The sequence below is a fragment of the Ctenopharyngodon idella genome, chromosome 10 (assembly GCF_019924925.1).
Source record: "Ctenopharyngodon idella isolate HZGC_01 chromosome 10, HZGC01, whole genome shotgun sequence".
NCBI classification, from domain to species: Eukaryota; Metazoa; Chordata; class Actinopteri; order Cypriniformes; family Xenocyprididae; genus Ctenopharyngodon; species Ctenopharyngodon idella.
In genome coordinates, this window is record NC_067229.1 from 49,928,639 (window position 1) to 49,989,586 (window position 60,948).

At 38.4% G+C, this 60,948-nt stretch overlaps 6 protein-coding genes across 11 annotated transcripts in view; 2 read left to right on the forward strand and 4 right to left on the reverse strand.

Annotated features, from left to right (window-relative positions):
- The window catches only part of mpzl1l (myelin protein zero-like 1 like), a 7,913-nt gene extending 7,153 nt beyond the window's left edge, over nucleotides 1-760 (reverse strand). Inside the window, exon 1 of the mRNA XM_051911484.1 lies at nucleotides 559-760. Coding sequence (XP_051767444.1) covers nucleotides 559-631 — 73 coding nt within the window. The 5' untranslated portion in view covers nucleotides 632-760. The remainder of the gene's footprint in view (nucleotides 1-558) is intronic.
- Nucleotides 761-4,333: 3,573 nt separating this feature from the next.
- LOC127521962 (myelin protein zero-like protein 1) lies at nucleotides 4,334-6,998 on the reverse strand. Its single transcript, XM_051911485.1, is given in 4 exon segments — nucleotides 4,334-4,881; nucleotides 4,883-5,020; nucleotides 5,149-5,306; nucleotides 6,838-6,998. Coding segments are annotated over 4 exon segments (459 nt in total). The 5' UTR covers nucleotides 6,899-6,998; the 3' UTR covers nucleotides 4,334-4,779.
- A 337-nt stretch (nucleotides 6,999-7,335) lies between these two features.
- On the forward strand, nucleotides 7,336-11,595 carry psmg1 (proteasome (prosome, macropain) assembly chaperone 1). Its single transcript, XM_051911483.1, has 7 exons — nucleotides 7,336-7,565; nucleotides 8,513-8,601; nucleotides 8,672-8,820; nucleotides 10,852-10,914; nucleotides 10,993-11,191; nucleotides 11,281-11,402; nucleotides 11,474-11,595. The coding sequence occupies exons 1-7, from the start codon at nucleotides 7,441-7,443 to the stop codon at nucleotides 11,549-11,551; spliced, it is 825 nt and encodes a 274-aa protein (XP_051767443.1). The 5' UTR covers nucleotides 7,336-7,440; the 3' UTR covers nucleotides 11,552-11,595.
- An 8,284-nt stretch (nucleotides 11,596-19,879) lies between these two features.
- ets2 (v-ets avian erythroblastosis virus E26 oncogene homolog 2) lies at nucleotides 19,880-26,622 on the reverse strand. The gene is made up of 10 exons (XM_051911474.1): nucleotides 26,388-26,622; nucleotides 25,835-25,888; nucleotides 24,523-24,640; nucleotides 24,321-24,440; nucleotides 24,038-24,238; nucleotides 23,882-23,956; nucleotides 23,541-23,750; nucleotides 22,813-23,076; nucleotides 22,475-22,593; nucleotides 19,880-21,610 (listed from the first exon to the last, which is right to left on the reverse strand). The coding sequence occupies exons 2-10, from the start codon at nucleotides 25,880-25,882 to the stop codon at nucleotides 21,395-21,397; spliced, it is 1,371 nt and encodes a 456-aa protein (XP_051767434.1). The 5' UTR covers nucleotides 25,883-25,888; nucleotides 26,388-26,622; the 3' UTR covers nucleotides 19,880-21,394.
- A 4,645-nt stretch (nucleotides 26,623-31,267) lies between these two features.
- On the forward strand, nucleotides 31,268-55,536 carry erg (ETS transcription factor ERG). Of its 6 annotated transcripts, XM_051911467.1 has the most exons (11): nucleotides 31,268-31,426; nucleotides 40,083-40,161; nucleotides 47,051-47,259; nucleotides 48,597-48,742; nucleotides 49,775-49,978; nucleotides 50,675-50,755; nucleotides 50,989-51,060; nucleotides 51,903-51,962; nucleotides 52,042-52,098; nucleotides 52,493-52,540; nucleotides 53,796-55,536. In XM_051911467.1, exons 2-11 carry the CDS (start codon nucleotides 40,120-40,122, stop codon nucleotides 54,302-54,304), a joined length of 1,428 nt encoding a protein of 475 aa, XP_051767427.1. In that variant the 5' UTR covers nucleotides 31,268-31,426; nucleotides 40,083-40,119; the 3' UTR covers nucleotides 54,305-55,536. The 6 variants fall into 6 exon arrangements, with proteins under 6 accessions (XP_051767427.1, XP_051767429.1, XP_051767431.1 ...); XM_051911469.1 differs by lacking the exon at nucleotides 50,675-50,755; XM_051911471.1 differs by lacking the exons at nucleotides 31,268-31,426; nucleotides 40,083-40,161 and adding an exon at nucleotides 41,664-41,758.
- A 211-nt stretch (nucleotides 55,537-55,747) lies between these two features.
- kcnj15 (potassium inwardly rectifying channel subfamily J member 15) lies at nucleotides 55,748-59,922 on the reverse strand. Its single transcript, XM_051911478.1, has 2 exons — nucleotides 59,769-59,922; nucleotides 55,748-57,726 (listed from the first exon to the last, which is right to left on the reverse strand). The coding sequence occupies exon 2, from the start codon at nucleotides 57,723-57,725 to the stop codon at nucleotides 56,721-56,723; it is 1,005 nt and encodes a 334-aa protein (XP_051767438.1). The 5' UTR covers nucleotide 57,726; nucleotides 59,769-59,922; the 3' UTR covers nucleotides 55,748-56,720.
- Between the last annotated feature and the right edge of the window lie 1,026 nt (nucleotides 59,923-60,948).

Here is a 60,948-nt window from a genome sequence, read left to right on the forward strand (position 1 = left end):
GTATAAACGACACTATATAAAACAGACCATGTAAATTGTGTTATTTAAGGATTTACAGCATCTCCTCATTAAAATATATGGAATAAAACAATTAATAATTAATTCAGATTAATGATTTGAGTCTTTATTGTTCGGTTTATTAAAGGAAGCTGTTTATTCAGGTTTGATTAAATTAACTTTAAAACATTTAAAATTAAAAGAGCACATGATTACATTTATTTGCGAGTTATTAATTGATCAGAGGAACATTTTCGTGAGTAAATATGATATAATGTAATAATGAGGGAGGCTAATGTGCTAACAGAACAATACGAGCTAAACTTCCTGACCTGAGAAACACATTAAACACACACACACTGGATGTATTTAAACGACCTGCTTCAGAACATTAAATTATTACAGAATAAGAGCTGTTCTTTATATGCTCACTTCATGTGATATAAATATAAAATCAGCAGATAATTCATAACGTTAACTGAAGCTAGCAGGTTAGCACGGAGCTCCGCTAACGCTCACAGATGACGTCAAAACGCCTCAGAGGAATCAAACAGAACTTACCCGCGATAATAAACAGCACAGAGAACCACAACGAAACATAACTGTGTGTGGAAATCGGAAGCCTTATTTCCATCCTTTAGATTTCATAAATATCGCCCGAGTACCGGAGCCTCAGTGTTTGTTTACAGCATCAGACCGACGGAGTTTCCCGCTGATCTCAGATCAGACTCAGTGACGTCAGCTCTAATGTACCGAACACACTCTACTGGTCTCAGATCAGCTCTAATGTACTGAATGTGATGTACTACTGATCTCAGATCAGATATTATATTTTAATGTTTGCGATATCAAAGATTTGAATAAATTGGCTTTATTCTGACCTCGGTTGATTTAGTCTATTAAATTGTTTTTCTCAGGTTTAACATATTTAACCGATAATACATATTATTATTATTATTATATGGCCATATTAGAGGAATTGTGAGATTCATGCGACTCAAACCCGCTGTGTAACATTAACGGTGTGTCACTACAGAACTATATGGAAGGCCAATAAGGTCAAAACGTGTGAAACTATCGTGTTAAGCGTGATTGCGTGTAAACACGAAAATTACGTTAGTTTCGTACCGCTTTGGCGTGTGTTTGATCTGTTTATTTCAACACATGGGCAATATAATCATCACGCAATTACATTTGGAAAGATGCAAATTTTGTTTACTAATGCCCTAAAAAGATATCCTGTCAATTTTTATATTATTAAAAATATTTATTTACTTACACTGGGTCAATAGTAATGTTCTGACTTCTGTTAGGCCTAATTTGTGTTAAACCGTGTTAAAGCGAGAGATGAGGCTGAAAGGAAAAATGCACTGAATTCACCATATCTGCAGTTTAATTTGTGCATCACGGTCTCATATTGAGTGGTTTTAATACAAAGCGCCTCATTCTCCTTGTTCTTGTGTTTCCGGCTGAAGATGTCAGATGTGTGGAACACTTGAGAAGGGTCGGGATCGCAGGGTGGAGGGGAATTTACAGTTAAGACCCAACCAGATATGATGAATGAAGACCAGGAGTCAGAGATGAAATCAACTGAAAAATATTTACTGAAGAATAGTTTGCAGTTTCATCAGAAACAGTCAGATCACTCAGCAGGTTTGTAGGCCGCTCTGCCGTACATTCTGAAAACAACAAGTATACAAGTATACTCTCTCTCTCTTTTTATTATGATTGCAAACATTACAAAGATGACAATAATGATATACAATTTTATATAGAGTACACAACATATATCAACAATATGTCTAATGTCATCTGAACATACAGAACAGAAAAAAAATAACAGTAACTGCTAAAAGAGATAAAGAAAAGAGAAAAATAGTAGCATGAGGGTAAGATATTAATTTACATTTCAATTAGAGTGTACAAATTAAAGTCATTACAAATTGAGGTTGTTCTTCTTGCTTTCTTATTTACAGAGGATGAAATAGTATTAAGATACTGTGATGGAATTTTTTAATTAATCATAACTAACATTCTTTTTCCTTGCAGGAATAACATTTATATGCTTTTGAAACCTAAATGTCCTCAAACTTTGGGCCTGAGTCAGTGTGTGTCTGAATCATGTCCAAACATAAGAAAAGTGGAAATGAAACTTAGGGACAGCTAGACAACTATCTAAATAATAGCCCCATGATATTGAGTAACCAACGAACTAATAAACGCATGATTCGGGCAGATCTTGCTTTACCTAGTAACAGAAGGGTTTGCCATATGAAGAACCAATCATATTGCTTTACCATGCTCCTGTCCTATATAAACTGATGTATTCTTTCTGCTGGTGAGATTCTCTGTGATTGATATGAGGCCGTCCGGCCGTGATTAAAGCATATTCTAAGACAACAACTGAGTCTCTGGTTATTGTGCAGCGCTGCAACTTAGACACTTGAAATCTGTTTCCCAGGTTTAGTGTCGTAGAGGACGAGATGTCGTTCGACTCGGTGTGAGACTCTTAGGCAGGGTTCTGATTGCGGTCAGGTAACTATAACTCTTAGGCATCATGCGGTCAGAGTGGGATTCACCTGAGGATATTTCTCGTAGGTGTCAGGGACACCAGGTTAATTTAGGTCAGGTGCGTAAATCGACCACAATACATTTTAAATTCTTTCAAAAAAACAAGAACATTTTTTATTTGTTGGTGAATTTACATTTATGGATATAAAATTTGCAAAGAAAATAAATTACATTTATAACAAAGCAAGCTTTGTTTTTATTAGGGTCAGAATCAAAGTGTCCAAAAATAATATCTTTAAAAGTTACAGATATATCTTGTTGGATATTAACTTTAATAAATGTTTCAATACTTTTCCATAGTTGTTCAGTATAGAAACATGACCAAAATAAATGATAGACAGTTTCTGTGTGAACTTGGCAAAATCTTGTATCAATACTGGTTTTATATTTAATCATAAAATATTTAACAGGGTAAAATTTATTTATTATTTTAAAAGACACTTCTTTACTTTATTGGTGAGGAAATATTTTTGTTGTAAAGACCAAATCTTTTTCCACTTTAAATTTTTAAATAAATTATTCCAGTTAAAGATTGCAGGAGATATTGAGGTAATATCGTCAAGAAACAGGGATCTAACTGAAAAACATATTTTACCTATTGAAGTGTCTATTGGCTCAGGGAAAGAAGTGTTTATAGTAGGAGAGTGAACGTAATTCTTAAAAAGCATACAGATTCCTGTTGGTTTCGCTCCCATAACTATGGCAAATTCTTCGGGAGTAACTGGCATATTGTATTCTGAAAGAAATTCTGCGTAAGTCATTAGTAAACATTTGTTGTTAAATAGCTGACAAACTAAAAGTAAACCGTTATTAAACCATTGATCAAAAAATAAAGTTCTATTTTTCTATAAAATATTTTGATTGTTCCAAATAAAGAATTTATGGGGAGTGAAATTATGTTTATATATTAAAGCCCATGCCAAAAGTGCCTGTTGGTGGAAATTTGAGAGTTTGATAGGAGTTTTTGAAAAATTGCAGTTGCACATCAATAAAAATCATATACCTTCAATATATGAAAAAACTTGTTGTGGGAAAATGTTCCAGATGGAATCTTGATTTTTCAAATATCGATGAAGCCAATTTATTTTGAAACACACACACACACACACACACACACAGATATACAGCTTCTTCAAGGTTGGATTTGGTCGAGCTCTGGCTCTGACCAGGAAACTTTCCCAAAACACTGATTAGATATACTTTCTCTCAGCAAGTTTCAGACAATATTCATCATTATTCTCTGGTGATTGGCCTCCAGTCGAGCTTCACTCTCTGAATGTTGCTTCATTTATACGGTCCAGATCCGCTTCATTACTGAAACGAGCCTCGGTGTGAGTGACTCCATGAGAGACTGCAGCTCCTCCTTCAGTGATGCTGTAATCAAAACTGATCAATTAGGACAAACTCTTTTATTCAGTACACAGATCAAATTTAAGCAAAATGTTTTATTTCTCCTTATGAATTTTAGGATAAACACCTACAAGTTTTTAATTCAAGAAAACATAACTTAATTATAGGTCCAGTCATCTAGTTATGAATTTAGGCATGAAATTGTCCTCTGATCTCTCTATAATGAAATACTCTTGTGGAATATAAAAGGTGAACTTATTTGATGGTCAATTGAATGCTACTTAGAATTAAGTAATAAATTATCAAGTTAAAAAAAAACATGTGTACAAAAAGAGTGTGAATAAATAAATTATTGGTTACATCCATGTGATCAAATTTCCAATTACATTTTTTTTAAAGAAATCAAAATGGACAATTCTTATTTTTTATAGAATATTGCAGTGTTTATTGTTAATGATTTATCGGTGCACATCATTATTGTTTTAAATTCATGTTCCTGGTAATCTTGAATCAGAATATCTTCTCCTCCCTCTTTCAGCATCTCTTCTCTTCTCTGATGATGAGGGCGGGGCAACCTGTCACTCACATGAGATCCACCAATAGCAAACCACAACCATCCAATCAATTCCTCACAGACAAAATCAAGCCCCGCCCTACATTTGTTCTTGTTCCAGAAGCGTTTCACTCAGATATACGGCACAATAGGGAAGAAAAGACTAGTGCAACTTCCGTTTCATGACGAGTTTAAAGGCTCCTGCTGTTTTCCGTCAAAATATTAACTAATATATAATTACAAAATGTTGGCCAAAATTGTGTAGCCCTACAAGCAAGCATATTTTGATTTTTTTTTTATATCATATCTTAAATGGTGATGTCCGTCCGATCACCTTTCATGACCACTCTGACTTTAGTGACGGACATCTGTCCGGAGATGTCCGGAGGATTCTTCACGTCGCAGCTGAACTGTCCCGTTGTCCTTGAACTGCATCTGGATCACGCGGATCGACGCGTCCTTCTTGTTCATGTCTCCGGCCCATTCCACACGGGACTTAAACTGCGGGAGCGAGCCCGGAAAAGACTTCCCGCCGGAGTAATAGAATATCTGTGGAAGATGAACATAAAAATAATTTTAGATCAGATTCCAATCGGATACACAAATAATCGGATTTGGACTGACAGTGTGAACGCAGCTTTATACAGTATATACATATTACAGATGAAAAAACTCACTGAAGTGGGCTGTGTGTCTCCCTCCGCCAGGAAAGACCACGTCACCGACGCTGAACTACTGACCACCTCTTTAGACTTAAAACTACAGGTCAGAGTCGCTGTGGTCCCGTTCTCCACAAGCGCCTCGGCTGGAGTGAACACGTCTATCGCCGACACGCCTGAAACACAGTCACACGCCAGTCAGTCTCCATCCACATAAAGTACTGTATGCTACAGTAAAAATACTCTATTTTAATTCTGTTATCACTTCATGCTATTGGGGCTGGGTTAAAAATATTTTAATTGTTAACAATTATTGTAAATGTTTAGATTTCAACAACCGAATTGGAGTAGGAACATTATTATGTCTTTAAAAAGTTATTATTATGTTATTAGTGTAATAAAAACTGCTTTATGTGCAATTTATATGTTTGTATACAAATCAGTTGTTAATTTTAACAAATGAGGAAAAAATGGACATGTACTGTACCTGATATATATCCAAACGAATCAACATCGAATTGAATCGAAACTGAATCGTGAAATTTGTGTTAATGCCCAGCCCTACATACATGCTTTATTATATTTATGTAACATGTCACTGAATGATTACCAAAGTAATATAGACATGACTTCAAACAATACCATAGTATTGCCCATGGAAATGGAAAGCCAGAGGGCGCTCTTGCGCAGAAACTCTAAATATGCCCTGCCGCAGAAGAAGATAACACTCATCATATCGCTGTAGCTGAATAAACAGAAGATCGAAACGCTCCCTGTTGAAAAAACAGCATATACTGGTTTTGAAGCTGGTATGCTGGTCCTGGACCAGTTTAGGACCAGCATAAACCAGCATACCAGCTTCAAAACCTATCTTACCAGTATATGCTGGTTTTTTCAACAGGGCTTTGATTAATTAACATGACTAATAAACACACGACTGTCTTATTCTGTGTAAGAAAGCCACATCATCTCAGAAGGATGCTCCACTGTCGTTATGAGTAAAATGTTATTAATGTTGTCTTTTGTTGGACAAGATGTTAATAAATGCTTCTCATGTCTGGAAAGATGTTTGACGCATGTTGCTTTTTCAATTGTACATTATAAGCGATTCAAACTCGCAGTGTTTTCAGATGGATTAGTATTTGGAGCCATTCTTCATTGACAAGCTGCACATAAACAAATAATCGCAGCTTCGCGATTTCATAATCGCACCAAGAATCGCGTTTAAGCGATAATCGCCCTAGTATATTTTACTTAAAAGTTTAACTTTAAACCCAGATAAAAAGGATGCTATATAAAACAGACTATTATTTAAGGATTTAAACCACCTGCTTATTAAAATACATGAAATAAAACAATTAATAATTAAATCAGATGCCGATGATTTGAGTCTTTATTGTTCGGTTTATTAAAAGAAACTCAAGCTAATTATTCAGGTTTGATTAAATTAACCCTAAAACGTTTAAAATTACAAGAGCATATGATTACAATTATTTGCGAGTTATTAATTGATCAGAGGAACGTTTTCGTGAGTAAATATGATATAATGTAATAATGAGGGAGGCTAATGTGCTAACAGAACAATACAAGCTAAAGAAACACACACACACACACTGGCCTGCTTCAGAACATTAAATTAATACAAAACAAGAGCTGTTCTTTATATTCTCACTTGCAAACGCCTCAGAGGAATCAAACAGAACTTACCCGCGATAATAAACAGCACAGAGAACCACATCGAAACAAAAATCAGAAGTCTTATTTCCATCCTTTAGATTTCATAAAAACAGGACTGCCAACTTTCGAGTTTGGTTTGGAGTGAGACTTACATGAGGGTTTAACCCCCCACCCCCAAACCAACCCCCCAATAAGTGTGATAGTCAAAACATACCGAATTTTATTAAGTTCAGTTTCACACGTTTTCACACTTAAGTTTCAAAACCTTAAATTTCAAAAATGTTTTAATACTATTATTGATGTCTATAAATTATTTTTTTTACCCACATGTTCTTTTTCCCTCCTATTTTTCTTATTTATTTTTCTGTTGTTAGCAGTCGTTCTTTCTTTCTAACTATTTGTGTGTGTGTTCTGTTGACAATAGGTGTATACAAATTATGTATTATAAACATGTCAACTGTATATAGGCTATATTACATAAAATAAATAAATAAAGCCCCATAAAAGAACTGAAAACAAAATAAAAGTCTTTTGTCGTCAAACTACAGTCACTACTTCCGGTGTAGCGGAGCATCGATCGTTACACAGCAGGTTTGAGTCGCATTCATGAATTAATCTCATAAATCCTCTAAAATGGCGACATTTTTCGGCGAAGTTTTGTCGGTGTACTCGAGAGCTGTTGAAGAGGATGAGTATGATGATATGACGAAGGAAAACGAGGAAGATGAACAGATCCGACGGGAAATAGAGGAGAAGAGGTGAATCATTTATTATATTTATTCATAATGTAATAAACCGTGTCAGTCCGTAACATTTTAGTTAAAGTTTTATTTCATCAGTTTTATAAGAGACTAAATGAAAACACGATCCTTTCGGTTTCAGTTCGGCTGCATGTGTTTCTGCTGCTCAGAAACTATATGAATAAACTTGTGTTATTTATATGTATTGATCACGTGTCAGATCAATGAACACGCACTGTTTCACAGCAACTTTACAGAAAATCACGATGTTAATTAATAATGTTTACAGTATCTTAATATGGATTCCATATGATCGATTATATCGTAATTATGACACAAAAAGTCGAAAATGACAATAAAAAGTTTGAATTATGAGGTTGTCACAACTTTTTGTCTTAGCATGTCAATTTCTACTTTATAGTTCTGAGATTAAAGTTTAAATTGTGACTTTCTATGTCATAACTACAACTTTTTATGTCATAATTTCAACATTTTGTCTTGATTTCATCTTAGTATGCCATTTTCTACTTTTTATGACATAATTATGATTTACAAAACAATGTTTTTTATTCTTATGTGGTGGGAATATGTTTTTATATCTTAATTATGACACAAAAAGTTGAAATTATGTGATAGTCAAAGTTATGACATATTACTTAGTCATCATTATGACATTAAAATATGACTTTCTATGTCATAATTACAACTTTTTAATTCATTATTTCATCTTAGTATGTCAATTTCTACTATTTATGTCATAATTACTGCTTTCTATCATAAAATGCCTTAGTATGTCATAGTTTTGACTCTATGTCATGATTATGATTTAGAAAAGCATGATTTTTTGAATCAGGTGGTTGAGATTTTCTGCAACATCTAATCAGCTGATAATGAAAAGAGCGGACGCTGAATGGATTATTCTGAATGTCGCAGTAACGCTCGTCGTGTGTTTGTGGGGTCTGCAGGTCAGTGGATGTTCGGTGGCTCTCGCAGACGGACGGCGGGTCTCTGCCGTGTTCGGATCTGATCATCGCTGTGGGTCCAAACGCCACCGGTGAGAAACGTCACGCTTCAGCTGTAGATCCTGCAGAACCTGTGTTTGAGGATCTCTCCTGTTTTCCCAGGCTTCATCTCCGCGTATGTGTTGAGCTCCGGAGGCTGGCCGGCCGTCGGCTGGGTTTCCCTGTGGAATGAGCGGAGCCGCGGATCCGGCCGGACAGACACGGCTCCGGCCCCTGGAGAGCCGTCCTGCGTCCTGTACCGGCAGAAGCAGGTGAGGAGCCTCCCTCCGTCCGTCCGTCCGTCCGTTTCTTCTTTCTGATGAACACAATCTGAGATATATTAATAAATATCCTGACGCATCCGAGCTTTATAACGGCAGTGAACGGGATCAACGAGTATGAGCTGAAGAAAGAGTCTCCATCCACATCCATCCATCATAAACGTACTCCACACGGCTCCGGGGGTTAATAAAGGCCTTCTGAAATGAAGCGATGTGTTTGTGTAAAAAAAATATCCACATTTAACAAGTTATGAAGTAAAATATCCAGCTTCTGCCAGACCGCCTTCCGTATTCAACTTAGAAGAAAGTGTAAAACTCTCACAGTTCATAAAGCTTACGCTACGTCCCACACCTTCCCTATTCAACTTACGGAAAAACTAAATTAACCCTTTAAATTTACATTTATTTATTTAGCAGATTCTTTTATCCAAAGCGACTTACAAATGAGGAATACAACAGTTAGAACTCAGTGTACGCCTATTTTTACTTGTCGTATATAATATAGTAATTACTTTCATAATGAAAATAGGCCCATATGATTTACTTTAATGCTGTGAAAATTACTCACATTTCTTTAATTATTTATAATATGATATGCAAGATAATTTAAACTGCACAATTATTGTAGTCATCTCAAATAATCACGATCAGATGATCAATCAATAATTGGCCTAAATCTGATTACTTTTAGATTACTTTTGACACAACCTGTTTATCACATAGATTTGAATATGATTATTTTGTACAAAATACATTTTTTAATACATGAAGTGCATTAAACACAAATACATTTATTATTTATTAAAAATATAAATATTATTATCATTTATTTTTTATTTTTGCTGCAGTCAGCTGGCGGATGGGAGTTTACTGTTGTTAGTTTTGTGAAATTTGAGATGCTTTAAATAAAATGTTTAAAAAAAATAAAAAACACTTACTAAAAATATATTTTGTTTACCTGCATGTCAGTGTAAAGAAAGTAAAAAAAAAGAATTAAAGAATAATTTATGAATAATTTTCTATGTAAATAATATGTAATCAATAAAAAAGGAACTAATCTTATTTTGAGCATTTTAAAACAATATAATCTAATTACAAGTACTTAATTTTTGTAATCTGATCCGGTTCACATGTAATCAGTTGTTCCATGTTTTGCTATCCAGGATCCGGTAAATCCATTTTTCTTTTGTGCCGGTTTTTCAAAGCAAAATTGTATTGGATCATCCTGATCCAGATTCACACTTTTTCAGATGACCAAATCTGGATTACCAGAGCTTCACCCGGGAAACTTTGCGTTCGCTCACACTTTTGATGGATTCATCTCTTATGATTGTGCCAATGTAGTTTACACAGAGTGATAAAAAACTCTTTGAATAAAATATAATATTTTTGTTTGATATTTACAGCTGTTTGGGGATTATTTTATCTCTTTTTTACTTTACAGATATTTACTGAAAGGCTAAATATGAAGCCTAATGTCCACTTCTAATTTATTACTTCAACAGTTAAACTAATCAAGAGCAAAATAAAGAATATGTGTGTGTATATTACATGATAAACATGTTATATTTTTGACCAGTTTTACAGTTTTATTACATTTTTGTTCCTGAAATCCACCCTTCTGCTGGGATCAGTATAATCCAGATTTTTGGATCAAAGGTTTCCCAATCTTACTAAATAGTTTTGAACAACACAAGCTGATGATTTGATCCAGATCAAAACCAAGATTGGATTTTGTGATCTAATCTGATTTCAGAATCCTTTTTTCCTTTTGAACAACCCATTTTCAAGATTTGATCCAATCCGAAATCCGATCGAATCACTGCTGTTAGCGGACGCTTTACACAGAAAGTGATTTTAGAGATGCACTTTTAAAAGTTTAACTACTTTTTTAGAAGTGGGTGTGATGCTGTGAACGCAGCGGTCTAGTGTGTGTTCACACTGAAGAACAGTGCAGAATCAGCGCAGTGATGTGAACGGTGCTCTCGTGTGTGTGTGTGTGTGTGTGTGTGTTCTGTGCAGGTGCTGATATGCCAGTGCTCCTGTTACGTCGCTGAAGATCAGCTGTTCCAGTGGACGGAGAAGGTGAAGTGCTAACACACACACTGAGCTCTGTACGTCAGGTAGAACATGTCGCTCATGTGTGTGTGTGTGTGTGTGCAGGTGTTCGGCTGTGTTCAGGCGAGAGGTCTGAGCGTGACCGTTCTCTCCGACTGCTCTGCGGCCGAATATAAAACATCAGACTACCTGAGTGGGAGCAGCACTCCCTTCCTGCGCTGCCTGAAGACCAGCGTTCACACGGGTCCCGTCGCCTGTCCGCCGCTGGAGCCGCCCAACATCAGCTGTGGACTGGCGGCAGCAGGTACTGCAGCTCTGAAACACTGAGACGTCCGTGTGTGTGTGTGTGTGTGTGATGCTGATGTGTGTGTGTGTGTGTGTGTGTGTGTGCAGTGCTGAGCCACTGTCAGGTGCAGCGGATCCCGGCCGTCCTCTATCAGTGCTTCAGTGACGTCCTCCAGCCGGACTCTCTCACCATGCAGGCGTACGGAGCGGCGGTCAGCGCGGTGCTGAAGGTGAGTGTGACGGTCTCTGAGCGTCACGGAGTCGTGTCACATGACTGAATCTCTTTCTCTCTTGATTCCAGCTGAATCAGAGTCCCGGAGCAGAAGTTCTGCAGAAGTTCACACGCGTCAGTGAGGTTCAGAGTAACCTCTACACATGAGCTCTTCATCTGCACTGTAACACAATAAAGATGTGATGTTTGTACTGCTGGTGTGATGAGAGAGTTATTCTGAGATTGGACACCTGGTGGCGCCAAAACCATCCATTACAGAAACTGCAACTGCGTCATTAACTTATAAAACTGATGCAGACGTTATTATATTAATATTTCAGTTGTTTTATTTGGTCATTTCTTATTTAAGTTATTAATATTAATCTAATACAATATGCAAGATGATTTAAACTGCACAATTATTGTAGTCATCTCAAATAATCAATCAATAATTGGCCTGATTACTTTTGACACAACCTGTTTATCACATAGATTTGAATATGATTATTTGTACAAAATACAAAGATAAAGAAAATATATTGCTTTTTTGGAATACATGAAGTGCATTAAACACAAATAGATTTATTAAAAATATAATTTATTTAATTATAAAAATATAATTTTATTATATTCATATTTCAGTTATTTTATTTGGTTAGGGTTATTATTTCAGTAATATTTTATTATAATTTTGAAATCAAACTTCTGTAGATTAGCAGATATTATATTATATTAGAACTAAAGCAGTGAATCGTCATTAAAATATTCACACAGTTCCATCATGAAGACATTATTGAGCATCATTTACAGTGAATCTGACTGCGTGTGCTGTTATGTGACGATCCTTCAGCTCTTCATCTGTCCTGATGAATGAGTGTGTGTGTGTGTGTGTGTGTGTGTGTGTGTGTCAGTATTCAGTGAGATGTTTCACAGTGACGGTGAGAATCTCAGTGTGTCCGTGTCAAAGATCGCAGGTCTTCCCACGTCCTGCGATGCTGCTAATGAACACACACTCACACACACACACACACTCACACACACACACACACACTTCTGCTAGCACAGACCCGTGTGTGTCAGCATGTTCAGACCCGAAAGAGGAATTCCAGAGTTCCACAACCATCATCATGAAACGCTTGATTATGTGACGCCACCCTGAACACACACTGATTCATGAGTCTGATTCACCTGTGTGACCCCAGATCAGCGCTTCCCAACAACTCTATCCCAAGGCCACGACATTAAGGATCAGAATCAGTTATCCCAATATCTGGCCCGTTAAATATTTTATGGCTCGGCATAACTAGAAAAAAGTTCATTCGTGTTCTGGGCGTTTGTTTTTTGGCTAAAAGAGTCACAGACGCGCATTATTGTGAAGTTTAGTGGAGCAACTGTTAGGAAGGATCTAAATAAGTTAAAGTTCATTTATATCTACCTGAAGAACAAAATTTATTTTAATTGCCTCAGGAAAGTATGAGCAAGAGTGATAGTTACGGCTGACTTAGCAAACACAGTGTGTGTGTGTGTGTGTGTGTTGTTGGGGAATTCCCTGCGCTGATGCCTCTCTCTCACACACACACACACACACCCGTTAGTTACTGCTTCTCACCTTAATAGGTAAAACCCTGCTGAGCGTCTGTACAGGAAGTCAGAGGCCCATGTTTGCTGATTTAATGAGTTCTGCTGTATGTCATAAAGGCTCATAAACGCAGTTGTGTGTGTCTGTGTTTACTCTAACATTATCTCACAGATAAATCATTAACACAAACAGCCTGCAAATCAGCGACTTCATTCATATCTGCCTGAATCCTGATCGAATCAGTAAGCATGTTCTTCTTCACATGCGTCAGTCTGACCGCACTGAACATCCATGATCCTCTGCTGCCGTTTCAACACGCCCGGCGCAATAAACCCCGCGGGAAACTCGCGTGTGTCTCAGATTGCGCAAATGTTCTCCGAGCAACAGTGTTGTGGTTTTCATAGTTTCGCTGTTGTATCTGAACAGAGGAAGTTGCAGCGTCTTCAAGGCCGTCCTGCGAATATAACATGATCTCTGCAACTACATTCCTGTCTTACAAACATAAACTGCTCTGAGATCAGATCTCAACGACAGGGTGATCAGAAACGAACACTGACTGACTCTAACATGTAAATCTACATGCGTTCATGTGAGGATCTCAGTCAGGTTAAGTGTGTGTGTGTGTGTGTGTGTGTGTGTGTTGTGAAGGAGCGCCTTGACTCCTCCTCCAGCCGAACTGACGGTAAGTGACGCTCCAGTAAGACATTTCCCAAGAAACACAAACAATCCTGCGCTGTCAATCATTTGCTGTGTTTTGTCTCAGGCTCGTTCAGCAGGTCCGGCGCTGCGATCAGACGTGCTGATAATGTGTGTGTGGGTGTTTAGCGGAGGCGGATTCAGATACCTGTGAGAGGATCGGCCTGTCGACACATTACTGCTCATGTGTGAGTCTGACTGAGGCAGCAGCTGCGAGATCAAACAGCAGAGATGTGCTCGCAACGCCGAGATCATGGTTTGATCCAGTGGCGGTTCTACACTGGGCGAAACCCCCTTCGAAGTTGAAAAACACACAATAACTTTTTGGGTTTTAGGATTTTTTAAACCAAAATTTGTATAAAGATGATTCTCAACTATGTTATGAAAGATATAATGGAATGAATTGATACACCATTTTACTTTATGCAATATGTGGGTAAAATGATCATAAATTAATATTCCCATTCAATGCAATGTATCTAATTTGCATATTAATGTGTTCTTGGAGCAAAATTTAATAAAAAAAAAAAAAAGTGTAATAATTGGAGTAATAATTGGCAACATTTTAATAATAATATCTAATATTTCATAGGAATATTGATGTATAATTTATTTCCATATTCACTCTACAGTGAACATCAATCAATGCCCTGTTCTGTAACAGAAAGTCATTTTTTTATTTGAAACCCCATAACGTTTTGACATAACGTCTGAGATGTTGGCTTATGAAATACAATTTGAAAAGTAGTCCGATTTAAATTATGACACAGATTTGAAAATTCCATTGGCTAATTACAGGGTTAACCCAACTGATGGAAATAAATAATAACTGAACTTGTAACAGTTTTGTTGCAAAGCACAATATTATGGTGAAATTAGATCTCGTGTTTGTTGAGTTAAAACCGAATTATTGTTGTATAAGCACAGCAAGCATCATAGCAAAAAGGCTAACAAACTGAAGAGTTATACTCACCAACTAACATTAGCCCTTCATTCATGACATGGAGACCTGATGAAGACCTGCTGGTCGAAACGTTGCATTGTTTAATACATTTTTTATTGGAGCAGTTATTTTCAGTGTGCGGACTTCACATTTCTTTTTCATATGGAGACCGTAATAATCATACAGAGAGAACATAGTTGCATACCTTTATCTTTTGCTTGTTTCTCCTCTTCTTCTTTTCTTTTTTTTCTAAATTGGGCACCTGATGGCTTTGACCTTTTCCTGTCCATCTCTGTGTTTAATTGGCACTCGACAATCAACAGATTTCCCATCACCCCAACACTGTCACTCACAACCAGAAGTCAAGACAAAACCATTTCACCCTGCTGACCACATAATTGATTTGTATTACCTATTTTTACTAGCCATATCACACAATTCAGAAAAACAAAAATGTGCAGGAACTATAGGCCTGTATTTATAATATGAAATGTGCGTTATTTGGAAGAAAGTCGAGGTGTGACTGACTTTAGCCCACTAATTCCATTAGAGTATTGCTCTATACAGTGGATTGATAGATATATATTAGTGCTGTCAAATCGATCAATCACAACATGTCTGACATAAACTTTTTATATATATATATATATATATATATATATATATATATAATTTTTTTTTTTTTTTTTTTTTTTACGGAGCCCTGCACGACATGCAAGAAAAAAAGTAAATTGTGCACACGCTTTAACAAAACGAGGGAACGAAATAGCAAGTCGTGAGCGTGATTTAGTAAATTGAGGGAACGAAATAGCAAGTTGTGCGCACAATTTAGCAAAACGAGGGAACAAAATAGCAAGTCGTGCGCACAATTTAGCAAAACGAGGGAACTAAATAGCAAGTCGTGCGCGCGATTTAGTAAATCGAGGGAACTAAATAGCAAGTCATTCGCGCGATTTAGCAAAACGAGGGAACGAAATAGCAAGTCGTGCGCGCGATTTAGCAAAACGAGGGAACAAAATAGCAAGTCGTGCGCGTGATTTAGTAAATCGAGGGAACGAAATAGCAAGTCGTGCGCGTGATTTAGTAAATCGAGGGAACGAAATAGCAAGTCGTGCGCGCGATTTAGTAAATCGAGGGAACGAAATAGCAAGTCGTGCGCGCGATTTAGCAAAACGAGGGAACTAAATAGCAAGTCGTGCGCGCGATTTAGTAAATCGAGGGAACTAAATAGCAAGTCGTTCGTGCGATTTAGCAAAACGAGGGAACGAAATAGCAAGTCGTGCGCGCGATTTAGCAAATCGAGGGAACTAAATAGCAAGTCGTGCACGCGATTTAGCAAAACGAGGGAACAAAATAGTAAGTCGTGCGCGCGATTTAGCAAACGAGGGACCGAAATAGTAAATTGTGCGCACGCTTTAGCAAACGAGGGATCGGAATAGCAAGTCGTGCGCAAAACTACAATTGTAGTATATATACTGAAACTAAAACCATATAAAAACTGTCACTTTAAAATAAAATAATAAATATAGAAAAAAAACTGAAACATTTTATTTCAGCTAGTTGCAAAGGCAACATTTCTCCTTAAGTTTTCCTTGATGTACTAAAATAACCAAAAGTAAAATAAAACATTTTTTTTTTTTTAAATCTAATAAAAAAACTGACAAAAATACACAACAAAATTACTAAAACTTTAACTAAAATTAAAATGCTATATAATAGTAATTTTTATTGTTATACTGTAGCCTATACTTCTTTTTCTGGTCATTACTTTGTTGTGACATAATGCTTTTGAAATACTGTAAACACAATTATGCATCATGACCATGAGTTTTGCACAAACGCTGCTTATGAAAACATAAAAATCTTGTTTCAGCAGCTGATGTCTGATTCTCTGTAATAATGATCTTCTGTGTTTTCCTGCTCAGTGAAATAAAGAAATAAAGTCTCGCAGGACTTGCTTCAGTGTTTTAATGAAATGCAGCTCGGTTTCCATGGCAGCGTGACGTCAGGCCACTTTAACGACAGGCTTTTATTACATTGTGTGTGTGTGTGTGTGTGTGTGTGTGTCCGCTGGGCTTCTCCAAACAACGCTCATAATCATTTATAACCACAACCACAATGAGCTTGAAGAGAACTTCTCAGAATCACTCATGAGTCACTGATGAACATGAGTACAGTAGACAGCTGTCTGACTTTACAGTTGATCATTAAACGGTTCACTTCACCCAAAAATACACATTCTGTTATCATTTACTCCCCCTCATATCATTCCAAACATGTATGACTTTATATAGAAACAGAAATGTTGAAGAACATTGAGGTCTAAAAACAACATTTAACCTTCTTGTATGAGGGCCCCCCCCCCCTAAATAAAATACAGACATTTTTCAAAATATCTTCTTTTCTGTTGAACAGAAGAAATAAAGTCATACAGGTTTGGAACGACATGAGGGTTAGTACATGACGTCAGAATGATCATTTTTGGGTGAACTGTCTCTTTAAGGCCTGTCCTGTTTTTAATAACGGTCGTTTGGCGGACAGTCACGCGCGTTTAACGGCTTGCAGACGGAGGGATTCATCTTCATATGGAGAAAGAGAGAGACAGGTATGCAGACAGACAGACAGCACGAGTAAACTGATGAACGATCCTCGTGTTCCTGACGGCGCTGTTACTGTCCATTAGAGGGACGTTTATGGACGTGTGTGAGTTTAAAACTTTATTGCCTCACCTTCATAAGGGCTTTCAGCCCGGGTTGTCGTCGTTCTAAATCGTGCTTTTTTACCCCAGGTGGAGAAACGTTTCACAATTGTAATTTAAAATCCCGGTAGGTTTAAAATATAGATTTCCCTCGATTCCCATTTTGGCGCTCTTTAATGTCTGGCGACAGATCGCTGTAGCGCCTCAGTTCAACTCTTTACTACAGTAAATAAACATGAATAAACTTAAGAAGGAATGTTGAAAGATAAAGAACAACTTACTGAAATGATTCATGTCTCATGTAATCAATCAATCAGTGTTTCAACCGCAGAAAGACGTCAATAAAACAGCTTGAGAACAGTATCACGTGACGTCACATTTACCTCAGAAAAGCCATTCAATGACCATAAATTTCGAGAGAGCGGGGTTTTGATAAAAACAATTATTTCATTAAAAAGTTATTATTATAACGTTATTATTTTTATTATTATAAAACTTTTTTTAAACAATTTTTTTTAAATGTTCCTATACAAATCAGTTGTTTTTTTTTCCTTGAGAAAAATTGGCATGAAGGCTATGTATCTAATATATATCCAAATTAATCAGTATTGATTTGTGTCAGTACCCAGATCTAGTTAGCACCACTTTTAACCCGGGGTTATGAAACCCTGCTGATATTCACGAACAGTCACGGAAACGCCGCATGTCGAATGAACGATCGCTTCAGTGTTGGAGAGAAAAAATGTCAAATGGTGATGATGGAAAACACGTCAATTAGAGTAAAGAAGAGTTTTATTCTTAAAACTGATAGTCTAAAAACTTTATAATATATATATATTGCAAATATGCAAATAGGATGGAGGAGTTTAGGAATGTAGTATGATGAATAGCCAGGATTAATTGTTAACCCCAGATATATTATGAGCAGTGTGAATCAAGATAACCCAGGTTAACTAGTTTGAGTGTGAAAAGCTCTTGTTATTCAGTTATACATCTACAGAATGTGTCCAATATTTCTTTGAGTTTTTTTTTTATGAAATACATAGTAATTATAGTATACAAATGATAGTATGTTTATATTAGAATTATATTAAATATATGGTTGTTTAGTTAAGTGCTTGTGCATGAGGTGTTTTTAGCTGTTTCATCATTAGATTTAGTTAGTTAAAAATGCTGCAAAACTGGTTACTGAACAGATAAATCAGTTTCGTTCTGTGTTTGTATGCTGATAATCATCTCTCATGATGTTTGTGTGATGATGTTTGTAATCGGAGGAGCACACATTAAAGTTCACTTTCAAATGAAAATTACCCCAAGCTTTACTCACCCTCAAACCATCCTATGTGACTTTCTTCTTTCTGATGAACACAATCAGAGTTACATTAATAAATATCCTGACGCATCCGAGCTTTATAATGGCAGTGAACAGTATGAAAGTTGAGTATGAGCTGAAGAAAGAGTCCCATCCACATCCATCCATCATAAACGTACTCCACACGGCTCCGGGGGTTAATAAAGGCCTTCTGAAACCGCCTTCCGTATTCAGCTTAGAAGAAAGAGTAAAACTCTCGCAGTTCATAAAGCGTACTCTACGTCCTACACCTTCCCTATTCAACTTACGGAAAAAGCTTAATTGACGCGACGCCAGTTCGTTTTTTTTCGTACGTTGAATACGGAAGGCGTTCTGGCGGAAGCTGGATATTTTACTTCATAACTTGTTAAATATGGATATTTTTCTTGCACAAACGCATCGCTTCACTTCGGAAGGCCTTTATTAACCCCCGGAGCCGTGTGGAGTACGATTATGATGGATGGATGTGGCTTGAGGGTGAGTAAAGCTTGGGGTAATTTTCATTTGAAAGTGAACTAATCCACACACTCATACACACAGCATCAGTGAAGTGTGTGTGTGAAGGTCAAATGCTGTGTATCGAGAGCATCAGTTGAGTGTTGACTCAGCTGTGTGTGTTTAATGTCTGAGAGTTAAACACACTGAACGAGAAGCTTCTGTGCTTCTTCTAATGCAGGCGTCTCAAGATGAAAACGACTGAAAATAAAACAAAACCAAATTTAAAATAAGCTCAAAATCAAGATTTACCCCCTGAACCGCAAAAAAATATTATCCTCCTTTACAAAGTCTTGTTTTTGTGCTCTACTAGAACAGCTTTGCATGCATTATTTTCCTCATATTCTCCATTGTTCAGCTCCTCTCTTCCCAGTCTGTCAGTAACGCTCTGTTTAGTTCCTGTCTCTATGAAGCCCCTCCTCCTGAAAAGCACAATGTGCTCTGATTGGTCGGCTGAAGCAGTGTGTTGTGATTGGTCAAGCGCTTCGAGTGTTTTTGGGAAAATACCATAACCGCCAAGTTTCAACACACTACTAACTAACTCAACCAGGCCCCGCCCCTTATAATGCCTTGGGCGGGAATTATTTACATATTAACTTGGGATTATATGTACTTATTGAATAATGTTGTTCCTTGGAGTCAGAAAGGTTGAGAACCGCTGATCTAATCTCGTTTAATCAGTCAAACATCTCAAACACACTTAGTTCAGAGAGAAAACGGCTCCACACGTCACCTCATTTAACAAGAATTTATTTGTTGTGTTTCACAGAGATATTATACTGTTCAGTGTGTTAATGACATAAAGATACACGTCTGGACAGATTCTCATGAGTCAGACGCCTCACACACACACACACACACACACACACATTCCTGCTGAACATGTTTCCACCGGCGTAAATCACTCGGTTCAGAGGACGTTCAGCACAAACATCACTGGTTTGACTAATAAAGGTTTGATAATCAAGACTGAATCAGAAGTCACTCCCTAGAAACACTTCAACTTATTAATAAATCTCTCGTTCGTAGATCATCTGTAAATAAACCTGCTCTGAAGAGCAACTGTATATATAAAAACAATCAAATACACACATATAAACACTTACATATGCAGTGATGAATCATCACATGAATTCTGTATAAATTATGAGAATAATAATCATCTCCCTCAGCGAACAGGAAACGTTCTGGCAAGGTTCTCTCAAAGTTAAACAAACGTTCTCCCAGTAACGTTAATAGAACCTTCGTTCAACGTTATCTGGTCTTTAAATTAAATGTTCCCTTAATGCTCACATAACAAAAAAACATTTTTAAAACATTTAAAAAATAGACATTTTGAATGTTGAGAGAAATAACGTTTTCATAACTTAAGCAAACGTTAGAAAAACATTCTCAGACCTCATTTTTGTCAGCTGGGTCTACAGTAACGCAGATATAAATGTACAGCATCAATTTACAGACAAACAGTCGTTCTGATCCTGAAAGTGGCGTGAGAACAGAACGAGACATTCATCGCTGTACGAAACAAAAGCAAACATTCACTGACGATTACAGCGGGTTTATGTTCTGCACCAGAAAACATGCAGTTTACTGTGCTGAGATTCCTTAACTTTGGTAAACAAACGTAAACATTCAGACGTCAAATCTCCACGTCCCTTTGGCCTGAGCGAAAATAAATCAACAGTCCATAATAACACCTCCATAGACCAGCTATATTCTCAAATAAATAAACATTAAATCATCTCATGTACAATCGTTTCTACTGAAACGCTCACAAAATATACAAGAATATGAGGAAAAACAGAAGCAGATCCAGGACCAATCGATATCGGATATAAATCAAAGCAAAATCAAAGTTCAGAATGATTGTTAATAATGCTCTCTCCTTCTGAAAGGCAACCTGATGTGATTTCAAACCGGAAAATCCTGCTCTCAATTAAAAAGCTCTGATTCTCAAACACAGGAACATCTCAGATAAGGCAATCCCGGCCGTGTCCTTACATCAGAAATTAAACTCTCTCAGTGTCCAAGGCTCCCGTCTCGCGCCTCTTCATTAATCTACATTATTACAGGAATCACCTGGTTCAGAGAACACAGTGTCAAATGATCAGATCCAGAGTGAAAGTGTTCTCAGCTGACCGCAGACTGAAGAACCGCAGCGAGAAACGCGCTCAACATACGGCCGTTCAACACAAACAGAGACCTTCGGAGAGGTCTGCACCACGACTTCGGAGGGTTCGGCTCTCGCTTCAGTCCTCGGTGTCCGGCTGGACTCCCAGCATGCTGTGCAGCTCCTCCACCGTGTAGCCCAGCAGATTCTGCAGGTCGCAGACGAAGCGGTAGACGTAACGCTTCCCCGACGTCTTGTGGATGATGTTCTTGTCGTAGTAGTAGCGCAGGCCTCGACTCAGCTTCTCGTAGTTCATCTTCGGCTTGTTTTTCCTCTTTCCCCAGCGACGGGCCACCTGAGGATCACAGCGGTGTTAGAGCACCCATCAAAACATGATAGCTTCAGAAAAGAGATCTTTTATAGGGGTTTTACACTGGGGTTCAGGGGAAACGTTTACAGAAAAGCTGTGATAAAAAATGTAAAAATAAGATTCAAATAAATTATTAAATGAATTTGATTAAAAAAAAAAGAAATACAATTTTATTTAAATAAATAATAAATTAATGCATTAGATTAAAAATAATTGACTAAAACAAATCCATTTTTATTTAAATAAATTAATAAATAAAAACTTTGATTAAAATAAATAAAATTTGACTGAAATAAATACATTTGATCAAACTAAAAAAAACTTGATTAAAATAAATAAAAAAAAGAAAAGCAGTGTAACTAAAAAAATAAATAAAATTAAATTTGATTAAAATTAAACTATTAAAAAATATAAATATTTAAATAAATAATTAAATAATACATTAATGCATTAGATTAATTTTATTTGATTAAAGTAAATAAGTAATAAAGTAATACATTTGATTAAATTAATTAAAAAAATGTATTTAAAATACATTTCGTAAAACTAAATAAATAAAATTTGATTAAATTATATAAAAATGTATTTAAAATTAAAATTATTTTAAAATTAGTAATAAGAAAAGCAAGTGTAACTAAATAAAATGATTAAAAAGACTAAAATAAATAAAATTGTATATAAATAAATAATAAATTAGCACATTTGATTAAAATAATTTGTTAAAATACATCTAACAGTACTACAGTACTACAGTGAGAAGAAAAAACAATGAAAAACACATTCATAATACTATCATAACTGCCTATTAAATGTTAGGAGGGGGTTTCTCATAATTGTAAAGTAACTCACCTCGTCGGGGTCGGTGAGTTTGAACTCCCAGCCGTCGCCCGTCCAGCTGATGATGCTCTGACAGTTCGTATCGGTCAACAGCTCCAGAAGGAACTGCCACAGCTGAATGGGGCCACTTCCTGTTGAGCATCAATGACACGCAGGTTAAAGTCGAAGTCACAATAGTCTTTCCTTCCCTATTGTGACTTTAAATGACTTCAAATTTTCTCCCATGAAAATGTCACCTACTATTATGTGTTGGTTTTGCCCATTTTTAGTTTAAATCAGGTATTGCTTTACACAAACACTGCAACTGTGGGACTGTTTTAGTCAGAATCATCTGTACTAATGAAACGCACCGGTGAATCCAGCGAGCACCGCGGCAGGGATGACGGGTTTGCCCTGCTCCAGCGGCTCGTTCCTCTCCTGAACGTAGTCTTTGAAGGACAGTCCCTGTTTGCCCAGGCCCAGCGGAGCCGCTCCGAACTCCTCCTCAAAGCTGTCGTAGGACGGGACGCGCTGGGCGTCAGCGAGGGACGAATGGCTTCCCCAGGAGCGCAGGACGCACTCGGAGCCCTCCGCGTTCTCCACGCTCTCCACCGACGTCTGCTCACGTGACGAGACTGTAGAGAAAACGAGCGTTTGGTTACTACACACACTCCGTACATCAACTCGCTGTGACGACCAGTGTTGAGAAAGTTACTTTGAAAGTAATGCCTTACAATATTGTGTTACTCCCTAAAAAAAGTAACTAATTATGTTACTTAAGTTACTTTTTGTTACTTTTTCCTCACCTGGATGAGACTCGATCTCTTGCAGGTGTTTTATTTTACTGAGAAGTTCTTTTTTGCAATTGTTTAACAAACGGCCTATATAACACACTATATATACCTACTGTACAGCTCTTTATTGAACTTTACTCGTTACTTTACTCTGTACTTCAAAAAGTAATCTGATTATGTAAATGCACGTTACTTGTAATGAGTTACTTTACTCGTTACTTCAAAAAGTAATCTGATTACGTAATGCACGTTACTTGTAAAGCGTTATCCCCAACACTGATGACAACGGATGTGTGATATCTGACCTGCTGTATTGAGACGCTGAGCAGCTTTAGCGCCGGAGAACTCCTGACTCATATAGCTGACGCTGACGGTGCTGAGCTGAGGTTTGGGATACATGGAGAGCTCCTGACCGGACGCCAACAGGGCCGAATCATCAGAAACCTCGAAGAGCTCTCGGAGGAGACTGCTGCGACTATCAGGAACCTTCAAAGTACATTCCTCCAGACTGAGACCTTCAGACACAAACACACATCACACTGTAGTCTGATTACAAGATCGGTGTTGAAGATTCATTCAGAGTGATGGAAATCAGTGCATTACAACATACTGACTGACATACAGACGCAGTGATCGTAACACTTACTGCTGGAGCTGCTGCTCGTCCAGCCGCACTCAGACGGCCGACTCAAGACTTTAACCTCGTCTCCCTCCTGACAAGCTGCAGAAGAGCACATCGAATCAAACATCAGCTCCTGCATTACATCAAATCTAAATGTCTGCGACGAGAACGCTCCGTTACCTCTCATCATCTGCTCCAGATGTTCCCACAGAATATCGCCCACGAAATCTGGAGCCAGATCCAGGAATCCGTCCTTTCCCAGGTCGCACAGCTCCTGTCCGCCCATGTCGAACTTAAAGAAGTTGATGTTGGTCAGACTGAACTCTCCAGACGCCCAGAACAGCCACTGCGACACATGCTGTTTGGTCCACTTACGCGGGTCTACAGGAGAGAGATGATTACAAACACATTCATCTTCAAAACAAACACGTCATCAGTGTTCAGGAGAAGGATGGAGACTCACTGTTGGAAATGCCGCAGATGCGCTGGACCTTAGAGAAGCCGTTAAAGCTGTCCTTCAGCGCCTGACTCACCACGGCTTTACTGCAGGGCGTCAGCAGAGGCACCGAACACACGCCAGCATCTGAAACACACACACACAGGAGACCATTGGAGATCTGTTGTGAAGTTACAGGACATGTTGGCCAGTAATGCTTGTTATTTACCCTGAGAGAAGCAGTCCAGGCCGGACGGGACCTCCTGCGCCGCCTGCTCCTCCTCTACCGGATAGAAGCCCGAGAACAGAGACATGGGGTCTTCATACATCTCGAACGCTGCCTGACGCTGAGAAAGCAAAACAAGTTGTTTTTTAGCCTGCTAAAGTCACCAAATCAACAGTTCTTGTACTTTTGTGGAATATTGCAGTGTTTATTCTACATGATTTAATTATTGTTTTAAATTCATGTCCCTTATAATCTTGAATCAAAGGTATTCATTTGTGACAGGAGAATTCATCAAAACATTTCACCGGTGGATATTTTTGGTAAAGCACCTGAAAAAAATCTCACAGGAACCTCAATTTTTGTGATATGAACTTCAAATTTGGAACACAACTTTGGTTAGATGTGTGGCTTTGATTTTCTTGAGGCCAAATTATTTTGTAAAAACAATATTTTTGTATAAAATATAAAATGTTTAGTTCAGTTAAGTTTCTTGAACTTTACTCATTACTTCAAAAAGTAATCTGATTAGGTAATGTGTTACTTCAAAAAATTTATCTGATTACGTAATACACATTACTTGTCATGCGTTACTTTACTCGTTACTTCAGCTTTAAACTTGGTTAGATGTGTGGCATTGATTTTCTTGAGGCCAAATTATTTTGTAAAAAATATATATTTTTGTATAAAATATAAAATGTTTAGTTCAGTAATTTTGCTTTACAGTAAACTTAAACTTCTATAACTTATTTACACTTTCATTTTTGAAGTGCTTTCACTTCAGCAATAGTGTCTCCTTTTAAAAGAGACCAAACTTAGGTTTGTATTCCAAAGCATTTATAATCTATGCTTAAAAAGGGGGGTGAACGGGTTAAAAGATGATATCTATCACACACACACACACACACACATAAACTTCAGCCAGCTAAACTCTTTATTATTGAGTTCAGACCAGCACAGGCAGGAAAAACCCAGAGGACACGCCCTTACGCATGACATCATCACTACAGCTAATTATCTGCCTGTGAGAGCCGCTCCACCAATAGAAGCGCACGACCATATATGGCCTTCCTGTTCCGCGCCAGCGAGAGTTGCGTGGGCGAACCCGAGCTGACCTCCAATGACTTTACAGCAGCCCTTCTGTCGACCAATCAGATCGCAGCACAGACCGGGCGCTGATCTAATCGAGTCTACTTAAACACGCAGATGTGTGTGAGATAAACGAGCACATCTGGGAGTGTCTAATATCGCGTACACAAACCTGGCACACTACATCTGAAATATAATAATATAATGTATAAATATATACTTCTCTCACCTTCAGTGTGTTTCTAAATCCAGTTAAAATAGGCTCCATGCTGCACATTGAGACCTGAGAAAGCAAGAAAACATTCATGATCAAACAAATACATATTATTATTATTATTATCATCATAATCATTAGCTTATTCTTCCAGAGATCTAACTTAAAATCAAAATAAAGTGCGTCATTTTAAAGTTTAACTAGATTAATGTCTGATCAGAAGTGAATCTGTGGATAAAAAGTTTCCCGCGAGTCGATCGTGAATGTGATTCATGATTCATGACTCAGTGATGATCGAGCAGTATAGAATGTGATTCAGCTTCATATACATTATATAACACATTACAATACTTGATTTAGTCATTATCTAAATCAGATTATTCATGTACATTTCACATCACAACTGCAGAATCAAAATACATAGAAAGACAATAAACAGAACAGACAATATATAGAATCATAATCATAATAATAATAAAAGAATGAACAGAATCAAACTGCTGTCTGTAAATCATGTTAATGTCTGATATTGAAATATTGTCGTATTAATCAGTTTAATGCTACTGACCTGTTGAATTCTCGCAGAAATAGATGAACTAAATCCGATGTGAATGTGCTGCAGTTTGTTTTATCCCTCTGATCGATCGATTACAGTCCTGATATATCGATCGATGCCGCTCGTCAGTGTCGTGTTATATATATATGTGTGAGTCTATGGGTTAGTCAGCGCGTTTAGGTTGAGTCTCGACTGTGCGCGTGAGTGAATCTTCAGCGTTTATGAGCGAGTTCAGCGCGCGCGCTCACGGATGATGATGATGGGAGGGACCAAAGGAACAACAGGGGCGCGCGCACAGGAGCCAGTGCTGTAGTGTCCAAAACTAACTTTATGACTGTGATATTATCTGTACTTGATATTATCTGTACGTGCATTATTTAATTAAAAACAGGGAGAACGAGCTGGAAAAACAACTCAAGTTGTGATGTTGCTTATAAAAATTGCAATTTTACATTTTTAATAAATAATAATTATTATTAATAAAGTATAAAGATTAAACGAATCATTAAATATAGTAATACTACAGTATAATTGTACTGTAAGATAAGAAAATCAAGTATTTAATAATAATAATAATAATTTTATACTACAGAGCAACAGTAAAATTACAATATGTAAAACCATAGAGCGTTTATTTTGATGAAAACCGCAGGGACTGTCAAAGCCTTCTGTCCTCACACATAAATGAATAACATCACAGATGACTTAAAGGGAAAGTTCGCCCAAAAATGAAAATTCTCCATATTCTCCATACTTTAGATATTTCTAAAAATCATTCTAACGGCACACCTGTAACGATAACAATATCACTGGAATCACTTTCAAACAATTTTTTCCAGCTGATGAACGATAAAAACATTGACAGCCAATCAGAATCCAGCCTTCTTTAACGAGCTCGAGCATTTAAAGTGACAGACGACAAAACTGAGAATAAACAGAACGATATGGATGCTAATATAGTTATCGTTATAGTTTATAGTTCTCGGTGTGAACGGGCCTTTACTCTGTTCATTTGCATATAAGTATAGATAGAGACAGACGAGACAGACAGGTTTTGTGTAAGTGTAGGGTTGAGTGTGTAAGGACTCGTTCACACAGAACAGCAGGAATCACACCTTCATCTCGTTCAGTGTTTACCGGCAGTTTCCTCCCACACGCACTAATTATTCATTGTGACCGCAGATGATCTCCTGCTATTGTCTTCTCAAAGCCTCCTGAGAATCATGACAATCACTGCTTCTTATTGGCATCGATGAAGAACATCCAAGGAGTCTCTCCATCGCACAAAAGCTTCTTTATAGGGGAAAAGGTTCTTTAGATTATCAAGAAGTAAAATGGTTGTTTTGAGAAGTGATCACTAAAGGTTCTTTGGGGAACCCAAAATGGTTCTTCTGTGATATCACTGTGAAAACACTCTTTTGGAACCTTTATTTTTAAGTGTGAACGTTCATGAACACCGGCCAGCTCTCATATTAGTTTAATAAATCACAAGCACAGATCCTGCAGAGATATTTGACATTCTGAAGCGAGTGTTTGTCATCTTCATGACTCACAAAATAACATTCATTTACAGCATGACAAAAGAACGCATATGAACTCTGGGTAAATTGGTTCATTTTAAGCCAGCCATATAGTAATTTTTAAAAAACAATCTCTGGGTTTGTTCATTTTCAATCCAACTTGGGTTGTTTTTAACCCAGCATTGTTTACAGTGTTTTCAAAGTAATTGTCTAGAATTGAACTAAAAGCACATGGTTTACTGATCAAAACTGATGAACTGTAGTCCTAACATGCAAAATGATCTATTCAGATATTAAAATCTGTCAGACATGCATGTTTATTCCATAAATATCAATGACATGGAATGATTATGATGTCTGCTAAACTGGCAAATGTTGACTTTATGACTTTAAATATAAAAACAGCATGTTATTTACGCTGTAATGCATTCTGGGTAACCAGCTAACAAAATATGTTCTACACTCTAAAAAATGCTGGGCTGTTTCAACCCAAATTTGGGTCAAATATGGACAAACCCAACCGCTGGGTTAAAATATAGGCTATATAAAAGGATGAGGATACCTGCTGCACTGGGAAAAGTAAGAAGCTTCCCTCAAACTGTAAAATGTCAGTTTTAGTTCAGATCTCAAAGTCTGTGTTTGGAAACGGCTGTTAAATGCGTGTGACATCATCGTCAGGTTGATGATTCTCCAGTGTTCACGCATGATCTTATTTCCTCACAGGAATATGTGTTTGTTGTTGTTTTGCCGCAGTGAAGCAGTATCACTGATATCTGAAGATCAACTTCTCACAGTGTCCTGCTTTCCATCGCATTGACTGTTGCTTAGCAACCTGTGGCCTTCGTCTCGTGTCCATGTGTGAAAACACTCTCCACACACACACACACACACACACACACACAAGTAACCTTTTCTTGCTCTCGCCAACCATAAAGTCCTTTGAATGTGAATGTTATGACGAGCAGAATCTTTTTCTCTAATCGCAGGTATCCATGGACACTGAATGTTTGTTAGGTGCTCATATTCATATTCATAACGCCTGAAGAGGTCAAGGAGAGAGAGAAATACAAACAAACAAACTGCAAACACATAATTCTGCTCCAGACGTGCTGAACATCAGTGAATGTTTGAGTTCTAGCAAAGTCCCTCTTAAGTGTTATTCTAGTCTTTGGCTCTGGGATGATTTTGTTGGTTCTTCATGACTGTCTGAAGCTCATCTGATCATCAGTGTCTGATCGAGTTCAACTGTGTGTCTGTTGCGCCACCTGCTGGAGAAGATCTGATCTGCCCTCAGACACACATCAACTTCAGCTCACTGCTGTTGTTCTCGTTGAAATCATGACTTACATAACCCTAACCCTAACTTTTTTATAGAATATTGCAGTGTTTATTCTAAATGATTTATCGGTGCACATCATTATTGTTAAATTCATGTTCCTGGTAATCTTGAATCAGAATATCTTCTCCTCCCTCTTGCAGCATCTCTTCTCTTCTCTGATGATGAGGGCGGGGCAACCTGTCACTCACATGAGATCCACCAATAGCAAACCACAACCATCCAATCAATTCCTCACAGACAAAATCAAGCCCCACCCTACATTTGTTCTTGTTTGAGAAGCGTTTCAATCGGATATACGACACAATAGAGATGAAAAGACTAGTGCAACTTCAGTTTAATGACAACATTAAACTTTAAACATTTTAATTGTTATTCCTTAATGAGGGAAAAACTAAAATGCCTTTTTTTAAAACAACAATAACAAAATGACAATAAAGGTTAGGGATAGTAACAAATGCAAATATTTAAAAAACAAAAGACTTTAGAAGTATAAAAGAGAAACAAACACATTGAAAGCAGAATTATCCTAAATGTGACATATGGAGGGTTACACAGCGGACAGTATGTGTGTGTGTGTGTGTGTGTGTGTGTGTGTGTGTGTGTGCGTGTGTGTGTGTGTGTGTGTGTGCGTGTGTGTGTGTGTGTGTGTGTGTGTGTGTGTGTCGTTTTGAACAGTCATCTATTCACAGTCTCTCCACACCCAGAGTTATTGAAACACTAAACATATAAAGTGACTATTTTTCATGTGTAATTAGGCAGCGAAATATGAAACTTCACTGGAGGCCTCACACTCACACACTCACACACACACACACACACACACACACACTCACACACGCACACACACACTCTTCTATATTATTCCTCTTCTCTCATGTCTCTGTGTTTCTGGCAGACTGCAGGAATGTCTGGTAGTTTGGGGACTCTGAAATGAGAGAAGCAGAAAAAAGAGGGAAAGAGGAAAGTTAGAGACTCGACCACAGAAATGTAAACATGTCTGGAGCTAAAATAACTGCGCTTTCATTGAAAACAGCGCCGGGAGCTACACCCTCGACACAAGAGCCATAAACTGACCCGAACACACACGTGATGCTGCTGCTGTACACTAGATAAAACACTCTTCACTCTCACCAGTTTCTCTGTAAACTTCTCATCACGTCACTGTCCATCTCAGGGAAATCTGTGTTAGATTGGCCATTTCACACCCGTACAGTATCTGTGTTCAAACCAGTTATGCATGTGATCTTGTGAGCTTGTAAATATAATATACACTCTAAAAAATGTTCATTTCCAACATACTTTGGGTTCATTTTAAGCAAGAAATACAGTAATTTTTAAACAATAGTTGAGTTAAATAAAATCACCCAGCAGGTTGGGCAAACAACCCAATCGCTGAGTCAAAAACAACCCAATCACTGGGTTTCATTTTTAAACCAAATTGGGTTATTTTTAACCCAGCGTTTTTTAGTGCACAAGCTGTTCTGATTTAAATACAAGCTTTTTAAAACAGCATAAAATTCGGGTTATGCATTCTCTGAATGTTCTGAAACAAGTAGTAACATTTAAACATTTAAAAAAACTAAAATATTCCAGGTAAAAACGTTCCATGAGCGATGTATAAATAACATTTTTGTTTAAATGTTTTGAGATAACTTTAAATAAATGTTCTATTAACGTTACTGGAAGAACGTTTGTCCACAAACCTTGCCAGAATGTTCCCTGTTAGCTGGGATGGTTATGAGTATTATACCAAATATTATACATAATATTGTAAAATTCAATATATTTAATATAGAACATTTTATTTTAAATGTATTATAATATTATAATAATATAGTAAAATTATATTGTAATATAATATAAGATTATAATAATACTATAATATATTATAATTATTAAATTCCAAACCAAAATGATTTACAAATATAAATGAATAAAGCAATAAATGGTACTCGTTATGCGTCTCGAAACTAATCGCGCTGCCTTGACTGACAGCAGTACTCAGTACGTAGTACGCACTGCTGAGTGCGAGCGCGCGCACGTGACGCGTGTTGTCCGTGTAGGCAGCAGAGCAGAGTTTGACACGCAGCCTGCGTCCGTTCCCTTCAGACGCGCTTCAGCTCAGACTATCATCACTAACTCAACTAAACCCACCGATGACATGCTGAGAGATCCTCATCCTCATCCTCATGGTGAGTTCCTCACGGGTTTTAACGCTGGACTGTTGAAGTGTGCTGGATTATGATTGTTCTGATGTTCGTGTCAACAAACTTCAGCCAGTGTGTGCGAGTCTAAACTTCTCCGCTCACAATCCTCTGAAAAACGTCTAATTTGGTGTTTGTGCGTGTGTTTATTAGTCTGTCCGAGATCAGAAAAGATAAATTAATCGCTGTGACGTCACTGTATTGATGATACGACGTTAATAAAAGTAAATAAGTGAATAAAAGTCTGCGACTGTCTGCTGGATTAATAGTGAACTAATGCTCTCTGAAAACACAAAGACTGACGCATCATGACAACCTGAACACTGACCTGAGGTCAGAGAGGTCAAGGGTCAAGTGATGCTCTGAACACACTTCAGTATTAGTATATGGCTTGATATCAGAATTATGCCCTGTGAGTGTGGCATCAGTGTGAGTGGATGAATGAAACACTCTCAGTCTGTCCAGTGATGGAAAAAGCAGAAGCTGAACTGCATCAGTCCTCAGAGAGCAGATGTGTGTGTTCCTGAGGATGATGAGTGTGTGAGATTCAGACGGACACTGCTGTACATTAATACTTCTGACTGAAACTGCTTATAGTGCTGTAAGATATTCTGATGTTTCTGAATGAGTCTCTTCTGCTCACCAAAGCTGCATTTATTTGATCCCAAATAACAGTGAAATATTATTCCAGTGTAAATCAGCTGTTTTCTATGTGAATATATAGTAAAGTGTAATTTATTCAGTGATCAAAGCTGAATTTTCAGCATCATTACTCCAGTCTTCAGTGTCACATGATCCTTCAGAAATCATTCTAATATGATGATTTGATCAAGAAACATTTATGATTATTATCAGTGTTGAAAACAGCTTTCTATTTTTGTGGAAACTGATACATTTTATTTCAGGATTCTTCCCAGCTAAACAAAAATATATTCTCAGATTGTTTTGCTGACATTCCCATTATTTCATGAAATTGTTATTTCTGAATGTTCTCTGAACAACCAGTTTTTAAAATGTTTTAAAAACGTTTTTTCTTGGTTATGTGAACATTAAGGGAACATTCCATTGTATCATTCTTCAAACATTATGGGAACGTTACTTTTGAATGTTCTGAAACAACATTTAAAAAACGTCCAACTAAAATGTTTCAGAAATGTGTAAGTAATGTTTTGAGAACAGATAACTCTGAACAAACGTTCTATTAACGTTACTGGAAGAACGTTTGAAAGAACCTTGCCAGAATGTTCTGAGAATGTTAAAGTTCAAAAGAACAGCATTTATTTGAAATAGAATCTTCTGCACTCTAAAATGTGTTGGGTTAAAAACAACCCAAGTTGGGTTAAATATGAACAAACCCAGTGATTGGGTTGTTTTAACCCAGCGGTTGGGTTAAATGTTTGCCCAACCTGCTGGGTGATTTTATTTAACTCAACTATTGTTTAAAAATTACTGTATTTCTTGCTTAAAATGAACCCAAAGTTAAATTAAATTAAGATTTATTAATATGTTTAATGAATAATAATTAAACAGTAAACATGTATTAAATTGCTCATTAATAAATGTTCACCTTTTGATTATTTTTGTTGCCTCTAGTAATTATGTGTCTGATTTTGGGTTCATTTTAAGGCAAACATACAGTCATTTTTAAACAATAGTTGAGTTCAATAAAATCGTCCAGCAGGCAAACATTTATTTTATTTGTCCATTTTCAATCCAACTTGGGTTGTTTTTAAACCAGCATTTTTTAGTGCAACATTATAATGTCTTTACTGTCCTTTTAATGTCATTGATGAAAAAAATCATACTGTTGCTGAAACGAGTGTTGTTGTTTACTCTTCAGTGTGTTAATGTGAATGTAGTTCATTTGTCCTGAATTGTGTCTCAGTATTTCTCACTTACTGCGTCTGTAAAGTGTGAACATGCGTCAGAATCACTGCAGCATCATTAGAAATATAATATTTAAAATATTCAGTGGACAACAATAATATCAGAGCGGTTTTAGTGAGCAGAGGTTTATTTCAGTGTGGTTTATTGGATAAATGAGCAGTAAAAGCTGCAGTGATTCATTTCAGTCTCGTCATTTATTGGCTCAGGAGTGAATCAGATGGTTTCATTGGTGATGTGGCTGATTCTGTGTGATTTATGAGTCGTGGAGCTGCAGATTCAGTGTCTCTCTCTCTCTCTCTCTCTCTCTCTCTGTCTGTCTGTAAATCAGGCTAATCTGAAACAGGGAGGATGCTGAAATAAAATATTTGATCTATTTCCTCTCCATATTTTCTCCGTGTGATATGAATAATTCTCTTGCACAGAGACTGATTTGCCGGCTGCAGTATTTGGCTTCACGCCGTTTGCAAATGAATCACCGAACGTGCTTTTGTTTGCAATTTTCTCTCAAAGAGCCGTGATTGTGTTTGACCGTCACATCTGACACAATCTTGTTCTTATAAACCTGTTTTTGTCACAAAAAAAGCAGGAGACTTCCATAGACTACATAATAAAATAGGGTCTGTCTCAAGTGGTCTGAAAATTGTAAAGTTGGTTGTTTGACTGTTTTCTTTTTTTTTTTTATTATTATTTCTTTATTTGATTATATCTATGTATTGGAACTACAAAACCACCAGTTTTTCTTGTTGTTTTAAGTGGTTTCCCCACAGCAGCCGTCTTCATCTCACGCTCAAAACACTCTGCTGATTTACTGTCAAACAACTTCCACCCGGAATCTGCTAGTAAATTTCTCAAATAATCACAAAGAAAATAGCAAGTAACACATTGAATTAAATGTGACATTTTGAAGTAGAAAGACTGAAAGAGTTCAGAGATGAAGAGTGTGTAAAGCTCCTCTTGTAGGGTCAGTTTGAGTCTCTTTTAGGCAGTATAGGTGGGAACATCTTCACTTCTTTGAGAAAGTGTTCGGAGGCCGGGGACCACGAGAGGACCTCAACAAACATCACAGCATCAAATACATGAGAGCAGGAGATGTGTAGTGTGTGTGTTTATCAGAGCTATCATCATCTTTATACTGCAGTCAGTTATAACATTTAACATCATTATTACTAGTTTAAACATCAGTTCTGTTGGTTATTGACACACTGCTGATATAATGAAGGATTCTACACTATTAAGGGGATAAAAATGATCATTCTGTCATCATTTACTCTTCCTCGTGTCGTTCCAAACCTGTATGACTTTCTAGTTTTTTCATCCGTATAATGAAAGTCGATGGGGTCCAGAGTTGTTTTAGAGCACTTTGACTTTTATTGTGTGAATATTTTTTATTCCATTGATAATGTTTACTGTAACTGTCAGTTTGTTAGTTTTCATCTGTAATGTCGCATGTTTTGTCCTGATTCTTGTCTTACAATTAAAGTCGATGAGCTTCAACGTTCTTCATAATATCTGCTTCATTTGTCTTGATTTGTTGAGCTTTAAAAGACATTTAATATTCAGTGATATTATCAATTTGATTGAATCAGATGAGAACAAAACTATTGGGTCATTCCGTGTCAAATCAAACAAATTTCGGAAACTTTTCTGTAGAAAGACAAACATAAACAGTGATGAAAACCAAAATATTAAATGTCACAGATGTATATTTACTGAGTAATCCATGTTTTGTAGAGGGGTCAAAATGACCATTTTCACCTGAGATTTGGAGCCAAATTACAGGGGTGTAAAAATGACTTGTAGGGTCAGTTTGAGTCTCTTTTAGTGAGTGTATCTATGTGAGTATAGTGCGCATGCAGAACATCTTGGCTTCTTTAAGAAAGTGTGTTTTTAATGTGTAAATCAGTGAAACGTGCTGTTGCATTGCAATGCATACACTTGGTATTTTCATTTTAAAGGCCTCAGTGGTTCATTCCCAGAGATCTGGAGATCTTAATGCGGCTCCATGAGTAAACTAGTAAATTGTACACATATTCAGTGGTCAAAAACCAAATGTGGGTCACTTTCCACACAGATGATGCTTTATTTTAAAGAGGAATATCTGAAGAACAAATAATGTTGAAACTAGAAATGTGTCTCATGTCATCAGTTCAATTGCTTAAAACATTCCTGAGTGCTGAAAATATTCCTTTTCCAAAGTCTGCATGCCTGTAACTCTAGAAGTGTTCAAGAAATCTTAATATCCTTCTAGATTCTTATTCTTAATAAACTACTTTTGAAACCTTCATGTTCAAGGCTCTATATATTTCAGTCTCATAGATATGAGGATCTCAAAGCAGCTCCATGTTCAAATTGTTGAATTTTACCCATTTTCATTGATGGAAAGTGACCAAATGTGGGTCATTTTGCACACAGCTGATACTTACAGCATTTAAAGAGGAATATCTGAAGAATAAATAATGTTTAAACCAGAAATATGGTCTATTCAGAAATGTATCTTGTTTCCCTCTAAAAAGAATCGCATAAAACACAACTGAGTACCAAAAATCCACTGAAAATGGTGAAGTTGAGGCACATTAACTTGCTCTCAAAAGTGTGTTTATAAGAGTCTATATTTGATCAGTTTTAGGGATATCTGGAATCAGATCTGAGCTGGAGACCTCTGGTCGATTTGACACGGAATGACACGGTTGTCTTCTGTAGAGCTGAAATTGAATTTGTTTCATAACTGATGAATTTTGCATAATTGATTCTATTAATTTCCTGTTTATTACTGTGAAGTTGCTTTCACAGCTAACTGGGAACGTTCTGGCAAGGTTCTCTCAACGTTATGAACAAACGTTCTTCCAGTAACATTAAAAGAACGTTCAGAGTCATCTGGTCTTTAATAATGTTCTCAAAACATATTTTATTTCTGAATCGTTTCAGTTGGACGTTAGTCTAACATTTTTTTTAATGTTTCTACTCGTTTCAGAACGTTCAGAGAACATTCAAAAGTAACGTTCCCATAACGTTCGTATAACCAAGAAAAACATTTAAAGAACATTGAGAAATAGCATGTTAGTGTTAGTGAAATGTATTTTTGTTAGCTGGTTTGACACAATCTGTAGTGTATACAGGGTTATAGAAATAAAGCTTGACTTCTCTTGTGTTGAAGTGTTCGGAGTGACATGATGTGAGTAAATGACGCAGAAGATCATTTCTTGATCGTTCTGTGTGTTAGTTGTTGTGTATTTCTGTGGAACACACCCTGACACATATGAATGCTAACAGCTACCGGATAAAGCCAGGAATGAGCTGCAGGCGCGCGGCGGCGGAGGACAGGAATGAGGCGGTAAACCGAGCGCTGGCGCGCACAGCCCCGCCTGATTGAAAGCATGTGTGCGCATTAATGCGCGCGTTCACGTGAGCCGTCCTCGTCCAGTCCTGTTGTTTTGTGTCCGCGTGCCTCAGACTGCCAATTAAAGCGGCCAGTAAATCTGCTGTTATAGGCAGTGAAAACTAATTTTAGACTCCCTCTCTGCTGAGGCGTGTGTGTTTTACAGGCCGTGAACCTCATCACGTGTTCAGGAGCCGCAGGGCGGGACGATCCGTCGCTCCGGGGTCAAAGTGGAGTGGGAATGAATATTTAGGTGCTTATTTTTTTCCCCCCAAATTCCCACTTTATTCCCATTTTATTTTAGTCAAGAGGAAGTAGCGACAGATCTTTACTTATGTATTTTGGCCAGGGTTGCCAGGTTTTCAAAACAAAACCCGCCCAATCGCGTGTCTGTGGGGGTCCCCTGGTAAAAAATCGCGTTCTGGGAGGTAAAATCGGTGTTTCTGGCATGGTTCCCCTGGTAAAATTCACATTCCAGGGGCTAAATATCATGTTATTTGGGGTCGCTTCAACCCGCGGACATGAAAAACAACTTGTGTTAAAGTAGTAGGGAAAACCGCAGACTTGGCAACACTGATTGTGGCGTTCAAAAGAAATAATGTAGGGCGGGGCTTGGTTTTGTGCACCTCCTGTTGATTGGATGTTGAGATGTGGGCGTGGATCTTAAAAATAAACACGAGCTTGCAGCGAATTGTAAGAAAGAGGCGGGGTTTACGCAAACTACTAAATGATTGGAGAAGAGCAGCATACGTCACCAGAGAGAAGATGTGGAGTTAGATTAGCATATTTCTGTACATATAAATGTAGAGATTCGCAAAAATTAAACAAATTCACAAGTAAATAAATATTAGGGATGTACCGTTATGAAAATTTTGTCCGATACCGATAACCGATAATTCTTTATATTTGAAAGCCGATAATGGATATATTGGCTGATAAATCTAAATCCAAATTTTTATATAATTTCTGAGAGCCTGACTACAAAAACAAAAGTCTCCCCATTAAAATCCATGTCCCAAACACACAATTATAATGTTCTCATTATAATATTCTGTAGTCTATATGACAGATTTGCGCTGTATGTTGTACTTACTGTATTTTCCTTTTTGAAGTGATTTCAATCATATTTCAAGCAACTCATAACCATCATTATGAACAGTGCTAATGAAGTGTCTCAGCTGAAGGAAATAATCCATTATTTATCAGCTTTAATATATCGGCCAAATTTTCTTATCGGGCCGATAATGATAACATCAAAAATGAACATATATCAGCCGATACCGATATGGTGGCCGATATGTCGTGAAGTATGGCGTCTAACATCTAACGAAATCCAATTTTTAAACACCTTTTACTATGGACCCTACACTTGTTCCTATTTGAGCTAATGTAGAAAGTTATTATCACTGATTATAAAACAAAACATGATCGGTTGAAGCTAGAATGTGCTACAATTGGTCAGTGTAATGTGGCCGTAATCTGATTGGCTCGAGTGGACGGTGGGAGGAGTCCAGCTATTTGTGGATTTATATCTGCATGTCTTGATGCTCGAAACGTTTCAAAAATATCAACACGTGTGTTGTGATCCACAAATGAATGTCACGCAGAGTTGTGTTGCTGACAAAAAAAGGAAATATTTTAAATTTTTTTATTTGTGATTCAATTTAATAATTTTTTTGTGAAACATTAGTTATTATAGTTAACTGAAACTAAAACCAGAAAAGCATTTTTGCTGCTTCAAATAAAATAAAGTGAAATAAAATAAAATACTTAAACTTATTTTTGCCAAGGCAACATTTCGCATTTTTATTTAGTTTAATTGATGTACTAAAATAAGTGGACAACACAACAAATTTACTAAAACTATTTTAAATAAAATTACAGTGAAAACAAAATATAAAAACTAAATTAAAAATATCTGAATGATGCTAAAATAACGCTGATATTTTGTGGAGCTCATCCTCTTTATTTGAATTAGTTTTGACAGTGGTGATACTCTGAGCTGAGCTGCAGGTTGATCAGTGTTCCAGCAGTGCTTGTGTTGGACTCTGTATCTGGGTCAGACGGTAAACAGAAGCGCTGTGAGTCAGAACTCGCTCATTTGGACACGCGTCTGTTTTTCCTGGACTCCAGTTTCGCTGCAGCTCCATCACACATTAGTTGTGATCTTTGGTGACAAAACCTCAGTGAAGTTTATTTACGCCAGCGATTCTGGCCGAACCGTGAGGCGAGAAGCGGGACCCACCGCAGCTGAAGAGCGGGATTGTGGGAAACTCTGTCAGGTGGATCTCAGTGAAGATGAGCTCTTATTTTCCTCTAGTATAGAAACCAGCGCCGCTCGTTCAGATGTGCATCTCATTGAAATTTGATAATAATTGATTATTAATCTCAGAACATGCTGACATTTACTGCTGACGTCTGAAGCTTCATATAGAAGTTGTTCATGATGTGCACTACATACTGCAGAAGTAGTGAGCGTAGTGTATCAGAATGTTATTCCAGACACACCCACTGAATGGCTCTTGTCCAATCAGAAGAGAGGAACGGCTGACCGCAGACTGGCAGCAACGTTTCTCTGAGAATAAACAGACTGTTGGCCAAACGCACGCACACACACACACACACTCACACACGTGGCTAATTTGCTGAAAATATGCTAAGTGGTGTAATTCTTTACGGACTATTACAGGCGTCTGATAGGACCACACACACACACTGAGCCAAAGCAGAATTAGAGGTTGTGTTATTTTAATGCTCAGTATTGTGTTCATTTGATTGTGTGTGTGTTAAGCTCATTAATAACACACTCACACACACAGCAGGAATATTGACGCTGAAATCGTTCCCGTAATGAGATAATCGATGCAGTGACGTCATCATCACAGGCTCGTCTTTCATGCAGTTTCTCCACTTTATTTTTCTGCTGAAGTTCAGATTTGACTGTCGTTTGATGCTGATTTGACGGTGTTGATTTCACGAGGCTGTAATTATCCTGCTGCTCCAGATGTGTTCCAGTGTTTCAGGAGCCTGTTGGACGAGGCTTCGGTTAGTAGATGTTGGTTTATAGTTCAGTTGTGATGACCGTCGCTGAATCTGTGGCCTTTACTGTCTTCAGAGAGAAACTAATGAGATGAAAAAGAGGAAAACATCAGCTCAACGTGGGAAACTCTCGTCTGATTGGCTGAATTTACAGAACTGGACAGTTTTTAATGTGCTCGTTTAGAAAACCCTGATATAGATAAGAGTTTTTAACTATAAAACTAATATAACTGTCCCACGCTGAACACAGACTTTAAAAGAATAAAGAATATCCAACAGTGTTGATGCTGAAAGTGTTTATCCATCTGTGTGTGTGTGTGTGTGTGTGTGTGTGTGTTCTAGGCTGCTGTGGTCAGATGTCTGATGTCTGCCGGCGGAAATGATCCAGACTGGAGCAGAACCAGAACCAGTCATTCACAAGGTACACACACACACACACACACACACACACACACACACACACACACACACACACACAGACACACACACAGGTTTGTTTTGCTATCTTAGTGAGGACTCTCCATAGGCGTAATGGTTTTTATACTGTACATTCTCTCTGCCTACACTACCCCTACCCCTAAACCTACCCATCACAGGAAACTGTCTGCATTTTTATATTTTTAATAAAACATTGTTTAGTATGTTTTTTAATCCACTTCCCCCATGGGGACTACTGGCTGCTCCACACAATGTAGGTGATCTCAGGCCTTACTACCTGTCTATCTATCTATCTATCTGTCTGTCTATCCATCCGTCCATCTGTCTGTCTATCTGTCTGTCCGTCTGTCTGTCTGTATCTATCTATCTATCTGTCTGTCTATCCATCTGTCCGTCCGTCCGTCTGTCCATCTGTCTGTCTATCTGTCTGTCATCTGTCTGTTGTCTATCTGTCTGTCTGTCTATCTATCTATCTATCCATCCGTCCGTCCGTCTGTCCATCTGTCTGTCTATCTGTCTGGCCGTCTGTCTGTCTGTATCTATCTATCTATCTATCTATCTATCTATCTGTCTGTCTGTCTGTCTATCTCTCTATCTGTCTGTCTATCCATCTATCCATCCGTCCGTCTGTCCATCTGTCTGTCTATCTGTCTGTCATCTGTCTGTTGTCTATCTGTCTGTCTGTCTATCTATCTATCTATCTATCCATCCGTCCGTCCATCTGTCTGTCTGTCTGTCTATCTATCTGTCTGTCCGTCTGTCTGTCCATCTGTTCGTCTGTCTGTCTGTCTGTCCGTCCGTCTGTCTATCTATCTATCTATCTATCTGTCTGTCTGTCTGTCCGTCTGTCTGTCCATCTGTTCGTCTGTCTGTCTGTCCGTCCGTCCGTCTGTCTATCTATCTATCTGTCTGTCTGTCTATCTATCTATCTATCTATTTATCTATCTATCTGTCTGTCTGTCTCAAAGAATTGTAATCAAACAGGACAAAACATGTATTATGTCAAAATAAAAGTCTAACCTGCTCTTAATATCACTCACTGCTCTTGTCTAGCAAACTTTAATTACATATCTTTTTAAAATTAATTTTTTTATTAAATATGTCACAGTAATTGTGTCACAGCGTCACATGGGATATTAAAGATGAACACTTCAGACTCTCAGCAGAAGTAGCAGGTCCTCCGGGTTCATCCGTCTGCTGTTTCTCAGATACTGTGTACTGGGTCGTCTAGTGTTCTGCCGTCACACACTCAACAGTAGTGAAGCATTCAGTCGCAGGGTCAGTCTCTGTTGTGATGGAGGAGCGTCTGGAGGTTTGCTCACGTTCAGCATGTGCAGAAAACCTGCAGATCTCCAGACATTTGTTATCCAGCAGTCTCAGCAGGACGAGCGCCAAGCAGTGACAGAGACGCGCTCACACACACACACACACACACACACACACACACACACACACACACACACTCACAGGATTCACGGTGATCTGTCCGGTCAGATGAGTTCTGCGCCGCAGCGGGACAGAAGTTCCTCTGGTTCAGGTTCCGTCCGTCTGTGCGACCGCGAACACAAGATGATCTTCACGTGAGTCTGATCTTCGTATCGTTAATAGAACGTTCGTTCAAAGTTATCTGGTCTTTACTAATGTTCTCAGAACGTTAGAACAGAAACATTTATTTCTGAAGTGTTTTAGTTAAATGTTGAAGTGTTTTTTAAATGTTTCTACTTGAACATTCGGAAGTAACGTTCCCATAATGTTTGAAGAATGGAATGTTCCCTTAATGTTGCATCAAGAAAATGTTTATATAATGCAAGATACACTACCGTTCAAAAGTTTGGAATAATTAAGATTCTCTTCTGCTCACGAAGGCTGCATTTATTTGATCAGAGATACTGTAAATATAGTGAAATATTATACAGATATTATACTATTATTACAATGTAAATCAGTTGTTTTCTATGTGAATATATAGTAAAGTGTAATTTATTCCTGTGATCAAAGCTGAATTTTCAGCATCATTACTTCAGTCTTCAGTGTCACATGATCCTTCAGAAATCATTCTGATATGATGATTTGATGCTCAAGAAACATTTATGATTATTATCAATGTTGAAAACAGTTTCATATTTGATACATCATACATTTTATTTTTCAGTGTCTTTACTGTCACTTTTGATCAATTTAATGCATTCTTGATGAATAAAAGTTGAAAAAATTTTTTAAATACATTCTTACTGACCCAAACTTTTGAACGGTGGTGTATCTTATATATTATATAATTATTATCACGCTGTGACTCTAATGCATGTTGGATTGAGAAGCACCTGTTGCAGTATATGCTTTACGTGTGCGTGAGTGTGTGTGTGTGTATGTGAGCGTGTGTGTGTATCTTGTGTTCATCAGCAGCAGATGCTCTTGAGTAACGTCAGTTATTATGAGGAAGTCACAGTGAGACACTTTAGTGTGATGAAATCACTGAACACAGGAGAGACACCCTGACACACACACACACACACACATTTATTTTAACCCTAAGCTAAACCTAATTCTAATCTTAACCCTAAAATCGAGTCTTGACCCTCAGACTGGCTCTCAGAAGCTCCTCACTCCGATGGTCTAAAACTCAAACTGCTCGTCACACCTGAAGAGAGTCAGAGGTCAGAGGTCAGAGCAGCGCTGTAACACACATCTGCATCCTGTCTGTCTGTCTGCACCTGTCTCTCTCTCTCTCTCCGTCTCACGCACATTCATGCAGCGTCCAGAAAAACATCATTGTTTGACTTCAGCTTATCTCTGCTCTCCCAAATATCCTGTTTCTTCGAGCTGCAGCGTCCAGAACCAATAGAAAGCTCTTCCTGCTCAGGCTGACTTCACTTCCAGCTTTAGCACAATCTCATCCGCTCCAAACCGCGTTCGGCAGAACCGCAGCGTACACACATCGCCGTAAACACACACACACGCTCGAGCCGAAGACGGCTCGTCCTGCTCCGCCATGGCCAGCACCATCAAGGTAAGACGACTGCTTCGTTAGACACTCGTTAGGATGAACGGGTGACACCCAAACAACTAGATTTCCTTTTCTCACTGCGAGCTGATGATTTCTGATCATCTTCAGCTCTAAACTGAGAGTTTGTGTGATGTTCATGTTTGTTTAGATTTTTTGGTCAAATCTGTGGCCAGTTGGTACAAGTTAGTCGTCTCTTTTTTCTTTAAGGCTGGCCGTAACTTTTAGGACTTTTAGTCCAGTCAGCTTTATTTCTACAGCGCTTTATTCAGATTGTTTCACAGTGATAAACAGGAAAATAACAGAACCAATGATGCAAACATCGATGTTGCAAAATTCATCAATTATGAAACAACTGCAAAAAACTTTGGTCAAATTTAAGAACGACATGTTAGACTGATTAACAGACTGGACTAAACGAATAACTGTGTTTGCTGAAAGTTTAGTGTTTTAAGCTGTTGGCTGTTTCTTTACTTTTAGTTAGTATTTTATTCTCTTCACTAATTCTATGTATTTTGCATCTGCTTCAGATCTGTGGCCGAACGCATAAACTGCTTAGACTAGTCTGAAAAGTTAGTCTCCTAATTCTTTCTTCAAGATGGTCGTAACTTTGTCATTTACATAAAAAAGGTCGAAAAGTAAGAGTCTAAAAAAGTAAAAGTCAAACTAGTTTTAAAGACAGTGGCTGTTTCATTGTTTTATCGCTTCTGTGTTTTTCTCATGCTGAATGAACACAAGTTTCATGTCTGTACTGAGATCTGTTCTGTGAGACTTTATTCAGTCAGGAAGAGTTTTCTAGTTTTTCATACATTTGGTTTCTTTTGTTTCTAAACGTGTAACTCTGTAATACACAGAAATGAACAGGGAACGTTCTTGGTTAACGTTCTTCCAGTAACGTTAATAGAACGTTTGTTCAAAGTTAACTGGTCACAATAGTGTTCTCAAAACATTTATACAACGTTCATGGAACGTTTTTCCTGAAGCATTTTAGTTGGATGTTTGTTTAACGTTTTTTAAATGTTACTAGTTGTTTCAGAGCGTTCAGAGAACATTCAAAAGTAACGTTCGCACTTAACATTCACATAACCAAGAAAAAACGTTTTTAAAGCATTTAATAAATTTTTAACATTCAGAAACAACGTTTTCATAACTTAATGGAAACGTTAGCAAAACATTCTTAGAACATTTTGTTAGTTGGGAAGATGCAAGAAACTGATTATTCTGTCATCGTTCACTGAAAAAAGATGGAAATCTCTCGGAGTTTTTTGTCCATACAGTGAAAGTCAACAGGGTCCAATGTTATTTGGTTCCCAATGTTTTTCAAAGTAAGAAAGAAACCCCACAGGTTTGAATGACGTGAGTGAGAGTAATTGATGACAGGATGATCAGTTTCTAGTGATCGGTCCCTTTAAGATCCAGTGAAACATCGGTGCGGCTCATAATCGCATCATCACGTGATCGACGGCACATGTAAACAGACGTGTGTTTGAACATGCAGATGATTCGCACAGACGTTTGACTGAGAAACTCATCACATCTCTGTTTTTCTCTTCATGTTTCCTTCAGCTTTATTTGAAAGTCAGATTTATGATTTTATCTGAGAGTCAGACAAACATGCGCTTCTGTCTGATCAGATACGCTGAAGTCAAACACACAAACAGGCTGATCTTTCCATTCCTGTTTACAGTATCAGTCTGATTTATTTAGAACATGTATTTCTGACTGAGTTCAAACGGGTTTCCTGAACACTCCCCCTGTCTGTCAGTCAAGCGGATAGCCCCGCCCCGCACTCACGTCATTGGTTGAAGGTTCAGTCTATCTGAAGATCAGGAACGATCGCATGCGTCAGCTGTAAGAGGGTGGAGTGAAGAAACGCGCTGAATGGAAAGTGTTGTGTTGATGTTGCTCTGAGGTTAACGATGTTAACGATGGGCGTCTTCCTCCACATCTTCCATTAGAGGCCTCACGAATGCCGACGGATGGGCTTTTTCCTCTTTTCCATTCCCAGCCCCTGTTATCCCGTGCTGTCAGGAATGCAGGAAATGGTGGCAGAGCACTTCCTGTCTGTGCTGCGCAGCATGAATGAACCCAGGCGCTCATTGAGCTCCACATAAACTCCTGCAGGACTGAAACTCTGCTTTTATTCTGAAAAACCTTTATTTCACTCACTGATCTGACGTTCATGAGGCTCAAGCTTCATACGCTCAAACTCTCTCTGTTTATCAAGTCAAACAGCGCTTTATACAGTACAGAATGTTTCGAAGAAGCTTCACAGTGATAAACAGGAAAATAACCGTGTTAATATAAAACGAGACTTAATATCTTCAGTCATTTCTCTTCTCTAGTAAATGTATGTTGATTTAAGAATGTTTAGATGTTTGTGCTGGAAAACAAGACAGAAACTCTGAGGAACTGCATCGCTATTCAGATCAATTTAATTCAGTGTGATTCAGTTCAGTTCAGTGACTGCTGATGTTGCAAAATTCATCAATTATGAAACAAATTTAAATTCTAAATCAGCTCTAAAAGTGTCATTATTCAGATCAATTCCATTCACTGTTGTTTCAATTCAGTTCAGTGTTGGTTGAATTCAGTACAATATTGATTGAGTTCAATGTTGATTCAATTCATTTCAGTGTTGTTTCAATTCACTTCAGTGTTTATTCAATTCAGGTCAATGTTGATCCAGTTCAGTTCAGTGTTGATTGAGTTCAATTAATTGTTGATTCAATTCAGTTCAGTGTTGATTCAGTTCAATATTGATTCAGTTCATTTCAGTGTCATTTCAATTCAGTTCAGTGTTGATGCAATTCAGTTCAATGTTCAGTTCAATTCAATGTTTAAGCTACAGAGCAGCTATAGAGTGTCATTATTCAGCTCATTTCAGTTCAGTTTTGTTCTCATCTGACAGTGTCAGTGTCAGTCAGATCAATATCACTGAATATGAAGTGTGTTTTATCACTGGTTTTCTCTGGTAGAGGTGTGCAGCTGTCAATCGCTGCCTCTGATTGGCTGAGAGCCCATGATGGCCGTCTGTGATTGGCCTGTTTCGTACTGTCGTGTTTGATGCAGCGCTGGCGCTCTGAGAGCCAGAGTGAATATGAGTTTCCACATACTTGCGCTCTGACAGCTTTATTAATGCTGATGTTTTCCAGCAGCTGAATCTGCCTCATGAAGCCGCACAGACTGATGAAGGTTAGGAGGTGTGAAGGTTGCTCTGACCCGCTCGGCCAGTAATGGGCTTCACAGCTCCGTTATCAGCGGCCTGCAGATTCATCTGGTTTCCGACATCATTTCCTTTTCCTCCTGCTGATCCCAGAGGAGCTGCCCGCAGTAACGCAGGGTGTTTCTCTGAGTCTCATGGCAGATTTTTCTCTTGTTTTCTGCGTGTGGAACGGTTTATATTCATCTTAAGTCTTTAACCCTATAAAGCTCATTTCTAAGGCCTCTAAATGATCAACATGATCTGATAAACCTGTCGCACTCGATCTCCTACAGTCCTTCCGCTGATTTTTATCAAGTAAACGTAAGAATAACTTTGATATTGTTAGTAATATTTCAGCTAGACTGCATATATTTTTAGACCTCGTAGTGTTTAATCAGAATGTCATAACTGGATCTTCCAGTGACACATGACAGACTCTGGTGCAACTCCGCCCCTGCAAGCTTTAGAGCCACGCCCACTTCTCAACATCCAATCAGCAGCTGATGGACAGAACCAAGCCCCTACATACTCCTCACAATCACAGCTCAGAAACACAGACAAAACTATGAAAGCTTGATAACTGACGACTTTTTAATCTCGCAATTCAGAAACACGCTTCCAAACTGCTCATCGGCGAGACATTGACTGTGTGTGTTTGTCCTGTAGGAGGCGCTGTCGGTGGTGAGTGAGGATCAGTCTTTATTCGAGTGTTCGTACGGAGCGTCTCATTCTAAAGCGGACATGACGGCCTCCGCCGCTGGTGAATACGGCCAGAGCAAACTCAGTCCCAGAGTGCATCAGCAGGACTGGCTGGCTCCGCCCCACGGACGTGTCACCGTCAAGATGGAGTGTGGAGCGCAGGTGAACGGGTCCAGGTGAGTCACGTGACACATTCAAATGTTCTGTGTTTGAGTGACAGACAGACAGAAGTCGCTCTGAACATGTGGCCGTGTGGCGGCTCTCCACAATCCGATTGATTTCAGGGAAAGATGATCCACTGATCTTCTGCCCAGACTGTTAAATCCAATGAAAGAGTCATTGATCATCATAATGTGTTCCTCACCAGATGGAAATCAGCTTTCTCTAGAAATAAGAGAAAACAACCATTTTTGAACATTTTATCATATGTGTGTTGTGTAGCTGTTCTCAGTTGCTCTGATGATTAAAACTCATCAAGGTTTGACAGAAGCTGATCTGGTGTTTTATGGATGCGTGTGAGTTCAGGAGCTCCATGAGTTGAACTTTCCGTCTCCACGAGCCCAACAGTTGGTCGACACATGAGCGGGACTCGTCTGAAGCCTGTGGGCTGTTGATGTGGAGTTTGATGGCACATTCCAGCAGAATCCCTCACATCTGTGTCCTCGTGTGAGAATAATGAGTGATGTGAAGAAATGCTGGACATCAACATATTCTGTGTGTGTTTTTGTGCTGCTGCACTGACGCTCCGCAAAAATTCACTCGCTCCTCTTCTTCTTATTCTCCACAAATTACTGCCATTAATTCTGGCTGAACAGTTTGTGGTCGGTAAGATGTTTTTGAAAGAGTCTCTTCTGCTTACTAAAGTTGCATTTATTTAATCAAAAATACATTAAAAATAGTGAAATATTATTCCAATGTAAAACAGCTGTTTTCTATGTGAATATATAGTAAAGTGTAATTTATTCCTGTGATCAAAGCTGAATTTTCAGCATCATTACTCCAGTCTTCAGTGTCACATGATCCTTCAGAAATCATTCTAATATGATGATTTGCTGCTCAAGAAACATTTATGATTATTATCAATGTTGAAAACAGTTCATATTTTTGTGGAAACTGATACATTTTATTTTTCAGGATTCTTTGATGAATAAAGTTCAAAAGAACAGCATTTATTTAAAAATAGAAGCTTTTGTAACATTATAAATGTCTTTACTGTCACTTTTGATCAGTTTAATTTGTCCTTGATGAATAAAAGTATTAAGTTCATACTAACCCCAAAAGTGTATTTTTACTTTTGTAGATCATCTCAGTCTGTTTTTGTTTTTATATTATCTTTAGTTTGATAATTTGATGATCTCTCATTGACTTGCATGAACTGAAGGATCGGCACTCAGTATCTGAAAGCAAAATATTTGCATCCCGAGTTCTTTTTGCAAGCATTGATATTTCCTTCAAAAGATGCACATCTGACCTGTGTGTGTGTATGTGTGTGTGTGTGTGTGTGTGTGTGCAGAAATTCTCCTGATGACTGTCCAGTGGTCAAAGGTAAAATCTCTCCAGCTGCGAATGTTCCAGTGATGTACAGCAACTACATGGAGGACAAACACATGCCGCCGCCCAACATGATCACCAATGAACGCAGAGTCATCGTACCTGCAGGTAACACACATATACACACACACACACACACACACTCAAACACACACACACACACACACAGACATCACTGATTAACTCAGAAATCCTTTCGAGTTAATGAGTTTATCAGAAATAGATAGATAGATAGATAGATAGTTAGATAGATAGATAGATAGTTAAATGTAAAGGCAACCAAACAGGTGTCACACTTTACCATCTAATGGAGGACCCTTTTTTTGCACATCAAAACTGTATTTTTTTATGGCTAAAACTAAGTTTAGTTTTAAATCAAGCAGAAATAGCTCTTCAAGGTAACAATTGCAGGTCAGCACTTTTTACAATGAATAGTGATTTTGTTAAACAAAATGCCTTTGCTCTCCTGTTAGATGGTAAAGTGCGACACCCGTTTGGTTGCTTTGCCATTTCTTACCATCACAAACACACTGTAAAGATTTTGGAGGTCAGATCTCAAAATTTTACTTGTTTACACTCAAACACACACACACTCAATCACACACACACACACACACACACACACACACACACACACTCACCCTGTGTGTGTGTGTGTGCGCTGCATGCAGGTTTCATGTCTTGAGTAAGAGTTTCTGTGTAACTTCCTGCTCAGTTGTACGGGACAGTGATGCTGTGCAGCAACAACATCCTGTTTTTCCCTCTCATGAAGCGGGACAATAGACACGCGGCACACAAGAATGTTTAGGAGGAGTTTAGACCGGATGCGTGATAGTGATCGGAGACGCTCAAACACACTGCAGATTCATTCAGATGAACAACTAGTTGATTAGTTCTGCCATTAGTCAATGCTTTGGATCTGTGTTAACTAGGAGTGGAACTATGACTAAAGTTCAGTCTAATTAAACTGGAATTAGGATTAAAATGTCAAGAAGAGCAATTTAATGGCACTTGATTAGTCTGTGTTTATTTTTTAAATATTTTAAATATGAAGGAATAACTATACTATTTTTAATAGAATGTTCAAATGAATCAAATCAAATGAATAAAAGTGTGAGTAACTTTGGCTCTGGTCTGCAGATCCCAGTCTGTGGTCGGTGGATCATGTGCGTCAGTGGCTGGAATGGGCCGTGAAGGAGTACGGGCTGCCCGAGGTGGATGTGTCTCTCTTCCACAGCATTGATGGGAAGGAGCTCTGCAAGATGACCAAAGATGACGTCCAGCGTCTGACCAGCAGCTACACGGCCGACATCCTGCTGTCGCACCTGCACTACCTCAGAGAGAGTGAGTGTCACGCTCGTCTGTCCGTCTCTGTGTGTGTGTGTCTGCATCAGCAGCTCATCATGACGCTTTACTGACCTCTGACCTCATTCACTCCGCTGACCTCTGACCTCATTCACTCCGCTGACCTCTGACCTCACATTCACACGACTCATTAACATGCATTAATAAATCACAATGTACCTGTGTGAATCTTATCAAACCTGTCCAGGTCATACTTCCCCCTGAAATCTAAAGAATTTTTCAAATTTATATTATCATTTAAATTTTTACGTAAAATTTTGATTTTAAAAATATGTAATTTTGAACTAAATTATATAAAATGAGATTTTGTTAAACAGAAGCTCATTTCACCTTCAGTTATCACTGTAAAGTGTACAGTATTTATATTATATCATTTATTTAATTAAATTAACATGACAGCAGTGCTGAGAATAAGATTTCTGTGCATTACAATAACAAGAGTTTTCAACTGGCACAGCGTAAAACATTCTTGCAGCGGATTTTGGGGTGAAATATGTGAAGTAGAGATAATTTTTCTCTGATATGCATGAGATGAGAGAGATAGACGTTCCCTGTTTCCACTGTTTTCATCTGTCTGTCTTCATCTGTCTCTCTGTCAGCATCATGTCACAGGATGTTTGTTCAGTTGTTTTATTCTTTTATTTTTCATGTGTTACTGAATGTTTTGTTTCTCAGCTCCACTTCCTCATTTGACTTCAGATGATGTTGACAAAGCCTTGCAAAACTCCCCGCGGTTAATGCATGCTCGCAATACAGGTAAGCAGCACTGCAGCTCCACCCCATGACCGCCTCTGACCCCGCCCCCACCGCGTCTGACCCCGCCCCCACTGCTTACAACAGTCACACACACACACACTGTCTGATGTGCATGCGGCGCTGCGGTTCCCCAGTTCTTGTGCATGTGCTGCATGATGCTGAATGCGATCCATCTGTTGAAACGCAGGCGTGGTGTCGCTGATGTCGTGTCTTCTGCTCATGTGTGTCTTCAGGAGGAGCGAGTTTTATCTTCCCAAACGCCCCCGTTTACCCTCCAGACGGCAGCAGAGGAGCCAGCAGAGCAGGTCACACACACGCACACACACACACACACGTTTGTTTCACTATATTAGTGAGGACATTGTATAGACTTCTATAGATGTTATATCAGGTTAATGGTATTTTCCGTACAGGTGTTGTTCAGTTTCATGAGTCCGTTATATTGATGCACAAACAAACCGTGTATGTGTGCGTTCTCGACATACTGATCGCACATTGTGTTTATCAGACATGTTTCAGTACATTAATGTTGTTTCCACATATTCAGAATAATGTTTTGATTTGTCATGTGTTTAGTAACTCTGAATGGATCTGTGTACTGTAGTTAGTAGGTAAATGCAGTCAGATCAAGGCTGTTGGTTTAGGGTTTTTTAGCATCTCCATGTGGTCCTGTTCGGTATTGCAGCTTGTCTTGTCTAAAAAGTAAACAGGCTCTTTTCTTTTGCACTGTACAGATACTGTACACTAAATTCTGAAAAGTTTTTATCTGTAATGTTTTTAGCTTTGGTGTGCATAAATTTATATCAATTGGTTATTTGATGTCCTTTTGGAGTCTCAAGTGTCCCATTTTGGAAAGACACCTAAATTCATCTTGAAAAAAGCTGGAACTGAATCAACACTAAACTGACTTCAGCTGAACAGCCGAAATGCATCATTTTCCTGTTATCACTGTAAAGCTGCTTTGAAACAATCTGTATTGTATAAAGCGCTATATAAATAAAGGTGACTTGACTTGACACGCACACACTCACACTCACACACACACACACACACACACACACACACACTCACTCACAGACAGACAGACACACACACACTCACACATTCAAGTGAACGGCACATGACGTGATGTGTTTGTCTCTCACAGATGTGAGTTACGATGCGGTCAGACGCTCTGGATGGACTCAGCCCGTATCTGCAGCTAAAGGTTGGACAGACGTGCACGTTCTGCTCGCTTTACGCCACTTTAAGAGACGGTGTTTAACCTGAATGTGTCTTTTTATTAGTTTCTCAGAGTTCTGCTGCCATCCTGACCAAAGCTGAAGAGCAGAGAGCTCAGTTAGGTGAGAGGATCATGGGTAATGCAGACACAAATGCTTAGAAGCCTTCATTCTGTGTCAGTGATGCTTCTTTACAAGATACATATTTATATTTTTATTTGGTGTAGTATACATATACTGTATAAATCAGTCCCACCAGGATTTTACTTTTCTTCTGGTGAATTTTGTGATGGGAATGACTGATTTTGTTGCTTTAATTTCCACATTTTGGGGAAAAATTGCACTTTTTTTTTATAGTTAACATACCACATTTACCGTATTATGTATGACACTAGATACAATAGTCATACATGACAGAAACAAATGCAGAAAGCTTAAATAAAGGAAATCAAATAGAGCATAAATCAACTGAACTGGTACATCTGTGTCTGATGTGTTGTTTGTCTCTTCTCCGTAGATCCGTATCAGATTTTAGGGCCGACGAGCAGCAGGTTGGCGAATCCAGGTGAGAGTCAAAGCTTTTCTAGATTCAGTCAAGTCAGATTTATTTATGTAGCGACTTTCACAACACACATTGTTTCAAAGCAGCTTTACAGAAAATCATGATGTTAATGTTTATAATATCAGAATATGTACGATATATATTGATGCTTTGCTACGATATATATATATATATATAGAGCTGTATGTTATATTGTTATGTTTTGCGATGATAGAAAGAGCTGTACAATATATAGTTCATCGCAATATGAACTATATATTGTATATATTTGCTACGATATATAGACCTGAACGATATATAGTTACGTTTTGCGACAATATAAAGAGCTGTACAATATATAGTTACGTTTTGCGACAATATATAGAGCTGTACGATATATAGTTATGTTTTGCTATGATATATAGAGATGAACGATATATAGTTACATTTTGCGAGGATATATAGAGCTTTACAATATAGTTAGGTTTTGCTACGGTATATAGAGCTGTACGATATATAGTTATGTTTTGCGATGATATATACAGCTGTATGATATATAGTTACATTCTGCGACAATATATAGAGCTGTACGATATATAGTTATGTTTTGCTATGATATATAAACCTGTACGATATATAGTTATGTTTTGCTACGATATATAGACCTGAACGATATATAGTTACGTTTTGCGACAATATATAGAGCTGTACGATATATAGTTACTTTTCACAACGATATAGAACTGAACGATATATAGTTATGTTTTGCTACGATATATAAATCTGTACGATATATAGTTACGTTTTGCTACAGTATATAGACCTGAACGATATATAGTTACGTTTTGTGACAATATATAGAGCTGTATGATATAGTTATGTTTTGCTATGATATATAGAGATGAACGATATATAGTTACTGTTTTGCAATTATATATATAGCTGTATGATATAGTTACGCTTTGCGATGGTATATAGACCTGTACAATATATAGTTACGTTTTGCTACAATGTATAGAACTGAACGACATATAGTCATGTTTTGCTACGATATATAGAATTGTACAATATAGTTAACTTTTGCGACAATATATACAGCTGTACGATATATAGTTACATTTTGCAATGAAACTGTATAAACAATAACAGTTGAGTTTTGCTATATAGTATATATCGCATTACGTGAATGTACTGTATGTATGCAGATAAAGTTGTATAAACTTCTAGTAATTGTATAATTTGTTAATTCATTAAAGTTTTAACCCTAATGTGTTATCAGGCTCTGGTCAGATCCAGCTGTGGCAGTTCCTCCTGGAGCTTCTGTCCGACAGCTCCAACTCGTCCTGCATCACGTGGGAAGGAACCAACGGCGAGTTCAAGATGACCGACCCAGACGAGGTGGCGCGGCGCTGGGGTGAGAGGAAGAGCAAACCCAACATGAACTACGACAAGCTGAGTCGAGCCCTGCGCTACTACTACGACAAGAACATCATGACCAAAGTGCACGGCAAACGCTACGCGTACAAGTTCGACTTCCACGGGATCGCGCAGGCCCTTCAGCCGCACCCGCCCGACTCGTCCATGTACAAGTACCCGGCGGATCTGTCCTACATGAGCTCGTACCACCCGCACCCGCAGAAGATGAACTTCGTGTCGCCGCATCCTCAGGCCATGAACGTCACCTCGTCCGGCTTCTTCGGCGGTCCGAGCCCGTACTGGAACGCACCGGCGGCGGGAATCTACCCCGGACCACGACACCCCGCCACACACATGCCCTCCTACTACTAGACATCTCAAGACAAACTGGAGAAACACAACCATCCGCCGCCACTGCCGGAGGAAGGCACTCGCCGTATTTAAAGCAGGAGAAACCGTCTGTAATCCGGGAGCCGCATGGATTCAGCAACGGGAATGTGAAAGTGGCAATATAACATGTAAAAGGGGCTGCTGTTAATGACCCCGCTGCATGATCAAGTACTTATTTGTCTATATGTTCATGTGTACCTTATTGTACAAACACACATATCAGAGAGAGTTCAGAGAGAGAGCGACAGAACGTGAGACAGGTCAGAGGAAGACAGACAGACAGACGCGTGAGGTGAGACAGGGCGCTGAGGTATGTGAGAAGATGAAGATTAATGTCTTGCCATATTTATCAGTATTATGTTGTCCGTATGGCATCAGAGATCGATATTTGCCTTGAAAATGTTGAAAACTGGAATTTAAAGCTTTCAGATGTTTTAACGACCTCAAACCTTTAAAGACCGAGGTGCATTTATATGAACCAGTGCCTTACTGCGGAAGCTTGTTTTAGCCACGGAATAACTCAATAAAAAAAAGTGATTGTGACTTTTTATTGCGCAATTCTGACTCTTTTCTTGCAGTTCTGAGTTTATAACTCGCAATTCTGCCATTTTTCTCCCAATTTATATCTCACAATTCTGAGTTTATATCTAAACAGAAAAAAGTCAGAACTGTAAGCAAAAAGTTGCAGTAATTTTTTTGTATTCCGTGGCAGAAACAAACTTCCATACCTTACAGAGAGATTCAGCTGAAGAGATTCACCAAAGATACCAGTATTTGTATTATTATTAATTTTTATGATGATGTTCTGAGTCGCAAACGCTGTGCGTTTGTTAGATTGAAGTATACAATTCAGTGTTATAATTCTTTTTATATAATAGATATATAACTTATGCATTTAAACACTACGAGTTGATCTCAGCCAGCCAAACACAGACATTTTATCACAGACGTAGAGAAACAGACCAAAGAGGCGAAACGCTCCAGCAGTTTGAGTGATTCTCTGTATTATCAGTTGTTTACAGTGAACGCACACGTGTGTTCGTATGACGCTGGACTGGCGCAGCACATGGGCTCTGATCCACTGAACCCAGATCAGATCAGATCGGTCAGAGACGCCCTGATGCTCTGAGATTGTTGACAAAGGGAAGAAAACATATACTTGGATAAATTATATGGTTTTCTACTGAATCATTTTAATAAATAATTTTTAACAATGTTGTTCTTCTCGTTTGAGTAAAGAAACACCCACATTGTCTGTTGATCCTTTCATAAACAGAGACCAGCGACTGTTGCCCCAAAACACACACACACACACACACACACACACACACACACACACACACACTGGCCGTCTGAGCATCTCTGTGTTGCCACAACAGTCGTGAACTATACAATCATTTGAAGACAATGTATCTTTCTCCACAGTTTGTTGGGTTTAAAACACAAATATAAGTCTCATATTTATTCAAGGAGAAACATGGATCAAATACTTTTCCTAAAACAATTTCAGAAGTTGTTAAACGGATTAAAATATATTAGAGTAAAACAATCCAAAAACACAGAAAATACAAATTGTGGACAGATTGAATGGTGAAAGTGTCTCTGTGTGAAGATGGATGATAAACAAGAGCGATTAATGGTGGAGTAAGACATTATATTCTCATTAAATAAGACAAACATTGTTTTCTATGTGAATATATAGTAAAGTGTAATTTATTCCAGTGATCAAAGCTGAATTTTCAGCATCATTACTCCAGTCTTCAGTGTCACATGATCCTTCAGAAATCATTCTAATATGATGATTTGCTGCTCAAGAAACATTTATGATTATTATCAATGTTGAAAACAGTTCATATTTCTGTGGAAACTGTGATACACCACCATTCAAAAGTTTGAGGTCAGTAATATATTTTTAAAGTAAAGAAATACTTTTATTCATCAAGGACGCATTAAAGTGTCAGTAAAGACATTTATAATATTACAAAAGATCCTATTTCAAATAAATGCTGTTCTTTTGAACTTTCTAATCATCCAAGAATCCTGAAGAATAAAATGTATAACAGTTTCCACAGAAATATGAATCAGCACAACTGTTTTCAACATTGATAATAATCATAAATGTTTCTTGAGCAGCAAATCATCATATTAGAATGATTTCTGAAGGATCATGTGACTCTGAAGACTGGAGTAATGATGCTGAAAATCCAGCTTTGATCACAGGAATAAATTACAGTTTAAATAGTCACTGGTAAATCATTCCCAATGAGACCAGAAACATGAATAAGGAGTAACTAGAGTGTTCTGGTTGTGGTTGTGGTGCCGTCGTTCCACACAGATAAGATCTGACTTCCAGAAAGATTGACCAGTTTTCCATCTGTTTCTTCATCATGTGGTCTCTTCACTCCCGTCTGTATTCCTCCTCCAGCTGCAGCTTCTCCGTGTTGAGCGTCGGCGGGTCGCTGCAGACCTGCACCTGGTCGAAGAAGCTGAAGTCTGCGGCCAGTTTGCCGCCGTGTGTGTTGGACAGCACCGGTTTGAACTCGTAACCCCACAGGATCTCCTGCGGCACGTAAGACGTGCGGCTCTGGCAGGTGGCGGCCGTGGACTCCACAGTGCCGTTGAGGGTGACCAGCAGCTCCAACTCTCGTCTCGGCAGGTCGTCGGCCGTGAGACCGGCCAGCGGGCTTCGGTCGTCCAGCACGTGGTAGAAGGTGAGCGGCAGCAGCAGGAACGGACACTCACCGCTGGAGTCCAGGTGGAAGTCCACGCTGGCCTGGTGGACGAGGGTCTTCTCGCCCTCCTGCGTGACGTGGGCCGACAGCAGTTTCCCCGAGAGCTGGCACTGAATCAGGAGGCTGTTCCTCAGGTTGGCCACTCGCACCATCAGACACGGCCTCCCGTTCTGCTTGCAGACCACCGCGGAGCGGCTGAACCTGATGGTTCCCGCGCGCTTCTTGGGTCGCGCCAGTTTGGCCAGGAATGCGCCGGTCACGAAGATCTCCGCCAGCCCCGTGAGGACCAGCTGCACCACCAGTGTCACGATGGCCAGAGGACACTCCTCCGACACGTGCCGGAAGCCGTAGCCGATGGTGGTCTGGGTCTCCAAGGAGAACAGGTACGCACCAGTCAGTGAGTCCACGTTCATCACGCATGGCGTGTGATTGGAGGACGGGTCTGCGTCAAAGTCACCGTTCCTCAGGCCGATGAGGTAGAAGATGACGCCGAACACGAACCACGTCATGACGAAGGTGGAGGCGAACAGAGTGATCTTATAACGCCATTTCATGTCCACCACCGTGGTCCAGATGTCGTGCAGGAAGAGCTTGATCATTCCCTCCACGTTATCAATCTTCACGTTATTGTGGCCGTCTTTGGACACCACGCGGCGCACGTTCTCCGTCATCCTGAGAAAGAGAGAAAACAGGTGAAAATTCAAGCAGGAAAATAACAGAATCAATGATGCAAACTCTCTGCTGTAAAGCACTTCTAAAAGACAATAGAGTCATTATTCAGATCATTTCATTTCTCATCTTAAGGTCTTAAATCAGAGCAGAAAGTCTTAAAGGGGTGGTTGATTATGATTTGACTTTTTTAACTTTAGTTAGTGTGTAATGTTGCTGTTTGATCATGAACAACATCTGCAAAGTTACGACACTCAAAGTTCAATGCAAAGAGAGATATTTTCCTTTACAGAATTCTCTGTTTAAGGACTACAACAAACGGCTGGTAGGGACTACAACAAGCTTCTTCCTGGGTTGGTGACATCACAAACCCTAAAATTTACATAAACCCCGCCCCCGAGAACACACAACAAAGGGGGCGGGGCCATGTTGGGCTGCTTTAGAGAAGAGGAAGAGTTGTTGTAGTAGAGTGTTGTTGACATGCCGTCATTTTACGCCGGACTGCTTCACAAACGAGGGTCAATTCAACACAAAAGATTAACATGACGCACATGCTAGTGGATGAGTTGAATCAACTCCACAGCAACTACATAAATTTATCCACTAACCATTCAGAAACGTCTAAAAGTTGTAACTTCTTCCTGAGTCTCTCCATCAGTGTCGACTCCGGTTTGAACAATGTAAGGCTGAACACCGTTACTGACAATCCTCATTTTGGCTGCGTGAGATTCTCCAGCTTTGTTGTTGTTGAGCGACCGAAGCGTGAGCTGTTAAAGCTCCACCCTCTTCTGGAAAGGGGGCCGGGAGCAGCAGCTCATTTGCATTTAAAGGGACACACACAAAAACGGCGTGTTTTTGCTCACACCCAAATAGGGGCAAATTTGACCAGCTATAATAAATGATCTGTGGGGTATTTTGAGCTGAAACTTCATAAACACAGACAAATCTTGTGAAAGGGGCATTATAGGTCCCCTTTAAATTCATAAAGTTTTGGCATTAAATGTTGCATGCATTGAAAAAAAATTATATCTTCCTCAGTATTTTTGTCCTGTTTTCTTTTCCTTTACTTGAGATGCAAATGTAAAATTGAAGTCTTGAAAAACTGAATAACAAAATTAATGCTTAAAACAAGAACAAATGTTTGTCATTGAGTTTAGGGTTAGCCACTGGCAGATATTTGTTCTTGTTTTAAGCAGTTTTAATCAATTTCACAGAAAACAAGACTTCATATTCTGTCATTTTGTATCTCCAGTAATTGTATCTTGAATCTTTAGACAATTGCACTAAAAATACTGAGGAAGAACGTGATTTGTTTTGCAGTGTGATCAGAAGATACAGTAAATGTTCATATTCTAGTGGTTGAGCAGACGTATTCAAGCTGTTGGAAGTGTTGCTAATACAACTCATTGTTTTCTCCCTATAGACATTTACATTTCAAGAACATATTGCTGTATTGTGTTCCCTTCAATTGATTCCTTAAATTTTCTTTATTTGGTCTTACAAAGGTCTTAAATTTACACTCATAAAACCTGCAGGAACCCTTATAACTGAACATTATGTGTCTTTTAAAGCCTGACTGACAGCGGTGAGAAACACGAACTCCATCAGGAGACAGAAATCAGGCTCAAATGAACCCAAACGGTGTGATTTATGATTCCAGGCTGCATTAATATCATTCAACCATTTGGGTCCAGCTCCTCAAGCACAAACCAGTCGCTCCAGAGACAAGAGGCCGTTCAATCACAGTTCTCCTTCTGGTCCTCATCATCACATTTTATTAATGACAATCTTTAACTCATTAGATGATTCTCACTCTTTGCACTTTTGAGACTTCAGACGGCGGTGAAACTCTCTGTCCGGTTGTTGTTGTTGTTAGTCGAGTTAATCAACAGTCCTTCAGAGTTGTAAATTAACAGAGCAGCTCAAGTTCACAAGCACACGTTCATATATATATATATATAAATGAGCAGATACATAATAGCATAACTGCCTTTAATCTCTGAGATCCAGTGAGAGTTTGTCCTTCTCTTCTGCCCGTCTCTTACCTGTAATCTGAACTTTTCCCCCCAGCGAATGTCCTTGTTCCTCTATTGTCCTTGCGTTTGTGTGCGACTCTTTGGCACAATGATATTGAGGACAGTTAATGAGACTCTAAAGAAGGAAATTACAGTGAAACTAGTAGAGCCGGTTCTCTCAGTAACTCCTCCTACAGTCGCTCGGTGAAGTGATTCTTACATTACTGTCCCGTTTCTGACTGTTATGAGTCCAAACACTCCGACGTTCGGCCCTTAAACACACTGATCTGTCTGAAATTCAGATACACATCTTCACACTCCTACTGTCACTGCAAACATGATGTTCTTCCTCAGTGTTTCTGTCTTGATTTCCAGCACAAACATCTAAACATTCTTAAATCAAGATACATTTACTGGAGAAGAGAAATGACTGAAGATATTAAGACTTGATTAATGAAACGAATCATCAAAACAAGAACAGTGAAAGTATGTAAAGTAATTTCAGGATGTTTTCTATCATTTTAAATTAACAGAATACATCTACGACAAACAAGGGTTCTAAAAATATGGCTTCTTATTAAAAAAATTCCTGTGGCTCAATTTACCCCAGGTTAGGGGTAAGTTGCTCCATCTGGGTATAAACTGACCATCTCAATCTGAATCAAAATCATGTGAAATTGTAAAGATAATTTACCTCTTTTAAAAATGAATTTAATAATCAAATTTCTTTTTACAAATAATCGTATTTCCTTTTTTTTTTTAAACTAACCTAAACAACACAAAACCAACCAAATGAAGTTGAAATTTCAGTATCTTTAATTATTTGCATTGCAATATGTTGAACACCAAAGTTGTATCCTTCCCCAAAACAGACTAAACAGAGTTTGTTGAGTAAAATTAAATAGAAACTGAATTAGAAATGAATAAATGTCACTGAAACTAATAAACATTTTAGTCAAAAGGTTGATAGTTTTTACCATGTTAGGCCATTTGGGGACTGGAGGGGAAAATATGATCAAAAACATCTTCTGGTTCATATCTGAGAAGGATTTGATGTTGTACACTGTATCAAATAAACTCGAGAAAAAAGATAAACTAAACCAGTTAGAAAAAAGATAAACTGAAATTATACCAGTTTATTCTTCAGAGTTTTAACTTAACTTCAGTGCCTTATGGTGGGGCAAGTTAAAACGCTGGCTCAATTTACCCC

What these genes read in the sequence shown, in the direction of transcription:
- kcnj15 (XM_051911478.1), bottom strand. Translation starts at nt 57,725, where the DNA reads ATGACGGAGAACGTGCGCCGCGTGGTGTCCAAAGACGGCCACAATAAC.
- erg (XM_051911467.1), top strand. Translation starts at nt 40,120, where the DNA reads ATGATCCAGACTGGAGCAGAACCAGAACCAGTCATTCACAAG. An exon ending in CAGAACCAGTCATTCACAAG is followed by an intron (nt 40,162 to 47,050) that starts GTACACACACAC and finishes TTTGTCCTGTAG; the next exon opens with GAGGCGCTGTCGGTGGTGAG. An exon ending in AGAGCAGAGAGCTCAGTTAG is followed by an intron (nt 52,099 to 52,492) that starts GTGAGAGGATCA and finishes TCTTCTCCGTAG; the next exon opens with ATCCGTATCAGATTTTAGGG.
- ets2 (XM_051911474.1), bottom strand. Translation starts at nt 25,882, where the DNA reads ATGTGCAGCATGGAGCCTATTTTAACTGGATTTAGAAACACACTGAAG. An exon ending in TCTGGAGCAGATGATGAGAG is followed by an intron (nt 23,957 to 24,037) that starts GTAACGGAGCGT and finishes GCTCTTCTGCAG; the next exon opens with CTTGTCAGGAGGGAGACGAG. An exon ending in TCAGCGTCTCAATACAGCAG is followed by an intron (nt 23,077 to 23,540) that starts GTCAGATATCAC and finishes TTTTCTCTACAG; the next exon opens with TCTCGTCACGTGAGCAGACG.
- psmg1 (XM_051911483.1), top strand. Translation starts at nt 7,441, where the DNA reads ATGGCGACATTTTTCGGCGAAGTTTTGTCGGTGTACTCGAGAGCTGTT. An exon ending in CGGGAAATAGAGGAGAAGAG is followed by an intron (nt 7,566 to 8,512) that starts GTGAATCATTTA and finishes TGGGGTCTGCAG; the next exon opens with GTCAGTGGATGTTCGGTGGC. An exon ending in TGTTCCAGTGGACGGAGAAG is followed by an intron (nt 10,915 to 10,992) that starts GTGAAGTGCTAA and finishes GTGTGTGTGCAG; the next exon opens with GTGTTCGGCTGTGTTCAGGC.